The sequence below is a fragment of the Somniosus microcephalus genome, chromosome 28 (genome assembly GCF_052327205.1).
Source record: "Somniosus microcephalus isolate GS21.2 chromosome 28, FLI_Smic_1.0, whole genome shotgun sequence".
NCBI classification, from domain to species: Eukaryota; Metazoa; Chordata; class Chondrichthyes; order Squaliformes; family Somniosidae; genus Somniosus; species Somniosus microcephalus.
The window spans coordinates 4,640,262-4,712,350 of NC_141014.1; the positions used below are offsets into that span (position 1 = coordinate 4,640,262).

Sequence of the window (72,089 nt, forward strand, 5' to 3'; positions counted from 1 at the left end):
TGCTATTCAGTTGCTTCGGTTTTAGTGGACTGGCATCAGCTGTCCGTTTTTTGTCAGTGTGCATATTTTCCAAATGGTTACTGTAGTTTTAACCAGGTTGTATGCAGAATGTCATCAGTTGATGAATCTTACACGGTAAATATTCATATTCCTGCAAATAAATCACTCCTTAAACGGTATTTCTATTTTATAAAATCCGCCATTAGTAAGCACCATCAATTACCCATTCATACAAAGAAAAGATTCAATCATCATTCGTTACTTGTGGAGAATCTAAGGCGCTAGTCAGCGATTGATGCCCGGATGGTATGGGCTTTCGACTCACTTGCATCAGATTCGGCTGCACTAATGCGGGAAAACAATGGGCCAGAAATTCGGGTCCCAACGTGTGAGTACGCACGGGGTACTCGCGCGTGCACCCGATGGAAGTGCCGGTTTCTTGCATGCACTACGCATGCGCGGGAAACCGGCACTTCCGATCCTCTGAACGAAGGGGTTCAGAGGTCGAACGCGTGTGCACGGGAGTCTGCGCGTGCGCTTTGAACTTACGTTTTTTTTACAGATTTTTCCGTGAGGGTAAGTCTTTAGAATTTAGAAATGTAAAAACCAGGCGTAAGGACTGCATTTTAAAAGGTAAGTGGTCAATTAATTAAAATTAAAACATTTTTTCAACAGGTTTATTATTTTTAAATACTTTAAAGCAAGGTAAGTTTATTTTTAGCCCCGTGTTTTTATAAAATTCGTTTTTCAAAAATTTAAATTATTGTTTAAAATAGTTATTTAATGTAATTTATAGTTTATTTAAAAAGTGTGATTTTTAAAAAAAAATTAATTTGAAGGTTAACTACTGTTTTGGGCCCTCAGCATTCATACGTTTTGACAGGTCTTTCTGTCAATCTTATGAATGGGCTTTTCACTCCTTCGATTGGCTGCCCATGGCTCACGTGATCCCAGGGGACACATCGCACTAACTGCGCCCCTGGGACACACAAGCACAGCGCGCTGGCCTCTGGGCCAGGCCCCGGAGATGGATTCCACGCAGGCCCTACAGCTCAACTGCCGGCACGCTAGGTAAATGTAGGTCGGGGGCTTGCACCCGTGGGAAGCCCCCGACCCGAATTTCTGGGCCATCGTGTTGTAGTCTTGTGGGAGTCAAATAATTGGATTTTGGACATGGTGGAAGAGGCTGTTTGGAATGTGGGAACGTCCACAGGTTTGGGCTCGGGTGCTTGCTCCTCTTCTGGGTCTTCACTGAGGTGACAGTCACAGGCCGTGGCTCTTGGGCAAGCGTCAGACTCGATGAAATGTCAGTCCCAGGGCTCGGTCAGGAATTCCTCGCTTGGAAACTCATTGTCAAAAGGAGACATACAAGGCTACGGACCAAGTGCTGGAAAATGGGATTAGAATAGACGGGGCTTGATGGCTGGTGTGGACACGATGGGCCGAAGGGCCTCTTTCTCTGCTGTACATCTCTGTGACTCTATGACTCCTGGTGACGCGGGGGTGGGAAGGGCGAGGGAGAGCGGTCCGGTGTGGCAGGGGGCTCCGGAAGCAGACCGGAGATTGGGATGGATTGCGACCGAGGATGCCGGAGCCACTCCCACACCTTGGCATTCCCTGTGGACAGGTTGGATCTGTAGCTGGGACGATTTCTGGCAGCAGAGCAGTGGGATTCCAATCATCAAGAAGCTCACATTCACACTGCAGGAGAAGGTTTTTGTCAACTCTCAGACACTTTGGCTGCCTGGCTCCTGCTGATTAATGAGAGTGATTTGTTGGTCGAGTGGTAACTCATTCCACTTGGGTTTAGCAGCCATTTTCTCAAATCTTTCCTGAAATTGACTTAAAATATCTGCCGTACATTTCATGGTCATTAGAAACTTAATTGCAATCAGCCCCTTGCAATTAGGCACCGGTGACATCGCGTTTGAGAAACTTTATAGTGGCTCATGTTTTCAGAATTACATCGTATTTACAGCACCGGAACAGGCCATTCAGTCCAAGAGGTCTGTGCCAGTGTTTATGCTCAGTGTTTAGTGACTCGCTACCACAGGGAGCAGTTGAGGTGAATGGCATGGATACATTTAAAGGAAAGCTAGATAAACACATGAGCGAGAAAGGAATAGAGGGATATGTTGATAGGGTGAGATGAAGAGGAGTGGGAGGAGGCTCGTGTGGAGCAGGAACACCGGCACGGACCAGTTCCACTCTCTGGGTAAAGATGTTTCTCCTGAATTCCTTATATTTATGACCTCTAGTTCTGGACTTCCCCACAAAATGGAAACATTTTCTTTATATCGACCCTATCAAACCCTGCCATAATCTGAAAGACCTCTATCGGGTCACCCCTCAGCCTTCTCTTTTTTAGAAAAAGAGCCCCATCCTGTTCAATCTTTCCTGATAGGTACAACCTCTCAGTTCTGGTATCATTCTGGTAAATCTTTTTTGCACCTTCTCCAGTGCCCCTCGATGTCTTTTCTATAATATGGAGACCAGAACTGTGCACAGTGCTCCCACTGTGGTCTAACCAAGGTATACGGAGACCAGAACTGTGCACAGTGCTCCAAGTGTGGTCTAACCAAGGTATATGGAGACCAGAACTGTGCACAGTGCTCCCAGTGTGGTCTAACCAAGGGATACGGAGACCAGAACTGTGCACAGTGCTCCAAGTGTGGTCTAACCAAGGTATATGGAGACCAGAACTGTGCACAGTGCTCCCAGTGTGGTCTAACCAAGGGATACGGAGACCAGAACTGTGCACAGTGCTCCAAGTGTGGTCTAACCAAGGGATACGGAGACCAGAACTGTGCACAGTGCTCCAAGTGTGGTCTAACCAAGGTATATGGAGACCAGAACTGTGCACAGTGCTCCCAGTGTGGTCTAACCAAGGTATATGGAGGCCAGAACTGTGCACAGTGCTCCCAGTGTGGTCTAACCAAGGTATATGGTGACCAGAACTGTGCACAGTGCTCCCAGTGCGGTCTAACCAAGGTATATGGTGACCAAAACTGTGCACAGTGCTCCCAGTGTGGTCTAACCAAGGTATACGGAGACCAGAACTGTGCACAGTGCTCCCAGTGCGGTCTAACCAAGGTATACGGAGACCAGAACTGTGCACAGTGCTCCCAGTGCGGTCTAACCAAGGGATACGGAGACCAGAACTGTGCACAGTGCTCCCAGTGTGGTCTAAACGAGGTTCGATACAAGTTTAACAGAACTTCTCCGCGTTTCAATCCTATTCCTCTAGAAATGAACCTCAGGGCTTGGTTTGCTGTTTTTATGGCCTTATTAACCAGTGTCGATACTTTTAGTGATTTGTGTATCTGTACCCCCAGATCACTCTGCTCCTCTACCCCATTTAGACACTTATTATCCAAGGAGCATGTGGCCTCCTTATTCTTCCTACCAAAATGTACCACCTCACACTTCTCTATATTGAAGTTCATTTGCCAACTACACGCCCATTCTGCAAGTTTGTTAATGGCCCAGTAATTCGGGTTCCAACGCGTCAGTAAGCACCGTGTACTCACGCGTGGGACCGATGGAATTGCCGGTTTTCAGCATGCACAGCGCATGCGCGGGAAACCGGCATTTCCGATCCTCTGAACCAAGGGGTTCAGAGGTGGAACGCGTGCGTGCAGGAGTCTGCGCGTGCACGCTGAAATTCCTTTTTTTTTACAGGGTTGCCCGTGCGATAAGGCCTCCAGTTTTTACGCGAGAAAAAAGCAGACGTAAGTACTTAGTTTTAAAAGGTAAGTGGTCTATTAATTAAAGTTAGAAATTTTTTTCCACAGGTTTATTATTTTTAAAGACTTTACAGTAAGGTAAGTGTATTTTTAGACCCGATTTGTTAACAAATTATTTTTTTCAAAAATTTGAATTGTTTAAATTAGTTTTTTACAGTTATTAATAGTTCATTTAATTAGTGGGATTTTTTTAAACTTTTATTTGAAGTTTAAGTGCTGTTTTGGGCACCCGGAGTTTTCATGAGTTTGACAGTTCTTACTATCAAACTCATGAATGAACTTTTGCAACCTCCGATTGGCTGCCCAGTGCTCACGTGATCCCAACCGGCTCATCGAACTAACTACGCCGCTGGATCACGCAAGCACAGCGCGCCGGGAGCTGAACCGGGCCACAGACAGGAAATCCACGCAGGGCCAGGCTTCAACTGCCAGCGCGCTAGGTAAGTGTAGGTCGGGGGCTTGCACCCGCGGGAAGCCCCCGACACGAATTTCTGGGCCAATGTCTTCTTGTATTTTGTCACAGTCTTCCTCAGTATTGACTTAACCCACAAATTTTGAGATTGTACTTCTGATACCCGAGGGCAAAATACACCAAGCAAATATAGCTTGGTACACTGCAGGCTGTCCTTGTTCCGTATTTTACGAGTGTCTGTAGGACCAGGTTTCACTGTAACTTTGTTTAGTTTACAGCCCATCCTCCACCTATTATTGCTGAGCTTATGGTGTTTCACCTTCATTTTACTGCTGTGTCCTGGCCAGAAATTCTCTCTCTCGAGGGCTGAAGTCCATTTCCCTGCTGCTTTCTGCCCCACGATCAATTCTCCGCACCTCCTGGCTCTTCATTCCCACGGAAATACCTCCAGCAGTGCATCCTACGATACTCTACTCCTCAAATAGCCTCTGGACTCACTCGCCTTCACACCTGTCTCCAAACCTGGACATCATTTCATCGATGCTCTAAGCTGACTCCACCATACCTATTCCACCACGCGACCTCTGACTTTAACTTTTGACTCCCTACCATTGTCTCCTCTCCATTTTTACCAGGACATATCTATCCTAATCTTGCTATGTAACCAGGCCTCTGTAACTGGAGTTTCTGTGTCCATTCACGTGTGCGTGTTCTGGCTGCCGGTCCAGACCCGAGCCCACCGCTCCTGTTTCCTTTCTTTATTCTTTTCTCTTTACCCCTCCGAGACCCCTCTCTCCTGTCATCATACCGCCTTTCATTTCTCCCCTCTTGGGTAGTCTGCCCTCCCAAATCCCTACCCCATCTCTTCAGCACTCCTCGACCCTCCTACTATCCTGTCACTGTCCCAAGCTTCACTCCCTTGGATACGTCTACAGTTTACCTCTGTGCCTCTCTTGGCCATTCTCTGAAGGGCTCATCGAGGCCCTTGTCGCTGCCTCCTTATGAGCAGCAACCCCAACTATCCCATCCTACTCTCTCGCTGACACTCCTGCCCAGCGTACCCACTGGGGGCTAATCTTTCCTACCTCCTTCCCGTCCAACTCACCCGTCCCAGGGCTGATCCTGTGGACTCTGTCAGTGGATCAGCTATCAGCGCCCCTCTCCGCATCTCCCTCCAGAATGTCCGTTCACTTGTGGACAAGGCCCTTGCCATCCAGGAGCTCATTGTGGATCATTGCATCGACATCCTGGCCTTGACAGAAACCTGGCTGATGGGTGATGGTACCTTCCCCCTAAATGGAGCCTCCTCGCCTGGCAATAATTGCCCCACTTGCAGCGATGAAAATCAGGGATGTGCAAGATGCCAGAATTAGAGGAGCGCAGAGATCTCAGTGGGATGTAGGGCTGGAGGAAGTTAGAGTTAGGGAGGAATGAGGCCATGGATGTGAATTTTAAAATCGAGGTGTTGCTGGACCGGGAGCCAATGTCGGTCAGTGAGCGCAGGGGTGATGGATGACCGGGACTTGGTGTGAGTTAGGACACGGGGCAGTGAGCACGGGGGGTGATGGGTGAACGGGACTCGGTGCGAGTTAGGACACGGGGCAGTGAGCACAGGGGGTGATGGGTGACCGGGACTGGGTGTGAGTTAGGACACGGGGCAGTGAGCACGGGGGGTGATGGGTGAACGGGACTCGGTGCGAGTTAGGACACGGGGCAGTGAGCACGGGGGGTGATGGGTGAACGGGACTGGGTGTGAGTTAGGACACGGGGCAGTGAGCACGGGGGTGATGGATGACCGGGACTTGGTGTGAGTTAGGACACGGGGCAGTGAGCGCAGGGGTGATGGATGGCCAGGACTTGGTGTGAGTTAGGACACGGGGCAGTGAGCACGGGGTGATGGGTGTACGGGACTGGGTGTGAGTTAGGACACGGGGCAGTGAGCACAGGGGGTGATGGGTGAACGGGACTTGGTGTGAGTTAGGACACTGGCAGCAGAGTTTTGGATGAGCTCAGGAGGGTGGAATGTGGGAGGCCGGCCAGGAGTGTGTTGGAATAGTCAAGTCTAGAGGTAACAAAGGCATGGATGAGGGTTTCAGCAGCGGATGAGCTGAGGCAGGGGCAGAGACGGGCGATGTTGGTGATCGATGGGATATGAGATCGGAAGCTGAGCTCAGGATCAGACAGTGGGTAGCGAATGGAGTTTGTGGCGGGGTTCGAGTACAAAAGTAGAGAAGTTATGCTGAACCTTTATAAAGCGCTGGTTAGGCCACAATTGGAGTATTGCGTCCAGTTCTGGTCACCACACTTTAGGAAGGATGTGAAGGCCCTTGGGAGGGTGCAGAGGAGATTTACCAGAATGGTTCTGGGGGTGGAGGATCTTAGCTACAAGGACAGGTTGGAGAAGCTGGATATGTTTTCATTACAGCAAAGGAGGTTGAGGGGTGATTTGATCGAGGTGTACAAGGTTATGATGGGTTTGGATAGGCTAGACGGGGAAAGGCTGTTTCCACTAGTTGATGGTACAAGGACTAGGGGACACAGATTTAAGGTTTTGGGCAAGAGATACAGGGGGGACGTGAGGAAAAACTTTTTTACACAGCGAGTGGTGAGGACCTGGAACTCGCTGCCGACGGAAGTGGTGGAAGCGGAGACACTCAATGTTTTCAAGGGGAGACTGGATAGGCACTTGAGGGAAATAAACTTGCAGGGCTACGGGGATAGAGCGGGGGAATGGGACTGACTGGATTGATCTACAGAGAGCTGGCACGGACTCGATGGGCCGAATGGCCTCCTTCTGTGCTATATGACTCTATGATGGATGTGGTGAGAAGGTGGGATTGAGGGATGTGTTGCAAAGGTGGGATTGAGGGATGTGGTGAGAAGGTGGGATTGAGGGATGTGGTGGGAAGGTGGGATTGAGGGATGTGGTGGGAAGGTGGGATTGAGGGATGTGTTGCGAAGGTGGGATTGAGGGATGTGTTGCGAAGGTGGGATTGAGGGATGTGTTGCGAAGGTGGGATTGAGGGATGTGTTGCGAAGGTGGGATTGAGGGATGTGTTGCAAAGGTGGGATTGAGGAATGTGGTGGGAAGGTGGGATTGAGGGATGTGTTGCGAAGGTGGGATTGAGGGATGTGTTGCGAAGGTGGGATTGAGGGATGTGTTGCAAAGGTGGGATTGAGGAATGTGGTGGGAAGGTGGGATTGAGGGATGTGTTGCGAAGGTGGGATTGAGGGATGTGTTGCGAAGGTGGGATTGAGGGATGTGTTGCGAAGGTGGGATTGAGGGATGTGTTGCGAAGGTGGGATTGAGGGATTGGGGAGAAGGTGGGATTGAGGGATGTGGGGAGAAGGTGGGATTGAGGGATGTGGGGAGAAGGTGGGATTGAGGGATGTGGGGAGAAGGTGGGATTGAGGGATGTGGTGAGAAGGGGGACAGACTTGGTGGGTTAATAGCCTTTTCCATTCCTAAAAATCCTTCTCTTCTAACAGAGTTGGGATGAGATGGCCCAAGCGCAGAGTGAGGAATGCAGCTGTTCCTGTGACAATGGGAGCTGTCTCGTGTACACATCTGTGCAGGAAGCTGACTGCAAGCATCTTGTGCAGGAACAGAATGGGCAGTCAGGATTCTGATGGTGTGAGGAAGGAGGGGGCTGCGGCTGGGACTGGGGAAGAAATAGGTCCTTTATATTTTAAAGATCTCTTTCACTGCAGAAAGAGATAAAAGAGAAAAGTACAAGCGAGGGGGACCGGCCTGTGTGAATGGCAGTGGTCCAGCATCTTGGAGAGACAGTTTAACTGGGTCACTGGAGACAAGTCTCTCTCTTCACCGCCACTAAAGTCCTTCACTGGTGACAGGAGCCATCTTAATTATTAATCTGTTACAGTTCAGACTTTTCTCAACACTTCCTTCTGTCTGTTGTTCATGGTCAGTTTCCAAAGGCCCGAATCTAATCCAGTTTAATATACATTCACCTTGTGGACCCACAGGCTCACTCAGCGCTGATCCCAAGCAGGCCTGCTGTCAACAAGCAGCCCACACATTTTATACTTGCTGTGTGAGACTGGGGGCTGCGGGGGGTGGGGGGTAAGAGGGGGCCGGAGGGGGTCTGAGATGGCAGGGGGGCGAGGGCAGGAGGGGGGTCAAAGGATCCAGGAAAGGGGGCGAGGGCAGGAGCAGATTGGAGAGGGCAGGAGAGGGTCAGAGGGAGAGTCAGGAAGGGGGCAGGAGGGGATGGCCAGGCCCCGGTCTGTAGCTGGGCCCCCTGCACCACGAGGCCCCGAACTGTCCCAGACCCTAGGGGGAGGAACAATGAGTGGGGGGCTGGGGCAGTGAGTGGGGGTGGGGCAGTGAGGCTGGCGGGGCAGTGAATGGGGGGGGCGGGGCAGTGAGTGGGGGCGGGGCAGTGAGTGGGGGGGTGGGTCAGTGAGGGGCGGGGCAGTGAGTGGGGGCGGGGCAGTGAGTGAGGGCGGGTCAGAGGAGGGCGGGGCAGTGAGGGGCGGGGCAGTGAGTGAGGGCGGGTCAGTGAGGGGGCAGGGCAGTGAGTGGGGGCAGGGCAGCGAGTGAGGGGGCGGGGCAGTGAGTGGGGGCGGGGCAGTGAGGGGGCAGGGCAGTGAGTGGGGGCAGGGCAGTGAGGAGGGCGGGGCAGCGAGTGAGGGGGCTGGGCAGTGAGGGGGCAGGGCAGTGAGTGGGGGCAGGGCAGTGAGGAGGGCGGGGCAGTGAGTGAGGGGGCGGGGCAGTGAAGAGGGCGGGGCAGTGAGTGGGGGTGGGGCAGAGGGGGCGGGTCACTGAGGGGGCGGGTCAGTGAGGGGGCGGGGCAGCGAGGGGGCAGGGCAGTGAGTGGGGGCAGGGCAGTGAGGAGGGCGGGGCAGCGAGTGAGGGGGCGGGGCAGTGAAGAGGGCGGGGCAGAGTGGGGGTGGGGCAGAGGGGCGGGGCAGAGTGGGGGCGGGTCAGTGAAGGGGCGGGTCAGTGAGGGGGCGGGGCAGCGAGGGGGCGGGGCAGCGAGGGGGCAGGGCAGTGGGTGGGGTGGGGCGGGGCCAAGTCCCCATGACTCCAGTCCCACACCCCCTCCAGTCCCCGTGACTCCAGTCCCCTATCTACTCTCGTCCACGTGACTTTTTTTATTCGTTCATGGGAAGTGATATCGCTGGCAAGGCCAGCATTTATTGCCCATCCCTAATTGCCCTTGAGAAAGGTGGCGATGAGCCGCCTTCTTGAACCGCTGCACTCCATGTGGTGAAGTTAATCCCGCAGTGCTGTTAGTGAGGGAGTTCCAGGATTTTGACCCAGCGACGATGAAGGAAAGGCGACACGTTTCCAAGTCAGGCTGGTCTGCGACTTCAGCCTTGCCTTTTGCACTCACGTGCTGGGCTCCGCCATCATTGAGGATGGGGATGTTCATGGAGCCTCCTCCTCCCGTTAGTTGTTGAATTCTCCACCACTATTCACGACTGGATGTGGCAGGACTGCAGAGCTTTGATCTGATCCGTTGGTTGTGGGATTGCTTAGCCCTGTCTATAGCATGCTGCTTCCACTGTTATTTACAATGGCAGTACAGCATCTTGCAATTGCAGCTCCAGGTTCCAGCAGCATCCAACATGCCTCACCCTCATCAATATATTCCGCTGTAATTTCACCAGGCTGGCACCTCATTTTCAGGTACGCCTGGTGCTGCTCTTGGTATGCTCTTCTACCCTCCTCATTGAACCAGGGTTGGTCACCTGGCTTGGTGGTAATGATAGAGTGAGGGATATGCCGGGCCATGAGGTTACAGATTGTGGTGGAATACAATTCTGCTGCTGCTGGTGGCCCGCAGCGCCTCATGGATGCCCAGTTTTAAGCTGCTAGATCTGTTCTGAATCTATCCCATTTAGCACGGTGGTAGTGCCACACATGATGGAGGGTGTCCTCAGTGTGAAGACGGGACTTCATCTCCATAAGGACTGTGTGGCGGTCACTGCTACCAATACTGTCATGGACAGTTGAATCTGCAACAGGTAGATTGGTGAGGACGAGGTGAAGTAGGCTTTTCCCTTGTGTTGGTTCTCTCACCACCTGCCGCAGCCCAGACTGGCAGCTATGTCTTTCAGGACTCGGCCAGCTCTTGGTGATGGACATTGAAGTCCCCCACCCAGAGTACATTTTGTGCCCTCGTTACCCTCAGTGCTTCTTCCAAGTGGTGACAACCTGAAGGAGTACTGATTCATCAGCTGAGGGAGGGCGGTAGGTGGTAATCAGCAGGAGGTTTCCTTGCCCATGTTTGACCTGAAGCCATGAGGCTTCATGGGGTCCGCAGTCAATGTTGAGGACTCCCAGGGCCACTCCTTCCCGACTGTATACCACAGTGCCACCACCCCTGGTGGGTCTGTCCTGGCAGTGGGACAGGACATACCCAGGGATGGTGATGGAGGAGTCTGGGACATTGGCTGAAAGTCATACTCAATGTATCAAATAGGTATGATTCTGTGAGATACATTTTGGTAGGAAGAATGAGGAGAGGCAATATAAACGAAATGTACAATTCTTAAGGGGGCGCACGAAGAGAAAGATCTGGGGGTATATGTGTACAAATCGCTGAAGGTGGCAGGGCAGGATAAGAAAGTGGTTAAACAAGCTTACGGGATCCTGGGCTTCATAAATAGAGGCATAGCGTACAAAAGCAAGGTAGTTATGATAAACCTTTATAAAACACTGGTTCGGCCTTGATGCACTATCAATTGCTACAAAAGACTGGAGATCGAGAAAGTAATAAACAGGCTTTTATTACCAAAGAACAGAGCATGCCTCTTGTGGTTGCCTGGTATCCAAAAGGGCCGGAGGCTGCCGAGCAGCGACCTTTATACCCAGCCATGAGGGTGGAACCAGGGGCGGAGTCAGCTGAGGCATGCACAGACAAGTACAATATGCAAGAGTAAACAACAGTACTAACAGTGAACAACAGTACTAACAACAGTGGTGAACAACAATACTAACAACAGTGGTTTACCACATTCACCCCTTGTTTAGAATTGAGTCCGGCGGGGTGAAGTGCACTAAAATTTCGTGTACTGAAGTCTATCAGGAGGCCTTGTAAGCCGTCCTGAGCGTCGCAGCAGCGGCGGTGATGGTGCAGCATCCAACGTTGAACCCGGTGTCTCGTTCCGAGGAGGAGTAGCAGGTGGCGGACCCTGGGGCTGCTGCATGCCGTCTACAGGGGTCAGAGCGCGGGTAATGGGAGGTAGCGATGGTGGTCTCTCAGAGGCACCCGAAGGTGCGAGGTCTCGTGCGGGGACTGTGTCCTGGGGGTAGGCAGGAGTAGCGGTGGGTGGCGAAGAGGGTGTTTCAGGAGCACCCGCAGGTGCGAGGTCTCGAATGGAGACTGTGTCCTCCCGCCCGTCCGGGTACACCACGTAAGCATACTGCGGGTTGGCGTGGAGGAGGCTCACCCTCTCGACCAGGGGGTCCGCCTTATGGGTCCTCACGTGCTTCCGCAGTAGGACGGGACCTGGAGAAGTCAGCCATGTTGGTAGCGAAATCCCCGACGTGGACTTCCTGGGGAAGGAGAACATTCTCGCGTGAGGAGTGGCATTGGTGGGTGTACAGAGCAGCGACCGAATGGAATGGAGCACCGCAGGGAGGACCTCCTGCCAGCGGGAGGTCGGAAGGCCCTTAGATTTTAAGTTTAAAAGGACTGCCTTCCAGACTGTCGCATTCTCCCTTTCCACCTGGCCGTTACCCCGGGGGTTGTAGCTGGTGGTCCTGCTCGTAGCAATGCCTCTCGCGAGCAGGTACTGCCGAAGTTCGTCGCTCATAAAAGATGAGCCCCTGTCGCTATGGATATAGCTAGGGAAACCGAACAATGCGAAGAGGTCATTCAGACATTTAATGACCGTGGTACTGGTCATGTCCGAGCAAGGGATGGCAAACGGGAAACGGGAGTACTCATCAATTATATTGAGGAAGTACACATTGCGGTCAGAGGAGGGGAGGGGCCCTTTAAAATCGATGCTCAGCCGCTCAAAGGGGCGCGTTGCTTTGATCAGGCTCGCTCTGTCTGGCCTATAAAAATGCGGCTTGCACTCGGCACAGATCTGGCAGTTCCTGGTCATGGTCCTGACCTCCTCGATGGAGTAGGGCAGGTTACGGGATTTGATAAAATGGAAGAACCTGGTGACCCCCGGGTGGCAGAGGTCATTGCGGAGGGTCTGTAATCTATCAACCTGCGCGTTGGCGCACGTACCACGTGATAGGGCATCTGGGGGCTCATTGAGTTTCCCGGGCCGGTACAAGATATCGTAATTGTAGGTGGAGAGTTCGATTCTCCACCTTAATATCTTGTCATTCTTGATTTTGCCCCGCTGCTTATTATGAAACATAAAAGCTACTGAACGCTGGTCAGTGAGCAGGGTAAATCGTTTTCCGGCCAGGTAATGCCGCCAATGTCGCACGGCTTCCACAATGGCCTGGGCCTCCTTTTCGACAGAGGAGTGTCGAATCTCGGGGCCCTGGAGGGTACTTGAGAAAAAGGCCACGGGTCTCCCCGCCTGGTTAAGGGTTGCAGCTAGGGCAACGTCGGATGCGTCGCTCTCCACTTGGAAAGGGATGGACTCATCCACTGCGTGCATTGTGGCCTTCGCAATATCGCTTTTTATGAGAGTGAAGGCTGCACAGGCCTCTGCTGTCAGGGGGAAGGAGGCGGACTTGATGAGGGGTCGGGCTTTATCCGCATAGTTGGGCACCCACTGAGCATAGTAAGAGAAAAACCCCAGGCATCTCTTCAGTGCTTTCTGGCAGTGGGGGAGGGGGAGCTCCATAAGAGGGCGCATTCTATCGGGGTCTGGGCCGATGACTCCGTTCTCCACTACGCAGCCAAGAATAGCAAGGCGCTTAGTACGAAACATACATTTGTCTTTGTTGTATGTGAGATTCAGCCGCTGGGCCGTCCAGAGGAATTTCCCTAGATTAACGTCATGGTCCTGCTGGTTGTGGCCGCAGATGGTGATGTTGTCTAGATATGGGAAAGTGACCTGGAGCGCGTTCTGGTCAACCATCCGGTCCATCTCCCGTTGGAAGACAGAAACTCCGTTGGTGACGCCGAAGGGAACTCTGAGAAAGTGATAGAGCTGACCGTCAGCTTCAAAAGCTGTGTACTGGCGGTCCTCAGCCCTGATGGGGAGCTGGTGATATGCCGACTTCAGATCAATCGTCGAGAACACCTGGTATTGTGCTATCTGATTGACCATGTCAGATATGCGGGGGAGTGGGTATGCATCCAACTGGGTGTAGCGATTGATCGTCTGGCTGTAGTCAATAACTAGGCGCTGTTTTCCGCCAGTCTTCACCACCACCACTTGTGCTCGCCATGGGCTATTGCTGCTCTCGATAATCCCTTCCTTCAGGAGTCTCGCTACCTCGGATTTAATGAAACCCCTATCCCCGGCACTGTAACGCCTACTTTTGGTAGCGATGGGCTTACAGTCGCGGGTGAGGTTAGCGAACAAGGAGGGGGGGGAGACTTTAAGGGTGGAGAGGCTGCAAATGGCGCGCGGCGGGCGATTTAAAAACTGCTGGCTGCAGACCGTGAGAGGGGGGAGGGGTCCACCGTACGCTAAAGTGACACTCTTAAGGTGGCACTGAAAATCCAACCCCAGTAGGACGGCAGCGCAGAGATCGGGCAGGACCAGAAGTTTAAAATTTTTGTATTCAGTACCCCGCACTGAAAGAGTCACCATACAGTAGCCACCGACTTCCGCTGACTGGGCTTTGGAAGCCATAGAGATGCGATGACGCGTCGGCAGGACCGGGAGAGAGTAACTGCGCACCGTGTCGGGGTGTATAAAACTCTCCGTGCTCCCGCTGTCAAAAAGGCAGGTAGTGGCGCAGCCGTTTACCGTAATGTCCATCATGGACCTGGACAGTTGATGCGGGAGAGATTGATCCAGCGTCACGGAAGCCAGCGTATGTTCAAGCGCGTCGATGCGGTCGTCCGATGAGGCGGTGGTGGAGTCCGGGTCCCCCGTAACCGAAGTCGGAGGTGTCCAAGATGGCGGACAAAATGGCGGCGCCCACGGTCCCGATCCCCACGCGGCTGGGGGAGCCCAAGATGGCGGGCAAGATGGCTGCGCCCACGGTTCGCACGCGGCGCTGCTGGCGTTAGCGGTCTTCCCTTTGCAGGCGCTAACGTAGTGACCTTTCTTCCCGCAGCCGGAGCAGGTAGCATTCTTCGCGGGGCAGCGTGCTCTAGGGTGTTTAGCTTGGCCACAAAAATAGCATTTTTGTGCCTTGGACATCGCTGCAGCAGTCGGAGGTGGCGGTCCCATGGCCCAAGATTGCGGCGTCCACGGCGCGGGGCGATTAGGGGAGAAAGCGTCCATATTTCTGTGGGCCGCGTCGAGCGAGAGCGCGAGGGACACTGCCTTTGTCAGGTCTATTTCACCCTTCTCCAGCAGCCTCTGCCGGGAGTAGTCGGACCTTAGACCCGCAACGAAAGCGTCTCGTATCAGTCCCTCCGCATGTGCCGCGGCCGATACTTCCTTGCAGTCGCAGCCGCGTCCGAGTACCCGCAGTGCCCGTAGGAAGGCCTCCACCGATTTCCCGGGCTGCTGTCTGCGAGATCTTAAAAGGTGCCTGGCATAGACTGTGTTAACTGGGCGTGCATACTGCCCTTTCAGTAGGTCGATAGCCGCCGCGTAGGTCGTCGCATCTTGGATTAAAGTATAGACTTGGTGGCTCACCTTCGAGGCCAGGATTTTCAGTTTATTTTCATCAAGAGTCACGGTCGAGGCTTCCAGATACGCCTCAAAGCAACGCAGCCATTATGCGAATTTAGTCGACGAACCCGCTTCTTGGGGGTCTAGGTCCAGGCATGTTGGTCTGAGGGCTCGCAGCAGCGCCTGCTGCTCAGCGTTTTGCGCCATCGGTTGATCAGCATCCGCAGCCAACATTTAACTTTGGTAATAAAATTGATGCACTATCAAGTGCTACAAAAGACTGGAGATCGAGAAAGTAATAAACAGGCTTTTATTACCAAAGAACAGAGCATGCCTCTTGTGGTTGCCTGGTATCCAAAAGGGCCGGAGGCTGCCGAGCAGCGACCTTTATACCCAGCCATGAGGGTGGAACCAGGGGCGGAGTCAGCTGAGGCATGCACAGACAAGTACAACAATATGCAAGAGTGAACAACAGTACTAACAGTGAACAACAGTACTAACAACAGTGGTGAACAACAATACTAACAACAGTGGTTTACCACAGGCCTCAACTGGAGTATTGTGTCCAATTCTGGGCACCGCAGTTTAGAAAGGATGTGAAGGTTTTATAGAAGGTGCAGAAAAGATTTACAAGAATGGTTCCAGAAACGAGGGACTTCAGTTACGTGGATAGACTAGAGAAGCTGGGGTTGTTCTCCTTAGAGCAGAGAAGGTTGAGAGGAGATTTGATAGAGGTGTTCAAAATCATGAGGGGTCTAGACAGAGTAGATAGAGAGAAACTGTTCCCATTGGCGGAAGGGTCGAGAACCAGAGGACACAGATTTAAGGTGATTGGCAAAAGAACCAAAGGCGACATGAGGAAAAACATTTTTACGCAGCGAGTAGTTAGGATCTGATAGGGTGGTGGTGGCAGATTCAATCAGAGCTTTCAAATGGGAGTTGGATAAGTACCTGAAGGAAAAAAATTTGTAGGGCTATGGGGAAAGGGCGGGGAAGTGGGACTAGCTGAAGTGCTCTTGCAGAGAGCCGGCACGGGCTCGACGGGCCAAATGGCCTCCTTCTGTGCTGTAAACATTCTATGATTCTACGTCAGGCTGTTGCTTAACTAGTCTGTGGGACAGCTCTCCCAATTTTGGCACAAGTCCCCAAATGTTAGTGAGGAGGACTTTGCAGGGTCGACTGGGCTGGGTGTGCCTTTGCTGTATCTTAGGTTGATGCGGGGTGGTCGTCTGATTTTGTTACTGTTTTTCCTAGCGGTTTCATACAATGGAGTGGCTTGCTGGACCATTTCAGGGGGCAGTTAAGAGTAACATATAGACCAGACCACGTTAAGGACGGCAGGTGTCCTTCCCTAAAGGACATTAGTGAACCAGATGGGTTTTTACAACAATCATGGTCACCATTACTGATCACCATTACCGATATCCGCTTTTTAATTCCAGATTTATTTAACTGAATTAAAATTCCCCAGCTGGTGTGGTGGGATTTGAACTCACGTCTCTGGATTACTAGAGCTGTAATATAACCACTAGGCGGCCAGTCCTCCTGCTCCAGTCCTGCTCCCAGCTCCAGTCCCGCTCCCGGCTCCAGTCCTCCTGATTCCAGTCCCACTCCTCCTGACTCCCGTCCCCCAGTCCCACTCCTGACTGTAAAAGCTTTTATAGATATGTGAAGAGAAAAAGATTGGTGAAGTCAAGCGTAGGTCCCTTGCAGTCAGACACAGGGGAATTTATAATGGGGAACAAAGAAATGGCAGACCAATTGAATACATATTTTTAATTCTGTCTTCACAGAGGACACAAATAACCTCCCAGAGATGTCAGGGAACATAGGGTCTGATGAAAGGGAGGAACTGAAAGAAATCAGTATTTGTAGGGAAATGGTGTTAGGGAAATTGACGGGATTGAAGGCCGATAAATCCCCAGGGCCTGAAAATCTACATCCTAGGGTACTTAAGGAAGTGGCCCTAGAAATCGTAGATGCATTGCTGATCATCTTCCAACATTCGATAGACTCTGGAACAGTACCCATGGATTGGAGGGTAGCTAATGTTACCCCACTATTCAAAAAAGGTGGTAGAGAGAAAACGGGGAATTACAGACCGGTAAGCCTGACATCGGTAGTGGGGAAAATGCTAGAGTCCATTATAAAAGATGTAATAGCTGAGCACTTGGAAAAGTGACAGGATCGGACAAAGTCAACATGGATTTACATGCTTGACTAATCTACTGGAATTTTTTTGAGGATGTAACTGGTAAAATAGATAAGGGAGAACCAGTGGATGTGGTGTATTTGGACTTTCAAAAGGTTTTCGATAAGGTCCCGCTTAAGAGATTAGCGTGTAAAGTTAAGGCACATGGGATTGGGGGCAAGGTATTGACTTGGATAGAGAACTGGTTGGCAGACAGAAAGCAAAGAGTTGGAATAAACGGGTCTTTTTCCGAGTGGCAGGCAGTGACTAGTGGGATACCGCAGGGATCGGTCCTTGGACCCCAGCTATTCACAATATATATTAATGATCTAGACAAGGGAACTAGATGTAATATCTCCAAATTTGCAGATGACACAAAGCTGGGTGGACGTGTGTGCTGTGAGGAGGATGCCGAGAAACTACAGGATGATTTGGACAGGTTGGGTGATTGGGCAGAAACATGGCAGATGCAATATAACGTGGATAAATGTGAGGTTATCCACTTTGGTGTCAAAAACAGGAAGGCAGATTATCTGAATGGCAATAGATTGGGAGAAGGGGAAGTGCAACGAGACCTGGGCATCCTTGTGCACCAGTCACTGAAGGTAAGCATGCAGGTGCAGCAGACGGTTAAGAAGACAAATGGTATGTTGGCCTTCGTAGCGAGAGGGTTTGAGTACAGGAACAAGGATGTCTTGCTGCAGTTGTACAGGGCCTTGGCGAGACCACATCTTGAGTATTGTGTGCAGTTTTGGTCGCTTTATCTGAGGAAGGATGTTCTTGCCATGGAAGGAGTTCAGCGAAGATTCACCAGCCTGATACCTGGGAGGGCAGGAATGACGTATGAGGAGAGATTGGGTCGATTGGGCTTATACTCGCTGGAGTTTAGAAGAATGAGAGGGGATCTCATTGAAACTTATAAAATTCTGACATGACGAGACAGACTCGATGCAGGATGTTCCTGATGGCCAGTGGGTCCAGAACCAGGGGTCACAGTCTAAGGACAGAAATGAGGAGGAATTTCTTCACCCAGAGAGTGGTGAACCTGTGGAATTCTCTACCACAGAAGGCAGTAGAGGCCAATTCATTAAGTATATTCAAGAAGGAGTTGGATATAATTCTTAAGGCTAAAGGGATCAAGGGATATGGGGAGAAGGCAGGGACCGGGTACTGAATTTGGATGATCAGCCATGATCTCATTGAATGGCGGAGCAGGCTCGAGGGGCCGAATGGCCTACTCCTGCTCCTATCTTCTATGTTTCTATAACTCCAGTCCCACTCTTACTCCACTCCCCCCGACTCCAGTCCCCCTCCCCCCCGACTCCAGAATCACTCCCCCCGACTCTCCAGAACCACTCCCGACTCTCCAGTCCCCCTCCCCCCCGACTCCAGTCCCCCTCCCCCCCGACTCTCCAGAACCACTCCCCCCGACTCCAGTCCCCCTCCCCCCCGACTCCAGAACCACTCCCCCCGACTCTCCAGAACCACTCCCCCCCGACTCCAGTCCCCCTCCCCCCCGACTCCAGAACCACTCCCCCCGACTCTCCAGGACCACTCCCACCGACTCTCCAGGACCACTCCCCCCGACTCCAGTCCCCCTCCCCCCCGACTCCAGAATCACTCCCCCCGACTCTCCAGAACCACTCCCGACTCTCCAGTCCCCCTCCCCCCCGACTCTCCAGAACCACTCCCCCCGACTCCAGTCCCCCTCCCCCCCGACTCCAGAACCACTCCCCCCGACTCTCCAGGACCACTCCCACCGACTCTCCAGGACCACTCCCCCCGACTCCAGTCCCCCTCCCCCCCGACTCCAGAACCACTCCCCCCGACTCCAGTCCCCCTCCCCCCCGACTCCAGAACCACTCCCCCCGACTCCCCAGAACCACTCCCCCCGACTCCCCAGAACCACTCCCCCCGACTCCCCAGAACCACTCCCCCCGACTCCCCAGAACCACTCCCCCCGACTCCCCAGAACCACTCCCCCCGACTCCCCAGAACCACTCCCCCCGACTCCCCAGAACCACTCCCCCCGACTCCCCAGAACCACTCCCCCCGACTCTCCAGAACCACTCCCCCCGACTCCCCAGAACCACTCCCCCCGACTCCAGAACCACTCCCCCCCGACTCCCCAGAACCACTCCCCCCGACTCCCCAGAACCACTCCCCCCGACTCCCCAGAACCACTCCCCCCGACTCCCCAGAACCACTCCCCCCGACTCCCCAGAACCACTCCCCCCGACTCCCCAGAACCACTCCCCCCGACTCCCCAGAACCACTCCCCCCGACTCCCCAGAACCACTCCCCCCGACTCCCCAGAACCACTCCCCCCGACTCTCCAGAACCACGCCCCCCGACTCTCCAGAACCACGCCCCCCGACTCCCCAGAACCACTCCCCCCGACTCTCCAGAACCACTCCCCCCGACTCCCCAGAACCACTCCCCCCGACTCCCCAGAACCACTCCCCCCGACTCTCCAGAACCACTCCCCCCGACTCTCCAGAACCACTCCCCCCGACTCTCCAGAACCACACCTGCACTGGTCCGTGAGAGTCCAGTCCCACACGACATGAAGTGTGCCGCTCAGCCCAGCACCATTTTGAGCGATCTGGGGACTGGTGTTAACTGCGACCTTGCCTTCGCCACACATCCCAATGAGTATTAAACGAAGTCCAGCAATAGCTCACGCTGGGATGGTGACGAGACTGGCCTGTCTGCTCCAGATCAAAGGCCGAATTAAACCCCAGTCAGTTGCACTCAGGCGGAAGTTGGTGTAAAGGTGAGCGGTCACCACACACCATTCAAATCTGGGTTTACTTATGTACGCCGACGACACCCAGCTCTACCTCACTACCTCCTCTCTCGACCCCTCTGCGGTCTCTAAATTGTCAGACTGCTTGTCCGACATACATTTCTGGGTGAGCAGAAATTTTCTCCAATGAAATATTGGGAAAACCAAAGCCATTGTTTTCGCTCCCGCCACAACCTCCGTTCCCAGCCACCGACTCCATCCCTCTCCCGAACATCTGTCTGAGGCTGAACCACACTGTTTGCAACTTGGTGTCACATTTGACCCGGAAATGAGCTTCCGACCACATATCCGCAGCATAACGAAGACCGCCTACTTCCACCGCCCGTCTCTGCCCCTTGCGTCAGCTCATCCGCTGCTGAAACCCTCATCCATGCCTACATTGGCTCCTGGTTAAGCAGCGCCTCAACTTCTAAATTCTCATCCTTGTTTTCAAATCCCTCCACGGCCTCGCCCCTTCCTATCTCTGTAATCTCCTCAAGCCTCACAACCCCCCTCCCCTCTCCGAGATATCTGCTCTCCTCTAATTCTGCCCTCCTGAGCATCCCTGATTATAATTGCTCCACCATTGGTGGCCGTGCCTTCAGCTGCCCAGGATCTAAGCTCTGGAATTCCCTGCCTAAACCTCTCCACCTCTCTTTCCTCCTTTAAGATGCTCCTTAAAACCTACCTCTTTGGTCACCTGCCCTAATTTCTCCTTACGTGGCCTTGGGACGTTTTATTATGTTAAAGGTGCTATATAAATACAAGCTGTTGTTGTTGTTATTTAGGTGACACATTGGCTCAGAGAGGAAACATGTTAAGAAACAGTCGATAAATAATTCACAGAATGATAAAGTTTAATGTGATCTGGGAGTCAGAAATACCCAAGATCAGGAGCATGTACAGCCTGTGAAAGTCAATCAGAGAAGGGAACGAAAATTAATCCAATGTTTAACAACACGGGAAAATGGAACACCTTTAAAGATATAATGCTGAGCATGCAGGATCGAGACAGTACCCAAAACAGGGAACCCGACCTGACCCGGCCTTACCAACCCGACCCCGCACCGACCCGGCCTTACCGACCCAATCTGACCCCGCACCGACCCGGCCTGGCCTTACCGACCCGATCTGACCTTACCGACCCAATCTGACCCCGCACCGACCTGACCCGGCCTTACCAACCTGACCCTGCACCGACCCGACCCCGCACCGGCCTGACCCACCTGACCCTGCACCGACCCGACCTGAACCCGCACTGACCCAACCTGGCCTTACCGACCCGATCTGACCCGGCCTTACCAACCTGACCCTGCATCGACCTGACCTGACCCCGCACCAACCCGACCCGGCCCTGCACCGACCTAATCTGACCCCGCACCGACCTGACCCGGCCTTACTGACCCGACCCTGCACCGGCACAGACCTAATCTGACCCCGCACCGACCTGACCCGGCCATACCAACCCGACCTTGCACCGACCCGGCCTGACCCCGCACCAACCCAACCCTACTGACCCGACCCTGCCTGACCCCGCACCGACCCGACCCTATTGACCCGACCCTGCACCGACTCGGTCTGATCCCGCACCGACCTTACCAACCCGACCCTACCGACCCGACCTGATCCCGCACCAACCTGACCTTACCTTACCGACCTTGCACCGACCCAGCCTGACCCTGCACTGACTTGGTCTGATCCCGCACCGACCTGACCTTACCGACCTGACCCCGCACCGACCCGACCGGCTCCACCCAGCCTGGCAGGGAGAAAGGGCCCTCTGGGATGAGTACAAAAAAATTGCAGAAACATATTACAAGATTAGAGACAGACCTGGACAAAAAAAAGGAAAACTGCTGAGGCGAAGGACCAGAGTAAAAAATATTCTGTTGTTATAACAGCAAGAGGTCAGAGAACAGGCAGAAACCATAAAAGATACAAATGGGCTTGAAACTGAGGGTGAGCACAATATAGTAAATATTCTGAATGATTACATCCTGCAATTATTCACAATAGACACGGGTAACATGCCCTCTCGAGGTGAAGATCTCGAGGGAAGCCTGGCGGACCCGGTGGAATAGCTTGTTTGTAACAGGCCTGGAACTCGAGCCCTGCCACCAACAGCTGAGCTCAGCTGAAGAAGTGGTGCCACGGGAGGTTGGATCAGGCGATTCCTGGACAGGGACTTCAGCTCCAGAAAATACCCCCCACACCCAGAGCTAATCAGGAGTTTCAAGTATGAAATAAATGGTCAAAAACTCTCAGCCCGCTTTTCTCCCACCTCTCCTGGAGGTGCTGTGACTGGAGCATCCTCGGCGCACGATGAATGGGAGATAGACTAGCTCACAGTGGGGGCTGTGGAGGGCATCACGGGTGAATCTGGTCTAATCCTGACCCACACATATTCCAGTGGCTCATGTCCCTCTCCCTCCGCAGGGCGCTGAGGCCAGTTTTAGTGCCCCTCGCGCCCTGGCTAACTCAGCATTGAGCCGGTCAGTGTGGCTCAGTAACTCAGCACAGACTGGGGTTGAACACGAGGCCTCATGGGCCGTATCGCTTCCCAGCACACTGAGCCGGGGGAGTGCTTTTGAGCGGAGTCAGGGTCACGGGTGCAGCACAAGATGTGTTGAATCCATTACAATCCCAGACAGTCCCAGCTGCCGAGAGGGCAGAGCTCCCCCGACACAGGCTGCTAACGCAGTGCCAGGTGCAGCCCAGGCTCCAGCTTGTGGGAGGTATCATTCAACACAGTCTCACTCCAAGAGATCTGTGACCACGGGTTCCTCTCCCCGAGGTATCGCAGACAGAAAGATTGCAAATTCTATCCACAAGCGACATTAAACCCTGGTGATTTCCGCAGTTCTGGTGACAGTTGGATTCAATCACTCACGTTCGCCAACTTAGAATTCCTCTAACTGAGGCTTGTAACGATTCTGTTGAGAAGTGAAATACAAGAGACAGCGGGACAGTCCCAGGGTTTAGCTGCCATTCAGCTCCTGTCTGTGACTGAGAGCTGAGGAATCGCGGACATCGAGGGCGGGAGTGTCGATGGACCCAGAGTTTCCCAGCAGCTCACCCTGCGGCCAGGGTCAGAGGGGGTGCTGCCCGATCTTGTACTGGACTCCGGCCAGGGTCAGAGGGGGTGCTGCCCGGTCTTGTACTGGACTCCGGCCAGGGTCAGAGGGGGTGCTGCCCGATCTTGTACTGGACTCCGGCCAGGGTCAGAGGGGGTGCTGCCCGATCTTCTACTGGACTCCGGCCAGGGTCAGAGGGGGTGCTGCCCGATCTTGTACTGGACTCCGGCCAGGGTCAGAGGGGGTGCTGCCCGATCTTCTACTGGACTCCGGCCAGGGTCAGAGGGGGTGCTGCCCGATCTTGTACTGGACTCCGGCCAGGGTCAGAGGGGGTGCTGCCCGATCTTGTACTGGACTCCGGCCAGGGTCAGAGGGGGTGCTGCCCGATCTTGTACTGGACTCCGGCCAGGGTCAGAGGGGGTGCTGCCCGATCTTGTACTGGACTCCGGCCAGGGTCAGAGAGGGTGCTGCCCGATCTTCTACTGCACTCCGGCCACGGTCTGTTCACAGTGGTCCACTGTCCAGAGTCGGTAGAACTCCAAGAAGTCGACGTAGGGCTCGACTCGGCCATCCTGGTCGGGCTGGAGGGTTTGAGGGAGCCGGTGGCGGTGGAACAGGTGGCCGTGCCCATCACCCGAGCTGGAGCTGCTGCTGTGTGTGTGAGTGTTGGTCGACTGCAGCGTCGCTGTCGGACTTTGACTGGAAAGAAACCAGAAGATTAACAGCGTGTGTTTTGCAGGGTTAGTCACATCCCTACACTTCTAATAGAACCGTTAATCATTGAATGGTGCAGCACAGACGGAGCCATTTGGCCCATCGTGCCTGTGCCGGCTCTTCGGTGGAGCTCTCCAATTAGTCCCTCTCTTTCCCCATGGCCCTGCAAATTTCTCCCCTTCAAGTATTTACCCATCTCCCCCTTTTGAAAGTATTCCCACCACTCCCGCAGGCAGTGCATTCCAGATCATAACTCGCTGTGTAAAATAATGTTTCCTTATGTCACCGCTGGTCCATTTGAGGAAAACTGACGCCCCCACCACCCACCGACTCACCTGACCCAACCCCCCCGCCCCCGCCAGAGAGATACCCCACCCAGGGCAGGAACACCTGTCAGATGCACCACCTGGGCAGGAGATGTGTATGTAGGCACCAGGAATGGATGAGCTGCCCAGATACGAGGGGGAATGGGGTGTGGACCCTATAACATTACAATCACCTACATTACAACAGCGACAACACTTCAAAAGTACTTCATCGTCTGTAAAGTGCTTTGGGACGTCCGGTGGTCGTGTATAACAGGGATCGAAGCAGACGGTGAGTTAATGTAACCCCCATCACTCCACTCAAACACCGAGGGATCCCACTGCCTCCCTCAGGCCCATCACCCTCCTGCACTCTCGCCACCTACCTGTTGGTGAGCGTCGGTGTGGTCTCATCCCCTGTTGAGTTGCTATGGTTACCATTCATCATCTGATTCTGGGATGGCATCACCAGGGAGAGCGTGACGCTGGTTTTTCCCAGTGTTCCTTGCGTGCTGGTGTAAGGAACAGAGACTGGGTAGATTCGACCCCCTGGAACACAGCGGTCAAGACTGATGTAACCGAGATAAACACTTGGTCTCCCCAATGTAGAGGAGACCGCATCGTGAGCAGCGAATACAGTATACTAGATTGAAAGAAGTATAAGGAAATCGCTGTTTCACCTGGAAGGGGTGTTTGGGGCCCTGGACGGTGGGAAGGGAGGAGGTATAAGAACAGGTGTTGCATCTCCTGCGCTTGCATGGGAAGGTGCCGGGCGAAGGGGAGGGGGTGATTGAGGAGTGGACCAGGGTGTCGCGGAGACAGCGGTCCCTTCGGAATGCTGAAGGGGGAGGTGAGGGGAAGATATGTTTGGTGGTGGGATCACGCTGGTGGTGGCAGAAATGGTGGAGGATGATCCGTTGAATGTGGAGGCTGGTGGGGTGAAAGGTGAGAAGGGGAACCCTAGCGTGGTTCCGGGAGGGAGGGGAAGGGGTGAGAGCAGAAGTGCGGGAAATAAAACGGACACGGTCAAGGACCATGTCAACCACGGTAGAGGGGAATCCTGAGGAAAAAGGAAGACATACTGGAAGCACTGGTATGAACATCTCCGTTCAGTCTGTAAGGGTGACCCCGAGCTTCCGGTCGCCTGTCACTTTAATTCTCCGCTCCACTCCCACTCTGACCGCTCCGCCCTCGGCCTCTCTCACTGTTCCAGTGAAGCTCAGCGTAAGCTCGAGGAACAGCACCTCATCTTTCGATCGGGCACTTTACAGCCACCCGGACTCAACATCGAGTTCAACAATTTCAGTCTATTAATTGGCCCCTGTATTTCTTGTTTTTCTCTTACTTCCTCACATGGTAGCTGTTAATGTTGCTGCCATCATCATCCACACCTCATCTAGGGCCATCTTTTGTTTCTTAATTAGTCCCATTACCTCTCCTTTTGCCTCGCACCATCATCCCTTTTGTCTCTCAATCTCTCCTGCCCTCCATCCTATCACAGACCTTCCCTTTGTTCTTTCCTCCCTGCCCCGCTCCAAAATCTCTCCTCTCGAACCTTTTCCAGTTCTGACGAAGGGTTCGACCCGAAACGTTGACTCGGCTTCTCTCTCCCCGATGCTGCCTGACCTGCTGAGTGTTTCCAGCACTTACTGTTGTTATTTTGTTTACATCTTATTTGTCTTGTCACGATGGGCTCCTAACACTTGGCATTGAAAGGCAACATGCAGCTGCGCCACAGAGCAAGCGGTCCCACTTCAGGTCCCTGTGCTACGCTGTATCCACGTTGAGTATTGCTCTCCACTGAGGCAGCACCAGGTCTCCTCTCCCCCACCCCCAGCTCAGGAGGGGGGAAATCAGCCATTGGTGAGGCAGCTGATCATCCAGGGACTCAGCTCATGGGGCTATAAGGTGAGGACAAATCAGGCTGGGGTATGATGCCCCCACAGGTGAATAGCCTGCAGACACACTCAGTCCAGTCTCAAACATGAAAACGGCGACTTGGGGGTCTGGAGGAGGGGCAGCACCTGTGGAATGCAGACCAGCAAGTGTCAGCATCTTCAGATTTAATCATTCCTTGATCGCATGTACACTGGAAGTCAAACAACTTTGTGGGATCAGACTGGCAGTTCCTGAAACCAGTGGCAACAGGTATCAGTTGATATTCCCCGTACAGGGGGAAGTGATCCAGCCAGTGGCATCGGAACTGGGCAAGGTCATTAACACTGGGCCTCTATAACCCCTGTTCACCCAGCGATATCGGAACTGACCAAGGACATTAACACTGGGCTTCTATAACCCCTGTTCACCCAGCGATATCGGAACTGACCAAGGTCATTAACACCGGGCCTCTATAACCCCTGTTCACCCAGCGATATCGGAACTGACCAAGGACATTAACACTGAGCCTCTATAACCCCTGTTCACCCAGCCACTGGCATCAGAACTGACCAAGGTCATTAACACCAGGCCTCTATAACCCCTGTTCACCCAGCGATATCGGAACTGACCAAGGACATTAACACTGAGCCTCTATAACCCCTGTTCACCCAGCCACTGGCATCAGAACTGACCAAGGTCATTAACACCAGGCCTCTATAACCCCTGTTCACCCAGCGATATCGGGACTGACCAAGGACATTAACACTGGGCCTCTATAACCCCTGTTCACCCAGCGATATCGGGACTGACCAAGGTCATTAACACCGGGCCTCTATAACCCCTGTTCACCCAGCGATATTGGAACTGACCAAGGACATTAACACTGAGCCTCTATAACCCCTCTTCACCCAGCGATATCGGGACTGACCAAGGACATTAACACTGGGCCTCTATAACCCCTGTTCACCCAGCGATATTGGAACTGACCAAGGACATTAACACTGAGCCTCTATAACCCCTGTTCACCCAGCGATATCGGAACTGACCAAGGACATTAACACCGGGCCTCTATAACCCCTGTTCACCCAGCGATATCGGGACTGACCAAGGACATTAACACTGGGCCTCTATAACCCCTGTTCACCCAGCGATATTGGAACTGACCAAGGACATCAACACTGAGCCTCTATAACCCCTGTTCACCCAGCGATATCGGAACTGACCAAGGACATTAACACTGAGCCTCTATAACCCCTGTTCACCCAGCGATATCGGAACTGACCAAGGTCATTAACGCTGGGCCTCTATAACCCCTGTTCACCCAGCGATATCGGAACTGACCAAGGACATTAACACTGAGCCTCTATAACCCCTGTTCACCCAGCGATATCGGACCTGACCAAGGAAATTAACACTGAGCCTCTATAACCCCCGTTCACCCAGCGATATCGGAACTGGCCAAGGACATTAACACTGAGCCTCTATAACCCCTGTTCACCCAGCGATATCGGGACTGACCAAGGTCATTAACACTGGGCCTCTATAACCCCTGTTCACCCAGCGATATCGGAACTGACCAAGGACATGAACACTGAGCCTCTATAACCCCTGTTCACCCAGCGATATTGGAACTGACCAAGGACATTAACACTGAGCCTCTATAACCCCTGTTCACCCAGCGATATCGGAACTGACCAAGGACATTAACACTGGGCCTCTATAACCCCCGTTCACCCAGCGATATCGGAACTGGCCAAGGACATTAACACTGGGCCTCTATAACTCCGGCAGCTAGAGTGTCAGAATACAATTTAGTTAAACCTCAGTGAGACTGTAATTGGGGCCCACGAGGACAGCAGCTGAAGATGGTGCCAGCACTACCATCCATGCCAACCTCGGGTATACCAGAAGTGGCACAGCCCCCCAGTAACACAGCGAGTGCCAGCAGTGGCCCAGGCCCAAAACTGGCAGCCCTCCAAATCACCGGGCAGCTGAAGGGACAGAATTAAATCACAATCACCCGAAACCCTGCGGTTCCTCTTCTGTATGTGCCGACTCACAGGATCGGGGTCAGCGACTGGCCGGGATAATGCAGACGTTGCTCAGCCAATACTGGGGGAGTTCAAGGTCTCACCTACCTTGGGTCGGGCTGGCGGATGTTTGGCTCATCTCCCCCAGAGGGTAGTTGAAGTTTCGTACTAGTAGGGTCATGTCTTCATGTTTGTCGCAAAACTTTGACCTTTCACCTCCACTGACGAAGGTGTCACGATGTATCCGTCGAACACGGTCGACCACAGCCTGGGCCACAGCGTCCAGTGTGGTCTGCAGGGCAAACTCCGTCGCTACCATAGCGGCAATCTCCTGCAGAGGGAGACAGCGACCGCACGTCAGCAGACACAATACTCACCCCAGGGAGTCAGTGAGCGAGGAAGTCACACCCCCCCCACCGCACAGTGTACAGACCCCGCCCACCCCAGTGTTCAGACACCCCCGCCCCCGGTGTTCAGTCCACACCGCCTCCTCACCTGGTTGGCTTGTCCTGGACCATGAGCAGCCTCCAGGGCCTTGTACAATCCATCTGTCATCAGCACCAGGAACCCCGTCACCCCATCCAGTGACTGTCCCCCGTGAATCTCCGGCTCTGCAATGATCGGCTTCGTTTTGGAAGCACTTGAAAGAGAAATAGAACTCAGATTATTGTATCGGTAATCACAACACAGTCAGTACTGGGACTGGGTTCACCAGGAACAGCGGGGTCAGGACTGGGTGCACCAGGAACAGCGGGGTCAGGACCGGGTACACCAGGAACAGCGGGGTCAGGACCAGGTACACCAGGAACAGCGGGGTCAGTACCGGGTACACCAGGAACAGCACGGTCAGTACCGGGTACACCAGGAACAGCGGGGTCAGGACCGGGTACACCAGGAACAGTACGGTCAGTACCGGGTACACCAGGAACAGCGGGGTCAGGACCGGGTACACCAGGAACAGTACAGTCAGTACCGGGTATACCAGGAACAGCACGGTCAGTACTGGATACACCAGGAACAGCACGGTCAGTACCAGGTACACCAGGAACAACACGGTCAGTACTGGGTACACCAGGAACAGCGGGGTCAGTACCGGGTACACCAGGAACAGCACGGTCAGCACTGGGTACACCAGGAACAGCGGGGTCAGTGCCGGGTACACCAGGAACAGCACGGTCAGTACCGGGTACACCAGGAACAGCACGGTCAGTACCGGGTACACCAGGAACAGCACGGTCAGTACCGGGTACACCAGGAACAGCACGGTCAGTACCGGGTACACCAGGAACAGCGGGGTCAGTACCGGGTACACCAGGAACAGCGGGGTCAGTACCGGGTACACCAGGAACAACACGGTCAGTACTGGGTACACCAGGAACAACACGGTCAGTACTGGGTACACCAGGAACAGCACAGTCAGTACCGGGTACACCAGGAACAGCGGGGTCAGTACCGGGTACACCAGGAACAGCACGGTCAATACCGGGTACACCAGGAACAGCACGGTCAGTACTGGGTACACCAGGAACAGCACGGTCAGTACCGGGTACACCAGGAACAGCGGGGTCAGTACCGGGTACACCAGGAACAACACGGTCAGTACTGGGTACACCAGGAACAGCACAGTCAGTACCGGGTACACCAGGAACAACACGGTCAGTACCGGGTACACCAGGAACAACACGGTCAGTACTGGGTACACCAGGAACAGCAGTCAGTACCGGGTACACCAGGAACAGCGGGGTCAGTACTGGGTACACCAGGAACAGCACGGTCAGTACCGGGTACACCAGGAACAGCGGGGTCAGTACTGGGTACACCAGGAACAACACGGTCAGTACCGGGTACACCAGGAACAGCGGGGTCAGTACTGGGTACACCTGTGAAGCGCCTTGTGAGGTTTCACTACATTTAAGGTGTTGTGGGCTGGTGAGGTTACAGAGATGGAGGGGTGAGGCCATGGAGGGATTGGAAAACAAGCATGAGAATTGTAAAAGCAAGGAGTTGCCGACGTAGGTCAGCGAGCACAGGCTGATGGGTGAACAGGACTCGGTGCGAGTTAGGGCACGGGAAGCCCAGTTTACAGGATGGGTTGAAGGTCACGGTGGGTGGCTGGCCAGGAAAGCGTTGGAATAATCGAGGCTGGGCAAGGCTCTCATGATCTGCTAAATCCAAGACTGCCATAAAAATAGTGCTTCCTTACCTCAGCATTTCCACATCGCTGAAACAATATTTCATTCTGTAATCACCAATCCTGCGACTGCTGTCGTGACCTCCAATAACCCCAATTTGTTTTATTTTTGCTGCATCTAGACCTAGTGGAAAAGCACAAGGCAACAAATCAAACATCTATCACACTGACCAGTGAGTCTCCAGCACTGGGACAGGGTCACACTGACCAGTGAGTCTCCAGCACTGGGACAGAGTCACACTGACCAGTGAGTCTCCAGCACTGGGACAGAGTCACACTGACCAGTGAGTCTCCAGCACTGGGACAGAGTCACACTGACCAGTGAGTCTCCAGCACTGGGACAGAGTCACACTGACCAGTGAGTCTCCAGCACTGGGACAGAGTCACACTGACCAGTGAGTCTCCAGCACTGGGACAGGGTCACACTGACCAGTGAGTCTCCAGCACTGGGACAGAGTCACACTGACCAGTGAGTCTCCAGCACTGGGACAGAGTCACACTGACCAGTGAGTCTCCAGCACTGGGACAGGGTCACACTGACCAGTGAGTCTCCAGCACTGGGACAGAGTCACACTGACCAGTGAGTCTCCAGCACTGGGACAGAGTCACACTGACCAGTGAGTCTCCAGCACTGGGACAGAGTCACACTGACCAGTGAGTCTCCAGCACTGGGACAGGGTCACACTGACCAGTGAGTCTCCAGCACTGGGACAGGGTCACACTGACCAGTGAGTCTCCAGCACTGGGACAGAGTCACACTGACCAGTGAGTCTCCAGCACTGGGACAGAGTCACACTGACCAGTGAGTCTCCAGCACTGGGACAGGGTCACACTGACCAGTGAGTCTCCAGCACTGGGACAGAGTCACACTGACCAGTGAGTCTCCAGCACTGGGACAGAGTCACACTGACCAGTGAGTCTCCAGCACTGGGACAGAGTCACACTGACCAGTGAGTCTCCAGCACTGGGACAGGGTCACACTGACCAGTGAGTCTCCAGCACTGGGACAGAGTCACACTGACCAGTGAGTCTCCAGCACTGGGACAGAGTCACACTGACCAGTGAGTCTCCAGCACTGGGACAGAGTCACACTGACCAGTGAGTCTCCAGCACTGGGACAGAGTCACACTGACCAGTGAGTCTCCAGCACTGGGACAGGGTCACACTGACCAGTGAGTCTCCAGCACTGGGACAGAGTCACACTGACCAGTGAGTCTCCAGCACTGGGACAGAGTCACACTGACCAGTGAGTCTCCAGCACTGGGACAGAGTCACACTGACCAGTGAGTCTCCAGCACTGGGACAGAGTCACACTGACCAGTGAGTCTCCAGCACTGGGACAGAGTCACACTGACCAGTGAGTCTCCAGCGCTGGGACAGGGTCACACTGACCAGTGAGTCTCCAGCACTGGGACAGAGTCACACTGACCAGTGAGTCTCCAGCACTGGGACAGAGTCACACTGACCAATGAGTCTCCAGCACTGGGACAGAGTCACACTGACCAGTGAGTCTCCAGCACTGGGACAGAGTCACACTGACCAGTGAGTCTCCAGCACTGGGACAGAGTCACACTGACCAGTGAGTCTCCAGCACTGGGACAGAGTCACACTGACCAGTGAGTCTCCAGCACTGGGACAGAGTCACACTGACCAGTGAGTCTCCAGCACTGGGACAGAGTCACACACTGACCAGTGAGTCTCCAGCACTGGGACAGGGTCACACTGACCAGTGAGTCTCCAGCACTGGGACAGAGTCACACTGACCAGTGAGTCTCCCGCACTGGGACAGAGTCACACTGACCAATGAGTCTCCAGCACTGGGACAGAGTCACACTGACCAGTGAGTCTCCAGCACTGGGACAGGGTCACACTGACCAGTGAGTCTCCAGCACTGGGACAGAGTCACACTGACCAATGAGTCTCCAGCACTGGGACAGGGTCACACTGACCAGTGAGTCTCCAGCACTGGGACAGGGTCACACTGACCAGTGAGTCTCCAGCACTGGGACAGAGTCACACGCTGACCAGTGAGTCTCCAGCACTGGGACAGAGTCACACTGACCAGTGAGTCTCCAGCACTGGGACAGAGTCACACTGACCAGTGAGTCTCCAGCACTGGGACAGAGTCACACTGACCAGTGAGTCTCCAGCACTGGGACAGGGTCACACTGACCAGTGAGTCTCCAGCACTGGGACAGAGTCACACTGACCAGTGAGTCTCCAGCACTGGGACAGAGTCACACTGACCAGTGAGTCTCCAGCACTGGGACAGAGTCACACTGACCAGTGAGTCTCCAGCGCTGGGACAGAGTCACACTGACCAGTGAGTCTCCAGCACTGGGACAGAGTCACACTGACCAGTGAGTCTCCAGCGCTGGGACAGGGTCACACTGACCAGTGAGTCTCCAGCACTGGGACAGAGTCACACTGACCAGTGAGTCTCCAGCACTGGGACAGAGTCACACTGACCAATGAGTCTCCAGCACTGGGACAGAGTCACACTGACCAGTGAGTCTCCAGCACTGGGACAGGGTCACACTGACCAGTGAGTCTCCAGCACTGGGACAGAGTCACACTGACCAGTGAGTCTCCCGCACTGGGACAGAGTCACACTGACCAATGAGTCTCCAGCACTGGGACAGAGTCACACTGACCAGTGAGTCTCCAGCACTGGGACAGGGTCACACTGACCAGTGAGTCTCCAGCACTGGGACAGAGTCACACTGACCAATGAGTCTCCAGCACTGGGACAGGGTCACACTGACCAGTGAGTCTCCAGCACTGGGACAGGGTCACACTGACCAGTGAGTCTCCAGCACTGGGACAGAGTCACACGCTGACCAGTGAGTCTCCAGCACTGGGACAGAGTCACACTGACCAGTGAGTCTCCAGCACTGGGACAGGGTCACACACTGACCAGTGAGTCTCCAGCACTGGGACAGAGTCACACTGACCAGTGAGTCTCCAGCACTGGGACAGGGTCACACACTGACCAGTGAGTCTCCAGCACTGGGACAGAGTCACACTGACCAGTGAGTCTCCAGCACTGGGACAGGGTCACACTGACCAGTGAGTCTCCAGCACTGGGACAGGGTCACACACTGACCAGTGAGTCTCCAGCACTGGGACAGAGTCACACTGACCAGTGAGTCTCCAGCACTGGGACAGGGTCACACACTGACCAGTGAGTCTCCAGCACTGGGACAGAGTCACACTGACCAGTGAGTCTCCAGCACTGGGACAGGGTCACACTGGCCAGTGAGTCTCCAGCACTGGGACAGAGTCACACTGACCAGTGAGTCTCCAGCACTGGGACAGAGTCACACTGACCAGTGAGTCTCCAGCACTGGGACAGAGTCACACTGACCAGTGAGTCTCCAGCACTGGGACAGTCACACTGACCAGTGAGTCTCCAGCACTGGGACAGGGTCACACTGACCAGTGAGTCTCCAGCACTGGGACAGAGTCACACTGACCAGTGAGTCTCCAGCACTGGGAGTTACGAGAGCGTGAATATAGTTGTTAAATATACTGTAGCTTCATTTTAATTGACGATTGTGCCCCCGAAGAAATGGAAGATTTAAGGAAGCTTTTGTGTTTCATAAAGAGTGTTAGGTTGTATAGTTTTGGTGGTTCAAAACATGTGGTAAGGCTTTATTTTGACTGCAATTTACATTATACTACTGCTCAAAGAGAGAAACTTCAAAGGGAAAGATTCCAGCCCAGTCAGAAACATCTGCAGCCTCCATGAGCCGAGGGCTGAGCGAGGCACCGACACCCCTTTCCTCCTGCTGGCTTTAGCAGGACTTTATTTACAGTCCCGGAGTCAAGACAAGAGCCCGAGCGTTGATCAGAGAATGTGCACCCACTCAAAGCCGCCTCACGCCATGAAGGGCTTCCTCATGCCGCAGATTCAACCAGAGAATTATAAAAAGATGGTCCCCGCCACCTTGAATTGCAGCAGACACCAGCCGCCGGGTTATAAAGCAGACCTACAGATGGGTTAAGTCCCTGGGACACGTCCCTTTACGAGACCATTCGGCAGAGCTGCCCCCACCCCCGGCCCCTGTACGAGAGTCTGAGCCCCACGTGTTCACTGGACATCCACTCACCGGAGGCCTGGGCCAGGCCACCGTCACTCACCGGAGGCCTGGGCCAGGCCACCGTCACTCACCGGAGGAGGCCTGGGCCAGGCCACCGTCACTCACCGGAGGCCTGGGCCAGGCCACCGTCACTCACCGGAGGAGGCCTGGGCCAGGCCACCGTCACTCACCGGAGGCCTGGGCCAGGCCACCGTCACTCACCGGAGGAGGCCTGGGCCAGGCCACCGTCACTCACCGGAGGAGGCCTGGGCCAGGCCACCGTCACTCACCGGAGGCCTGGGCCAGGCCACCGTCACTCACCGGAGGCCTGGGCCAGGCCACCGTCACTCACCGGAGGCCTGGGCCAGGCCACTGTCACTCACCCAGCTGCGACAGGCGGAAGAGCTCGTCCTCGTTGTCCGTCGTGTGGTCGATGCTGACCTGAGTCACCTGGAGCTGCCCGTCCGCGGTGGATTTACACAGCAATGCCCGGCTGGTGCCTGCCAACAGCAACAGGGCAGCAGTCACAACCCGCACATCACATCGCTTCAACACTTGGCACTGGATCCCAGCTTTGGGGGGGGGGGGGGGGGGGGAGGAGAGACGGGTAGGGGGCCCTCGGAGGGCGCCAGGGGGCACGGTCTGCCGGCGGAGCGGGCAGGGTACCCGGGGGGGGGGGGGGGGGCACGGAACACAGCTGGCCTTCTGGTGGGGCGGAATGGTGCGGCACACAGCGATTTGTAGAACGCTGCCTCCTGAACCCACACCCGGTACAGAGCAGGCCACTTACACAGTTCAACAGTACTGGCAGTGCTGAGCCCAGGAAGACCAGCACATGTGGCACAGGTTCCCAAGAGAGGCAGCAAACAAGCTGTGCTCCACCCCATCATAGAGACGACAAACAAGGCTCACTCCCCCTGGTTACAGGAGGTACCAGCCCCAAGGGCCCTACCTGATAGGAGGCAGAACTCTCGCTGCCTCGCTGCTGCGTACAGTAGCCTCTCGGAGAGCATCATAACGTTTAAATACTGGGGGGTGGGGGGAGGATCTGGAGTGACAGGCAGCGGTGGTTCTGGGAGTGATCGGAGCTCTGGGCTAGTGGGGCTGGAGTGATGGGCAATGCTGGGAGTGATCGGAGCTCTGGGCTAGCGGGGCTGGAGTGATCGGCAATGCTGGGAGTGATCGGAGCTCTGGGCTGGCGGGGCTGGAGTGATCAGTAATGCTGGGAGTGAGGGGAGCTCTGGGCTAGCGGGGCTGGAGTGATGAGCAATGCTGGGAGTGAGGGGAGCTCTGGGCTAGCGGGGCTGGAGTGATCAGCAATGCTGGGAGTGATCGGAGCTCTGGGCTAGCGGGGCTGGAGTGATGGGCAATGCTGGGAGTGATCGGAGCTCTGGGCTAGCGGGGCTGGAGTGATCGGCAATGCTGGGAGTGATCGGAGCTCTGGGCTGGCGGGGCTGGAGTGATCAGTAATGCTGGGAGTGATCGGAGCTCTGGGCTAGCGGGGCTGGAGTGATCGGCAATGCTGGGAGTGATCGGAGCTCTGGGCTAGCGGGGCTGGAGTGATCAGTAATGCTGGGAGTGAGGGGAGCTCTGGGCTAGCGGGGCTGGAGTGATGGGCAATGCTGGGAGTGATCGGAGCTCTGGGCTAGCGGGGCTGGAGTGATGGGCAATGCTGGGAATCCAACAGAAGAGCTGGACCATGTGGTGTTGCTGAGCACTGGGCAGTAGATTACCTATGTTGGCGATGTAGAGTTTGTTGTTGAGAATGAGAGCAACGATGGCAGTTGTTCCTCCTGCAATCTCCTGTTCAACTTTACTCAGTTTCTCCAGGAGTTTCTGGTACTGCTGCGGAAGCTGGGAGTGAGGAACACCCTGAGGGGCAAGAACGAGATACCAGTTACAACACAAACATGGACAGAGTGGCCCGGAGAGGGGCGAGGTGGAGGAGAGGGGAGGGGTGGGGAGTGGGGGTTGGGGGAGGGGCGGGGAGTGGGGGTTGGGTGAGGGAGGGGTGGGGAGTGGGGGTTAGGGGAGGGGCGGGGGTGGGGGGGTGGGGGCGGAAGGGCGGTTGGGGGAGGGGCGGGGAGCGGTTGGGGGGAGGGGCAGGGCCGGCGATCGCAGGCTTTGAATGTTAATGAGAGGCTGAGGAATGCACAGCCAGCGGGAGGAATTGAAGCCGAGGTAATGTTGATGGTTAAGAATGTGGTGAACAGTTGATTGAACGGAAGGGAGATGAAGGGATTTGGGAGGGGGGGCAGGTACATGGGGTTTGGATAGTGCCCGTGTGGAGGATAAACAACATGGACTGGTTGGGCCGAGCGGCTGGTTGTCGTGTCGTAACTTGTGTTTAATTTGTTAAATAAAATTTCAACACAGGAAGTGAGATCTGTGGCCAGGGAGCGTCAAAAAATATCACCAGCCAGAATTATCCACATTAGTTCGGGACTACCCAAAGCCAACGAGGCTCTCCCGAAGCCCAGCCACCGCTGCGATGTGGGAAACACGGCAGGCAATCCGTGCACAGCAAGCTCCCACAAACAGCAATCAAACAATGACCAGATAAGAACATAAGAAATAGGAGCAGGAGTAGGCCAATCGGCCCCTCGAGCCTGCTCCACCATTCAATAAGATCATGGCTGATCTGATCCTAACCTCAAATCTACTATCACTCTACAACCCACCCGAACCCATGTGATCTCCCAGGAGAGGCGAAAAACCAGATAAAAATCCCAATGGCCAATTTGGGAGAAAAAAATCTGGGAAATTCCTCTCCGACCCATCTCGGCGATCGAAACTCGTCCAGGAGATCACTCTGTCCCTATATTTTCTACAGTACTTACCTTCTGTAAAAGGTGATATCTCCACCCCAGCCAGGAACAGGAATAAAACCATCTCCTGAAATCTAACACAGATTTAGAACACAAGAAATAGGAGCAGGATCAGGCTACACGGCCCCTGGGCCCACTCCGCTACCCACAGGGCCATGACCGTTCCGAACCTAGACTCATGTCCAATTTCCTGCCCGCTCCCCGTAACCCCTAATTCCCTTTACTTCTAGGAAACTATCTATTTCTGTTTTAAATTTATTTAATGATGTAGCTTCCACAGCTTTCTGGGGCAGCAAATTCCAGACCTACTACCCTCTGAGTGAAGAGGTTTCTCCTCATCTCAGTTTTGAAAGAACAGCCCCTTATTCTAAGATTATGCCCCCTAGTTCTAGTTTCACCCATCATCGGGAACATCCTCACCGCATCCACCCGATCAAGCCCCTTCACAATCTTATATGTTTCAATAAGATCGCCTCTCATTCTTCTGAACTCCAATGAGTCCCAACCTACTCAACCTCTCCTCATATGTCCACCCCCTCATCCCCGGGATTAACCGAGTGAACCTTCTTTGTACTGACTCGAGAGCAAGTATGTCTTTTCTTAAGTATGGACACCGAAACTGTACGCAGTATTCCAGGTGCGGTCTCACCAATACCTTGTACAACTGCAACAATACCTCCCTGTTTTTATATTCTATTCCCCTAGCAATAAATGCCAACATTCCATTGGCCTTCTTGATCACTTGCTGCACCTGCATACTAACTTTTTGAGCTTCGTGCACCAGGACCCCCAGATCCCTTTGTACGACAGTACTTTCCAGTTTCTTGCCATTAAGATAATAAATAAAGGAAGGCAAATGGCATGTTGGCCTTTATTGCAAGGGGGTTGGAGTATAAGAGTGAGGAAGTCTTGCTACAATTGTACAGGGCCTTGGTGAGACCACACCTGGAGTACTGTGCACAGTTCTGGTCTCCTTATCTAAGGAAGGATATACTTGCCTTGGAGGCGATGCAACGAAGGTTCACTAGATTGATTCCTGGGATGAGAGGGCTGTCCTATGAGGAGAGATTGAGTAGAATGGGCCGATACTCTCTGGAGTTTAGAAGAATGAGACGTGATCTCATTGAAACATACAAGATTCTGAGGGGGATTGACAGGGTAGATGCTGAGAGGTTGTTTCCCCCTGGCTGGAGAGTCTAGAACTAGGGGTCATAGTCTCAGGATAAGGGGTCGGTCATTTAAGACCGAGATGAGGAGGAATTTCTTCACTCAGAAGGTTGTGAATCTTTGGAATTCTCTGCCCCAGAGGGCTGTGAATGCTGAGTCTTTGAGTATATTCAAGGCTGAGATCGATAGATTTATGGACCCTAGGGGAATCGAGGGAAAGTGGAGTTGAGGTCGATGATCAGCCATGATCTTATTGAATGGCGGAGCAGGCTCGAGGGGCCGTATGGCCAACTCCTGCTCTTACTTATGTTCTCATGTGACAAATCAGAGGCAGTGGATGGGTTGAGAGAGATGGTGCTAAGATTAAACTTCTCCGCCCTCTTAAAGCTGCATGGTCCAACTGCTATAAATAGGCCAAGAAGGAGTCAAATTCTCCTTGCTATCTCCCAGGCCGCGATCAGGAACTCGCTGTGCACTGAATGGCGGACTTGTGACTATCTGACAATCATGTGATGTGATACCAACACATCGTGAACAGACAATTGACATTGTCCCAACAGGCCGATGTTAAGTGATACACAGATGGATACATCAATAAACACACACGTTGCGATTTACTTCAGGAAGCTGAGCCTGCAGGTTGGCCTTTTCTGCCAGAGAGTCATCGATTGATTCAAAGAAACTGCGTTCCACCACGTCAAAGGCCTGTGGAGAAGAGAACAAACAGGCCTCAGACTGTGCGGCCACTCACCCACTCCTTTCAACGCTGCCGGCTGCAAGGATCCCATGGCACATACATCTGGAGCAGCTTTCATCACTCCGGCACAGACAGGGGCTCACAACTCAGCAACGAACGAGCAGTCTCACTCAGAGACCTCAGGATGGCAGCGTGGGAAATGTCACATTGTGCACACTGGCACCCACCTGAGCTTGGACGAATGGTACACTGAATGGGAGGGAGCTTTACTCTGTATCTAACCCGTGCTGTACCTGTCCTGGGTGTGTTTGATGGGACAGTGTAGAGGGAGCTTTACTCTGTATCTAACCCGTGCTGTAGCTGTCCTGGGAGTGTTTGATGGGACAGTGTAGAGGGAGCTTTACTCTGTATCTAACCCGTGCTGTACCTGCCCTGGGAGTGTTTGATGGGACAGTGTAGAGGGAGCTTTACTCTGTATCGAACCCCGTGCTGTACCTGTCCTGGAAGTGTTTGATGGGACAGTGTAGAGGGAGCTTTACTCTGTATCTAACCCGTGCTGTACCTGCCCTGGGAGTGTTTGATGGGACAGTGTAGAGGGAACTTTACTCTGTATCTAACCCCGTGCTGTACCTGCCCTGTGAGTGTTTGATGGGACAGTGTAGAGGGAGCTTTACTCTGTATCTAACCCGTGCTGTACCTGCCCTGGGAGTGTTTGATGGGACAGTGTAGAGGGAGCTTTACTCTGTATCTAACCTGTGCTGTACCTGCCCTGGGAGTGTTTGATGGGACAGTGTAGAGGGAGCTTTACTCTGTATCTAACCCTGTTCTGTACCTGCCCTGGGTGTGTTTGATGGGACAGTGTAGAGAGAGCTTTACTCAGCATCTAACCCTGTGCTGTACCTGCCCTGGGTGTGTTTGATGGGACAGTGTAGAGGGAGCTTTACTCTGTATCTAACCCGTGCTGTACCTGCCCTGGGAATGTTTGATGGGACAGTGTAGAGGGAGCTTTACTCTGTATCTAACCCGTGCTGTTCCTGCCCTGGGTGTTATATTAAACTCCCGTGGCCAGGTTATTTAACCCAGTCAGTGGGTTTAATGTAGGCCCCGGTGACCAGATTAATGTGCCTGTTTGTCTAGGCTCCCCTGACACCGTGAAGAGGTCACAATACCTGCAATAGCACCTTGCGTACATCAGCGTCATTGTGACTCAGTGTCAGCTGTCCCAGCAACAGCTCTGCCGTCAGCCTCTGTGTCACAAACTTCGAGACTCGACTTCCGTCGTATCCGTTGAAGACCCCGTAGAGGAAACATTCGTCCTCACTGGAGGGAGAAACGCATTTAAGTCAGCTGGATTCTGAGTGACAGCTGCCTGAATGTGGAACATTGGAGAACCCCAAGTAACGCAATCACAGACATGAATCATGAAGGGTTTTGATAGAGTAAATAAGGGGAAAGAGCTTCCAGTGGCAGAAGGGTGCGACGTTCTTGGGCTGGACAGTGAATTGCTGTGTTCGCACAGACACAGGGCAGTTGTTAATGGACGGAGCCGCGTGTGGGGAGCAGACACTGGTGGAGTTCAACAGTGGTCAGTGTCGGTGCCGTCCATCTTCACCGGCGATGGTAACGGTCTGGATGAAGGCACCGGGGGCAGGGGAGGGGGGGAAACGACACACAAGAGCGCTAATTACACACAGATACGAGTGACAATTAGCACCTTGGATAGGAAGAGTCTTCGGGCGGATGTGGGTTCTGTTGCCCAAGTAAAGGGAGTGTTAGGATGTATATCTAGGATAATTAAATCTTCAATTAGCAGTACAATCCTCTCCTTGTACAAGGCCTTGGTCGGCCCACATCTAGAACTCCGAGTCCAGGTTTGGGCCCCTCACATACGGCTATCGAGGCCGGGACACACTTCACAGAAGAGCCACTCGATTGACACCGAGGTTAAGGGGCCCTTAGTTATCAGCACAGGCTGAGAGCTGGGACTTCTTACTTTGCAAGAGTGTAGACTAGGAGGGGACTTGAGTGAGGTCTTTAAAATAATGAAGGGAATAGGTTCTGTCTGTGGATAAGGTACCACGAATGAATAAGGTCAGAGAATGCAGAGTCAGGGGACAATGGCTAGCTGGATAACCAGGGGAGAACTGAGGGCAAGGAAGTTATATTAAACCTTTATAAATCACTGCTTAAGCCTCAGCTGGAGAATCGTGGACAATTCTGGGGACCACACTTTAGGAAGGATGTCAAGGCCTTGGAGAGGATTACATCGGATATACGGCACAGAAACAGGCCATTCAGCCCAGTCCATGCCAGCGTTTATGCTCCACTCGAGCCTCCTCCTGTCTTTTCTCATCTAACTCTATCAGCGTAACCCTCTATCCCCCTTCTCCCTCATATGCCTGTCCAGCCTCTCCTTAAATGCATCGATACTATTCGCTTCAGCCACTCCCTGTGGTAGCGAGTTCCACATTCTCACCACTCTCTGGGTAAAGAAGTTTCTTCTGAATTCCCTATTGGATTTCTTGGTGACTATCTTATATTGACGGCCTCTAGTTATGCTCTTCCCCACAAGTGGAAACATTCTCTCTGTATCCACTCTATCAAAACCTTTCATCATTTTAAAGACCTCTATTAGGTCACCCCTCAGCCTTCTGTTTTCAAGAGAAAAGAGACCCAGCCTGTTCAGCCTTTCCTGATATGTATATCCTCGCATTTCTGGTATCATCCTTGTAAATCTTCTCTGCACCCTCTCCAGTGCCTCTATATCCTTTTTATAATATGGCGACCAGAACTGTACACAGTACTCCAAGTGTGGTCTAACCAAGGTTCGATACAGGTTTAGCATAACTTCACTACTTTTCAATTCTATCCCTCTAGAAATAAACCCCAGTGCCTGGTTTGCTTTGTTTTATGGCCTTGTTAACCTGCGTCACTACTTTTAGTGATTTGTGTATTTGTACTCCGCGATCCCTTTGTTCCTCTACCCCACCGAGACTCGCACCCTCCAAGTAATGTGATCTCCCTATTCGTCCTACCAAAATGTAATACCTCACATTTATGTATTGAACTTCATTTGCCAATTATATGACCATTCTGCTACTTTATTAATGTCCTCCTGTAATTTGTTGCAGTCCTCCTCAGTATTAACAATCCCCCCCGCCCAAATTGGTGTCATCCGCAAATTTAGAAATTGTGTTTTTGATTCCAAAGTCCAAATCGTTAATATAAATTGTGAACAACAGTGGTCCCAGTCCTTTTACCCCGACTCTCTGCCTTGAAGCCAAGTAGCTATCCATTCTGCTACTTGCCCCCTGATTCTGCATTCTCTGACCTTATTCATTAATGGTACCTTATCAAAGGCCTTTAGAAAATCTAGATAAATTACATCTACTACATTACCCTTGTCTAGTCTCTCTGTTACCTCTTCAAAAAATTCAAAGAGGTTGCTCAAGCAAGACTTTCCCTTTTGAAATCCATACTGTCTATTCAGTATTATATTCTTGGATTTTAGATGCTCTTCTATTTTCTCCTTTAGTAGGGATTCCATTATTTTTCCTACTACTGATGTTAAGCTGACTGGTCTATAGTTCCCTGGACATGTTCTATTTCCCTTCTTAAATATCGGTATTACGTTAGCTATCCGCCAGTCCTCTGGCACTATACCTTTTTCTAATGAATTAGTAAATATGTGTAGTAATGCCTCTGCTATCTCTACCCTAGATTCTTTTTAAATGCGCGCGCCGCACCAGGGGTTTTTCCTCTTTGAGTTTGGTTAGTTTATTAATATATCTCTTTTTATTTTAAATGCAGTTATTTCATTACTAATCTCATGGTCCAATGTCATGTCCACCTGTTCTATCTCCCTGGTAAATACTGAAGCAAATTAATGATTTAATATTTCTGCCATCTCTCTATCACTGCCTGTGGTATTATCCTGTCCATCCCTCAGTGGCCCTATTCCTATCCCGGTGCAGAGATTTTTACTAGAATGGTACCAGGGATGAGGGGCTTCAGTTATATGGAGAGACTGGAGAAGCTGGGGTTGTTCTCCTCAGAGAAGAGGTGGAAGCAGATTCAATAATAACTTTCAAAAGGGAGATGGATAAACATTTTCCGGGCTATGGGGAAAGGGCAGGGGAGTGGGACTAATTGGAGAGATCTTTCAAAGAGCCGGCACTGGCACGATGGGCCGAATGGCCTCCTTCTGTGCTGTAAGATTCTAAGATACAAGTTGGGTGGCAGGAAGTCCTTTTCGTAGAGTGGTCGGCCCCTGGGACCAGCTGCCAGGACGTGTGGCGAGTGCGAGTATCCAGCAGGTGTGGATACTGATGATGTTAATTTATCAACATACGTAACACCAACAAACTACGAAAATTAGCTGGGGGAGAGAGAGAGAGAGAGTTATCCCCAGGTGATTTTGTATATTGGCTACTTCTTGATCAAGACAAAAAATTTCTTCAACGAAGCAGCTAATCTGAAGCCCACCTTTAATTCATGCCACGTTATATAAAGTCATATACATGAATCGAATACAGAAATTTCCTCTTTAAGGCTTATAGTCTCCATCACAACATTGATTAACTGCCTGCAACTGTATTCATCAGAAACAGGAATAGAAAGACATTCATATTGTTGCTGTCTGTATCCCAGGTACTGACCCCACTGGGGTCTAATAACCTATTCCTGTCACCAAGCAGGAGTGCAGGCCAGGGTGTGTGCTCCTGATGGCCCCAGTGCCACAACACGAAAGAGGGAAGTGTGCCAAGGTGAGTGTTGCTAATGAGGTCAGTGCCATCATGTTCAACAGGAGTGTGTGCCAGAGCAGTGCCACACACACCGAGGGTAGGACCCCATTCTCCTGCGCAACTTTCTCAGGAGTAACAAGGGAAGTAAGGAGCAACTCTTTCACCCAGAGTAATGAGTTCCCAGGAAAGGGCACTCGAGCACAGAGTATCAACGGGGATAACACCACCTTACATTTATAAAACTAGAGCCAGACCTTTCAGGAGTGAAGTCAGGAAACACTTCTACACACAAAGGGTGGTAGAAGTCATAGAGTCATACAGCACAGAAAGAGGCTCTTCGGCCCATCGCGTCCACGCCGGCCATCAAGCCCTGTCTATTCTACTCCCATTTTCCAGCATTTGGTCCGTAGCCTTGTATACAATGGCATTTCAAGTGCTCATCCAAATAGCTTCTTGAATGTTGTGAGGGTTCCTGCCTCTACCACCCTTTCAGGCTGTGAGTTCCAGATTCCAACCACCCTCTGGGTGAAAAAGTTTTTCCTCAAATCCCCTCTAAATCTCCTGCCCCTTACCTTGAATCTATGCCCCCTTGTTATTGACCCCTCTACTAAGGGGAAAAGTTCCTTTCTATCTACCCTATCTATGCCCCTCATAATTTTGTACACCTCAATCAGGTCCCCCCCCCTCAGCCTTCTCTGCTCCAAGGAAAACAACCCCAGCCTGTCCAGTCTTTCTTCATAGTTGAAGTGCTCCAGCCCAGGTAACATCCTGGTGAATCTCCTCTGCACCCTCTCCAAAGCAATCACATCCTTCCTATAGTGTGGCGACCAGAACTGCACACAGTACTCCAGCTGTGGCCTTACCAGCGTTTTGTACACCTCCATCATAACCTCCCTGCTCTTATATTCTATGCCTCGGCTAATGAAGGCAAGTATCTACACCATATGGATTGCAGCGGTTCAAGAAGGCGGCTCACCACCATCTTCTCAAGGGCAATTAGGGATGGGCACTAAATGCGGGCCTAGCCAGCCAGCAACGCCCACATCCCATCAATGAATAAAAAAATCCCATATGCCTTTTTAACCACCTTATCCACCTGTTCTGCTGCCTTCAGGGATCTATGTACATGCACACCAAGGTCCCTCTGATCCTCTGTCTTTCCTAGGGTCTTACCATTCATTGTGTATTCCCTTGCCTTGTTAGTCCGTCCAAAATGCATCACCTCACACTTTTCAGGGTTAAATTCCATTTGCCACTGTTCCGCCCATCTGACCAACCCATCTATATCGTCCTGTAGCCTGAGGCTTCCCTCCTCGCTATTTACCACCCCACCAATTTTCATGTCATCTGCGAACTTACTGATTATACCTTTTACATTCACATCCAAATCATTAATGTAGACCACAAACAGCAAGGGACCCACCACCGATCACTGCGGTACCCCACTGGACACAGGCTTCCAGTCACAAAAACAACCGTCCACCATCACCCTCTGCCTTCTGCCACTAAGCCAGTTTTGGATCCAATGTGCCAAGGCACCCTGGATCCCATGGGCTCTTACCTTCCTGACCAGTCTCCTATGCGGGACTTTATCAAAAGCCTTATCCACTGCACTACCCTCATCCACACACCTAGTCACCCCCTCGAAAAATTCAATCAAATTGGTCAGACATGATCTTCCCTTGACAAAGCCATGCTGGCTATCCCTAATTAATTCTTGCCTCTCCAAGTGGAGACTAATTCTGTCACTCAGAATTTTTTCCAATAATTTCCCTACCACTGATGTTAGGCTCACTGGCCTATAATTCCCTGGCTTATCCCTACTACCCTTCTTGAATAATGGTACTACGTTAGCTGTTCTCCAGTCCTCTGGCACATTTCTCCCCCCAGTCGCTCCCTCTCTCTCTTCCAACAACATGCCCTCAAAAAAGCCTCTGCACCGCCCCCCCCACTCGCTCTCTCTCTCTCTCTCTTCCCCCCCCCCACTCGCTCTCTCTCTTCCAACAACAACATGCCCTCGAAAAAGTCTCTCTCCTCTCTCTCCCCCGTCTCTCTCTCTCTCTCTCTCCCTCAGTCGCTCTGTCTCTCCCCCCTCAGTCTCTCTCTCTCTCCCCCCTCAGTCTCTCTCTCTATCTCCCCAGTCTCTCCCTCTCTCTCTCTCCACATCTCTCTCTCTCACCCCTCAGTCGCTCTCTCTCTCACACTCCCAGTCTCTCTCTCACACTCCCAGTCTCTCTCTCTCACACTCCCAGTCTCTCTCTCTCACACTCCCAGTCTCTCTCTCTCACACTCCCAGTCTCTCTCTCTCACACATTCCCAATCTCTCTCACTCCCAGTCTCTCTCTCTCACACTCCCAATCAAATTTTTCAAATTCAAATGCTTTATTGGCATGAAAGTTTACAGAGAACCATATTGCCAAAGCTTACATAGCAAAAAGGTACATTTTCAAACATTCTGTAGGTGTCAATCGATTTGACATTTGTTGGGTACATACAATATTACTTTTAAACAATATTAATTTTAAACAGTCTTTGTACTTCATTTGGTACGTTCAATATTAATTTTAAACAGTCTTAATTTTAAACAGTCCTCAGGTTGTGACATGTTGTTACATATTTGGCCCCAAGGTATGGTCTGTCTCCTTCTCCCAGGACTAATCTCAATTTTGACAGGTCATCCAATTCCTTGAAATCTGGGGTTGTTTGGCTTAGCTTGTTGAATAATATGTTTCTTGATGTGTTGAATTTTTCGCATTTTAGGAGGAAATGCATTTCTGTTTCAACCTCGCCGGCCAGACATTGATCGCATATTCTATTCTCTCTAGGCTGCCAGGATTTCTTGTATCTGCCTTTTTCAATTTCCAGTTGGTGGTCGCTTAGTCTGTACCTGGTGAGGGTCTGTCTCTGTTTTGTGTCTCTGATGGTCGTGAGGTAGTCTGCCAGTTTATATTCTCTTTTTAGGGCCCGGTAACATTCTAATCTGCTTTGGCTTTCGGTTATTTTGTTCCAATGTTCCAGGTAGGTTTCTTTGCATTTTTTAATGATTTGGTTCACTCGGATTGGTGTTTGGACGGCTGTGTTGGTCTGGGGCTGGTCAGGGTCCGGCTGAGTACTTAGTTTCAGTAGCAGCTGACTCAGGGGACTCTTTTCTGGGTTTAGCTCTTGGGTCTGAAAGGCTTTGAAATGAAGGGTGTCTGGGGAGCTAGATTTGAGGTGATTTAGGAAGTTTAGTGCTCGTTTTTGGATGTTTATTATCAGTGGGTATCTGCCTAGTACGGCTCTGCATGCATTTGTTGGCGTTTTTCTTTGGATGCGAAGGATGCTTCGGCAGAATTCTGCATGTAGGGCTTCTATTGTGTGTTTTTCCCATTTAGTGTAGCTTTGGTGATTTAGCGGGCCCCATACTTCACTACCGTACAGTGCAATGGGCAGGATTATGCTGTCAAATATTTTGAGCCAGATTTTGATTGGGATTTGGATGTTGTAGAATTTTCTTTTTATTGCATATAGGACTCTTCGGGCTTTTTCTTTTAGTGCATTCACTGCTATGTTGAAGCTCCCTGATGCTGTAATAGTTAGACCAAGGTAGGTGTAGCTCATAGTGTGTCCTATAGTGGTGTCACTGAGGGTAAACTGGTATTTGTTTTCCTGACATCTGGGCCTTTTTTGAAAAATCATGATGTTGGTTTTCTTTAGATTTACTGTTAGAGCCCAATTTTGGCAGTATTTGTCGAGTAGGTCTAGTTGTTGCTGTAATCCCTGTTCTGTGGGAGACAGCAGAACCAGGTCGTCCGCATAGAACAGGGATTTCACTTCTCCATCTCTCTCTCTCAGACTCCCAATCTGTCTCTCCTTCCCTCTCTCTCTCTCTCTCCCTCTCTCCTTCCCTCTCTTTCTCCTTCCCTCTCTCTCCTTCCCTCTCTCTCTCTCCTTCCATCTCTCTCTCTCTTTCCTTCCATCTCTCTCTCTCTCCTTCCCCCTCTCTCTCTCTCTCTCCTTCCCCCCCTCTCTCTCTCTCTCCTTCCCCCCCTCTCTCTCTCTCTCCTTCCCCCCCTCTCTCTCTCTCCTTCCCTCTCTCTCATTCCCTCTCTCTCTCTCCTTCCCTCTCTCTCTTCCCCCCAGTCGCTCCCTCTCTCTCTTCCAACAACAACATGCCCTCGAGAAAGCCTCGGCACCGCCGGGCTCCCCCAGCTAGTACTTATATAAAACACCTTAGGATTTTCCTTTATATTGCTCGCCAGTGTTATTTCATGGCCCCTCCTCGCTCTCCTAATTTCTTTTTTAAGTATCCCCCTGCACTTTTTATACTCCTCTAGGGCTTCCTCTGTCTTTAGTCCTTTGTATCTGCCAAAAGCCCCCTTTTTTTCCTAATCCATTCGCGTATATCCCTTGACATCCAAGGTTCCCTGGGCTTGTTGGTCCCACCCTTGACCTTTACGGGAACATGTTGCCATTGTACTCTCTCAATTTCCTTTCTGAAAGACTCCCATTGCTCCAATGTGGATTTTCCTTCAAGTAGCTGATCCCAGTCCACATTGGCCAGATCCTGCCTTATCATATTAAAATCGGCCTTCCCCCAATTTAGAATCTTTATTTCCGGTCCATCCTTGTCCTTTTCCATGACTACCTTAAATCTCACCGAATTATGGTCACTGTCACCAAAGTGCTCAGCTACTAACACTTCTACCACTTGCCCGGCTACATTCCCTAGAATTAGGTCCAGTACCGCCCCCCTCTCTTGTAGGACTTTCTACATGCTGGCTCAAAAAGCTCTCCTGGATGCACTTTAAGAATTCTGCACCCTCTAAGCCTTTCACACTCTGACTGTCCCAGTTAATATTGGGGAAGTTGAAATCCCCCACTATTATTACCCTATTATTTGCACACTTCTCTGAGATTTGCCTACATATCTGTTCCTCTATCTCCCCCTGACTGTTTGGGGGCCTATAGTACACTCCCAGCAAAGTGCTTGCCCCCTTTTTGTTTTTAAGTTCTACCCATATGGCCTCATTAGAGGAACCTGTTAATATATCATCCCTCCTTACAGCAGTAATTGACTCGTTAATTAATATTGCGACACCCCCTCCTCTTTTTAACCCCCCCCCCACCCCCCGTCTCGCCTGAAGATTCTATACCCCGGAATATTGAGCTGCCAATCTTGCCCCTCCATCAACCATGTCTCCGTGATAGCAACAATATCATACTCCCATGTGTTCATCAACAACTTCAGTTCATCCACCTTATTCACAAGACTCCTTGCATTAAAATAAATGCCATCCAGCCTTGCCCTACTCCCTTGTGCCGTTACATATTTGCTCTGCCTTCCAGACTGACTTGTTTTTTCCTCTATATTTGGCTGTACATCACCCCCTATTATAGCTCCACTCTGTATCCCATCTCCCTGCCAAGTTAGTTTAAACCCCCCCGAACAGTACTAGCAAACCTCCTTTAACTCCACTCATTTCCTCCAAATCAAAGGTGTTGCCATGGGTACCCGCATGGGTCCTAGCTATGCCTGCCTTTTCGTGGGCTATGTGGAACAATCTTTGTTCCAGTCCTACTCGGGTCCCCTCCCTCACCTCTTTTTCCGATACATTGATGACTGTATCGGTGCCGTTTCCTGCTCTCGCCCCGAACTTGACAATTTCATTCACTTTGCCTCCAATTTCCACCCTTCCCTCACCTTCACATGGTCCATCTCTGACTCTTCCCTTCCCTTCCTCGACTTCTCCGTCTCCATCTCTGGGGATAGGTTATCGACCAATATTTACTACAAGCCCACTGACTCCCACAGCTACCTGGACTACACTTCCTCCCACCCCGCCTCCTGTAAGGACTCTATTCCATTCTCCCAGTTTCTCCGCCTCCGCCGTATCTGCTCCGACGATGCCACCTTCCACACCAGTGCTTCAGACATGTCTTCCTTTTTCCGCAACCGAGGATTCCCCTCTACCGTGGTTGACACTGCCCTCGACCGTGTCAGTTCTATCTCCCGCACCTCTGCCCTCACCCCTGCCCCTCCCTCCCGGAACCACGATAGGGTTCCCCCTGTCCTCACCTTTCACCCCACCAGCCTCCACATTCAACGGATCATCCTCCGGCATTTCCGCTACCTCCAAAGTGATCCCACCACCAAACGTATCTTCCCCTCCCCTCCCCTTTCAGCATTCCGTAGGGACCGCTCCCTCTGAGACACCCTAGTCCACTCCTCTATCACCCCAAACAGCCCTTCCCCTTCGCCTGGCACCTTCCCGTGCAAGCGGAGGAGATGTAACACCTGCCCCTATACCTCCCCCCTCCCCACTGTCCAGGGCCCCAAACACCCCTTCCAGGTGAAACAGCGATTTACTTGTACTTCTCGCAATCTAGTATACTGTATTCGCTGCTCACGATGCGGTCTCCTCTACATTGGGGAGACCAAACGCAGATTGGGTGACCGCTTTGCGGAACACCTCCGTTCAGTCCGTAAGGGTGACCCCGAGCTTCCGGTCGCCTGTCATTTCAATTCACCGCTCCATTCCCACTCGGACCTCACCGTCCTTGGCCTCTTGTACTGTTCCACGGAAGCTCAACGTAAACTCGAGGAACAGCACCTCATCTTCCGATTAGGCACTCTGCAGCCTTCCGGACTCAATATCGAGTTCAACAATTTCAGATCATAACCTCGGCCCCTATTTCATTTTCACTTATATTTTTCCACTCCTTTCCTTTCTCCCCCCCACTTTCCTTTTGTTTCTCTCTCACACCTGGCAGCTATCTTTTGCCCTGCCAGTACACTTTACACCTAATCACAGCCTATTACCATCTCGTCTAGCTTCTAATCTCTTTTACTTCTTTTGGTTCTTTTATTCTTTTGTCCGATCGCAGCCCTGCCTTCGATCTAGTTCCTTTTCTCTCCAGTTTTGAAGAAGGGTCAAACCCGAAACGTCAACTCAAATTTCTCTCCACGGATGTTGCCTGACTTGCTGAGTTTTTCCAGCATTTTCTGTTGTTATTTCTCTCCTCAAGGATATTTGTCCCGTTCTGGTTCAGGTGCAACCTGTCCGACTTGTACAAGTCCCACCTTCCCCAGAAGCAGACCCAGAGATCCAGGAAACTAAAGCCCTCCCTCCTGCACCAATTCTTTAGCCATGCATTCATCTGCTCTATCCTCCTATTCCTATACTCACTAGCACGTGGCACTGGGAGTAATCCAGAGATTACAACCTTTGGTTGAATTTTTTGAGGAGGTAACAAGGAGGGTTCATGAGGGTACTGCATTTGATGTAGTTTACAGATTTTAGCAAGGCCTTTGACAAGGTCCCCCATGGGAGGTTGGTCAAAAACGTAAAAGCCCATGGATCCAAGGGAAAGTGGCAAGTTGGATTTAATACTGGCTCGGAGACAGGAAGCAGAGGGTAATGGGTGACGGGTGTTTTTGTGACTGGAAGGCTGTTTCCAGTGGGGTTCCGCAGGGCTCAGTACTAGGTCCCTTGCTTTTTGTGGTATATATCAATGATCTAGACTTCAACGTAGGGGGCATGATTAAGTTGTTTGCAGATGATACAAAAATTGGCTTGTGTGGTTGATACTGAGGAAGATAGCTTTAGAGTGCAGGAAGATATCAACTGGTCAGGTGGGCAGAAAAGTGGCAAAAGGAATTCAATCCGGAGAAGTGCGAGGTAATGCATTTGGGGAGGGCTAACAATGCAAGGGAATACACATTAAATGGTAGGACACTGAGTAATGTTGAGGAACAGAGGGACCTTGGAGTGCATGTCCACAGATCCCTGAAGGTAGGACAGGTAGGTAAGGTGGTTAAGAAGGCGTACAGGATACTTGCCTTTATTAGCCGAGGCATAGAATATAAGAGCTGGGAAGTTATGCTTGAACTGTATAAAACACTAGTTAGGCCACAGCTAGAGTACTGCGTGCAGTTCTGGTCACCACATTACAGGAAGGCTGTGATTGCACTAGAGGGGGTGCAGAGGAGATTTACGAGGATGTTGCCTGGGCTGGGGAATTTTAGCTATGAGGAAAGATTGGATAGGCTGGGGTTGTTGTCTTTGGAACAGAGGAGGCTGAGGGGAGATTTAATTGAGGTGGATAAAATTATGAGGGGCCTAGATAGAGTGGATAGGAAGGACCAATTTCCCTTAGCAGAGGGGTCAATAACCAGGGGCATAGATTCAAAGTAATTGGTCAGAGGTTTAGAGGGGATTTGAGGAGAAATGTTTTCACCCAGAGGGTGGTGGGGGTCTGGAACTCACTGCCTGAAAGGGTGGTAGAGGCAGAAACCCTCATCACATTTAAAAAGTACTTGGATGTGCAGTTGAAGTGCCGAAACCTACAGGGCTACGGACCAAGAGCTGGAAAGTGGGATTAGGCCGGAGAGCTCTTTGTCGGCTGGCACAGACACGATGGGCCGAATGGCCTCCTTCTGTGCAGTAAATTTCTATGATTCTAAGTTTGGAAGTCTCTTTCGCATATGGCAATTGATGCTAGGTCAAATGCTAATTTTAAATCCGAGATTTAAAAGGTATTAAGGAATATGGGGCAAAGGCGGGTATGTGGAGTTAGGCCACAGACCAGCCATGATCTCATTGAATGGCAGAACAGGCTTTAGGGGCTCAATGGCCGACTTCTGTTCCTAAGATTCAAATTTCAGGGACGGTACAAGTGTGAAACACCCTTGGGATGAGGTTTACAAAACTCAAGATAAATCACCTGCCCACAGCGCCATTAACATAGTGAAACATCTCAAGGCACTTTACAGGAATGGAAGATAAAATTTGACGCTGAGCCACATAAGGAGATATATGGACGGATGGCCAAAAGCTTGGTCAAAGAGGTAGGTTTTAAGGAGCGTCTTAAACAGATAACTACATCCTCTTTGGAGAGAGAGGCGATTGGTGAACCGAAGACAAGATGTCAGGTTCCACATGTACGCCGACGATGCCCAGCTTTACCTCACCACCACCTCTCGACCCCTCCACTGCCTCCGAGTTGTCAGACTGCTTGTCCGACATCCAGGACTGGATGAGCAGAAATTTCCTCCAATTAAATATTGGGAAGACCGAAGCCATTGTCTTCAGTCCCCACAACTTCTGTTCCCACTGACTCCATCCCTCTCCCTACCACATATCATCTCCATCACCAAGAGTGCCTGTTTCCACCTTTAGAACATCGCCCGTCTCCACCCCTGCCTCAGCTCATTTGCTGTTTAAACACTTATCCATACTTTTGTTACTCCCACACTTGACAATTCCAATACTCAACAACTCCTGGCCGGCCTCCCACAAACTTGAGATCATCCAAAACTCTGCTGTCCGTATCTTAACACGCACCTACATTGGCTCCTGGTCTGGCAAAACCTCGATTTTAAAATTCTCATCCTCGTGCTCAAATCCCTCCATGGCCTCACCCCTCCCTATCTCTGTAACCTCCTTCGGCCCTACACCTTTCTGCATACAGGCATGGACTGCTTCATTATCTGAGCAGTTGCAAATTGTGCAATCATGAGCGAACATCCCCATTTCTGACCTTATGATGGAGGGACGGTCATTGATGAAGCAGCTGAAGATGGTTGGGCCTAGGACACTGCCCTGAGGAACTCCTGCAGTGATGTCCTGGGGCTGAGATGATTGATCTCCAACACCCACAACCCTCTTCCTTTGTGCTAGGTATGACTCCAGCCAGTGGAGACTTCCCCCCCCTGATTCCCATTGACTTCAATTTTATTGGGACTCTTTGATTTCACACCCGGTCAAATGCTGCCTTGATGTCAAGGGCAGTCACTCTCACCTCACCTCTGCAATTCAGCTCTTTTGTCCATGTTTGGACCAAGGCTATAATGAGTTCTGGAGCCGAGCGGTCCTGGCAGAACCCAAACTGAGCATCGGTGAGCAGGTTATTGGTGAGTAAGTACCACCTGATAACACTGTCGATGACACCTTCCATCACTTTGCTGATGATTGAGAGTAGACTGATGGGGTGGTAATTGGCCGGGTTGGATTGCACCTGCTTTTTGTGGACAGGACATAACTGGGAAATTTTCCACTTTGTCGGATAGATGCCAGTGTTGTAGCTGTACTGGAGCAGCTTGGCTAGAGACGCGGCTAGTTCTGGAGCACAAGTCTACAGCACGATAGCCGGGATGTTGTCGGGGCCCACAGCCTTTGCTGTATCCAGTGCGCTCAGCCGTTTCTTGATATCACGTGGAGTGAATCGAATTGGCTGAAGGCTGGCTTCTGTGATGGTGGGGACCTCAGGAGGAGGGCGAGAAGGATCATTCACTCGGCACTTCTGGCTGAAGATGGTCGCAAACGCTTCAGCCTTGCCTTTTGCACTTGCGTGCTGGGCTCCACCATCACTGAGGATGGGGATATTTATGGAGCCTCCTCCTCCTGTTAGTTGTTTAATGGTCCACCACCATTCATGACTGGATGTGGCAGGACTGCAGAACTTTGATCTGATCCATTGGTTGTAGGATCGCTTAGCTCTGTCTATAGCATGCTGCTTCCGGTTTTTAGCATGCATGTAGTCTTGTGTTACAGCTTCCCAGGTTGGCACCGCATTTTTACATACGCCTGGTGCTGATCCTGGCAGGGGGAAGAGTATGTTCATATTATTGTTTCTCAGATTGTGACATGACAGCAAGATGCAGAATTGAAACTCACCGAAACCTCAGCCAACCATCCTCCAAAGTGTGGCCCTCAGTGCTGGTTCCATCCAACTGGTATACACGGTTTGTGCCGTAACCGATGCCTGACAGCTGGCACACGGTGAGGTCGTCTGTCCAGCTCGTCTGCTCCTGAGCACGATGGGAAATCAACCGTCAGTATCTAAACATGATGAAGACGGGCAATAATCCCAAAAACAGCAGCCACCACACACTCTCCTCCTGCACTCTGTCTAGGGGGGGGGGGGGCTGTGTCTCTAAACACCCACTCTCCGCAGTCTTGCTCTCCCTCCATCTTTCTCTCTCTCTCTCTCTCTTTCTGTCTTTCTCTTTCTATCTCTCTTTCTATCTGTCTCTCTCTTTCTATCTGTCTCTCTCTCTCTATCTGTCTCTCTCTCTCTATCTGTCCCTCTGTTCTCTCTCTCACTCTGCTCTGTCTGTCTGTCTCTCTGCTGTCTCTCTCTCTCTCTCTCTCTATCTGTCTGTTTCTCTATCTGTCTCTATCTATCTGTCCCTCTGTTCTCTCTCTCACTCTGCTCTGTCTGTCTCTCTGCTGTCTCTCTCTCTCTCTCTCTCTCTATATCTATCTATCTCTCTCTCTCGCTCTGCTCTCTCTGCTGTCTGTCTGTCTCTTTATCTGGCTCGCTCTATCTATCTCTCACTGTCTGTCTCTTTCTCTCCGTCTCTCTCACTTTCTTACATTTTGAACAACCCGTCTCCTCTGCGACGCCATTGCAGCAGAAATACGTCACGACCCGTCACAGCGCGACAGGAAATTCCTGGCAGAAGAGGGCGGGGCTAGAGACTTCAGGGGGCGGGGCCGCGATGAGACACCCGGCAAATAGACACCGGGAAATAGATACCCGGAAATAGACACCGGGAAATAGATACCCGGCAAATAGACACCGGGAAATAGATACTCGGCAAATAGACACCGGGAAATAGATACTCGGCAAATAGACACCGGGAAATAGATACTCGGCAAATAGACACCGGGAAATAGATACCCGGCAAATAGACACCGGGAAATAGATACCCGGAAATAGACACCGGGAAATAGATACCCGGCAAATAGACACCGGGAAATAGATACTCGGCAAATAGACACCGGGAAATAGATACCCGGCAAATAGACACCGGGAAATAGATACCCGGCAAATAGACACCGGGAAATAGATACTCGGCAAATAGACACCGGGAAATAGATACCCGGCAAATAGACACCGGGAAATAGACACCGGGAAATAGATACTCGGCAAATAGACACCGGGAAATAGATACCCGGCAAATAGACACCGGGAAATAGACACCGGGAAATAGATACTCGGCAAATAGACACCGGGAAATAGATACCCGGCAAATAGACACCGGGAAATAGATACCCGGAAATAGATACCCGGAAAATAGACACCGGGGAATAGATACCCGGAAATAGATACCCGGAAAATAGACACCGGGGAATAGATACCCGGAAATAGATACCCAGAAAATAGACACCAGGAAATAGATACCGGGAATAGACACCGGGAAATAGATACCCAGAAAATAGACACCGGGAAATAGATACCCGGAAAATAGATACCAGGAAATAGACACCGGCAATTAGATACCCGGACAATAGACACCGGGAAATAGATTCCCGGAAAATAGACACCGGGAAATAGATACCGGGAAATAGACACCGGGAAATAGATACCCGGAAAATAGACACCGGGAAATAGATACCCGGAAAATAGACACCGTGAAATAGATACCCGGAAAATAGACACCGGGAAATAGATACCCGGAAAATAGACACCGGGAAATAGATACCTGGAAATAGACACCGGGAAATAGATACCCGGAAATAGACACCGGGAAATAGATACCCGGAAAATAGACACCGGGAAATAGATACCCGGAAAATAGACACCGGGAAATAGATACCCAGGAAATAGACACCGGGAAATAGATACCGGGAAATAGCCACCGGGAAATAGATACCTGGGAAATAGACACCGGGAAATAGATACCCGGAAAATAGACACCGGGAAATAGATACCCGGAAAATAGACACCGGGAAATAGATACCTGGAAATAGACACCGGGAAATAGATACCTGGAAATAGACACCGGGAAATAGATACCTGGAAATAGACACTGGGCAATAGATACCGGGAAATAGACACCGGGAAATAGATACCTGGAAATAGACACCGGGAAATAGACACCGGGAAATAGATACCTGGAAATAGACACCGGGAAATAGATACCTGGAAATAGACACCGGGAAATAGATACCTGGAAATAGACACCGGGAAATAGACACCGGGAAATAGATACCTGGAAATAGACACCGGGAAATAGATACCGGGAAATAGCCACCGGGAAATAGATACCTGGGAAATAGACACCGGGAAATAGATACCCGGAAAATAGACACCGGGAAATAGATACCTGGAAATAGACACCGGGAAATAGATACCTGGAAATAGACACTGGGCAATAGATACCGGGAAATAGACACCGGGAAATAGATACCTGGAAATAGACACCGGGAAATAGACACCGGGAAATAGATACCTGGAAATAGACACCGGGAAATAGATACCTGGAAATAGACACCGGGAAATAGACACCGGGAAATAGATACCTGGAAATAGACACCGGGAAATAGATACCGGGAAATAGACACCGGGAAATAGATACCTGGAAATAGACACCTGGAAATAGACACCGGGAAAATAGACACCGGGAAATAGACACCGGGAAATAGACACCGGGAAATAGACACCGGGAAATAGATACCTGGAAATAGACACCGGGAAATAGATACCTGGGAAATAGACACCGGGAAATAGATACCTGGAAATAGACACCCTGGAAATAGACACCGGGAAATAGATACCCGGAAAATAGACACCTTGGAAATAGATACCTGGAAATAGACACTGGGAAATAGATACCTGGAAAATAGACACCGGGAAATAGATACCCGGGAAATAGACACCGGGAAATAGACACCGGGAAATAGACACCGGGAAATAGACACCGGGAAATAGATACCCGGAAAATAGACACCGGGAAATAGATACCGGGAAATAGACACCGGGAAATAGATACCCGGCAAATAGACACCTTGGAAATAGATACCTGGAAAATAGACACCGGGAAATAGATACCCGGCAAATAGACACCGGGAAATAGATACCCGGAAAATAGACACCTTGGAAATAGATACCTGGAAATAGACACCGGGAAATAGACACCGGGAAATAGATACCCGGAAAATAGACACCTTGGAAATAGACACCCTGGAAATAGACACCGGGAAATAGATACCCGGAAAATAGACACCGGGAAATAGATACCGGGAAATAGACACCGGGAAATAGATACCCGGGAAATAGACACCGGGAAATAGATACCTGGAAATAGACACCGGGAAATAGATACCTGGAAAATAGACACCGGGAAATAGATACCTGGAAATAGACACCGGGAAATAGACACCGGGAAATAGATACCCGGAAAATAGACACCTTGGAAATAGACACCCTGGAAATAGACACCGGGAAATAGATACCCGGAAAATAGACACCGGGAAATAGATACCTGGAAAATAGACACCTTGGAAATAGATACCTGGAAATAGACACCGGGAAATAGACACCGGGAAATAGATACCCGGAAAATAGACACCTTGGAAATAGACACCGGGAAATAGATACCCGGAAAATAGACACCGGGAAATAGATACCCGGAAAATAGACACCTTGGAAATAGACACCCTGGAAATAGACACCGGGAAATAGATACCCGGAAAATAGACACCTTGGAAATAGACACCCTGGAAATAGACACCTTGGAAATAGACACCCTGGAAATAGACACCGGGAAATAGATACCCGGAAAATAGACACCGGGAAATAGATACCGGGAAATAGACACCGGGAAATAGATACCCGGAAAATAGACACCGGGAAATAGATACCCGGAAAATAGACACTGTGAAATAGATACCCGGAAAAAAGACACCGGGAAATAGATACCCGGAAAATAGACACCGGGAAATAGATACCCGGAAATAGACACTGGGAAATAGATACCCCGAAAATAGACACCGGGAAATAGATACCTGGAAATAGACACCGGGAAATAGATACCCGGGAAATAGACACCGGGAAATAGATACCGGGAAATAGACACCGGGAAATAGATACCGGGAAATAGACACTGGCAAATAGATACCCGGAAAATAGACACCGGGAATTAGATACCCGGAAAATAGACACCGGGAAATAGACACCTGGAAATAGATACCTGGAAATAGACACCGGGAAATAGATACCTGGAAATAGACACCGGGAAAATAGATACCGGGAAATAGACACCGGGAAATAGATACCTGGAAATAGATACCTGGAAATAGATACCTGGAAATAGACACCGGGCAATAGATACCTGGAAATAGACACCGGGAAATAGATACCGGGAAATAGACACCGGGAAATAGATACCTGGAAATAGATACCTGGAAATAGACACCTGGAAATAGACACCGGGAAAATAGATAACGGGAAATAGACATCAGGAAATAGATACCGGGAAATAGACACCGGGAAATAGACACCCTGGAAATAGACACCGGGAAATAGACACCGGGAAATAGACACCCTGGAAATAGACACCGGGAAATAGATACCCGGAAAATAGACACCTTGGAAATAGATACCTGGAAATAGACACCGGGAAATAGATACCTGGAAAATAGACACCGGGAAATAGATACCCGGGAAATAGACACCGGGAAATAGACACCGGCAAATAGGTACCTGGAAATAGACACCGGGAAATAGATACCGGGAAATAGACACCGGGAAATAGACACCCTGGAAATAGACACCGGGAAATAGATACCCGGAAAATAGACACCTTGGAAATAGATACCTGGAAATAGACACTGGGAAATAGACACCTGGAAAATAGACACCGGGAAATAGATACCCGGGAAATAGACACCGGGAAATAGATACCTGGAAAATAGACACCGGGAAATAGATACCTGGAAAATAGACACCGGGAAATAGATACCCGGGAAATAGACACCGGGAAATAGACACCGGCAAATAGGTACCTGGAAATAGACACCGGGAAATAGATACCTGGAAATAGACACCGGGAAATAGATACCCGGCAAATAGACACCTTGGAAATAGATACCTGGAAAATAGACACCGGGAAATAGATACCCGGCAAATAGACACTGGGAAATAGACACCCTGGAAATAGACACCGGGAAATAGATACCCGGCAAATAGACACCGGGAAATAGATACCCGGAAAATAGACACCTTGGAAATAGATACCTGGAAATAGACACCGGGAAATAGATACCCGGCAAATAGACACCTTGGAAATAGATACCTGGAAATAGACACCGGGAAATAGATACCGGGAAATAGACACCGGCAAATAGATACCCGGAAAATAGACACCGGGAAATAGATACCTGGAAATAGACACCGGGAAATAGATACCCGGAAAATAGACACCGGGAAATAAATACCCGGAAAATAGACACCCTGGAAATAGATACCTGGAAATAGACACCGGCAAATAGATACCCGGCAAATAGACACCGGGAAATAGATACCCGGCAAATAGACACCGGGAAATAGATACCCGGGAAATAGACACCGGCAAATAGATACCTGGCAAATAGACACCGGGAAATAGATACCTGGAAAATAGACACCGGGAAATAGATACCCGTGAAATAGATACCGGCATATAGACACCCTGGAAATAGACATCGGGAAATAGATAACTGGGAAATAGACACCCTGGAAATAAACACCCTGGAAATAGTAACCCTGAAAATAGACACTGGCAAATATATACCCGTCAAATATACACCGGAAAATAGACACCAGCAAATAGATACCCGGCAAATAGACACCCTGGAAATAGACACTGGGAAATAGATAACTGGGAAATAGACATCCTGGAAATAGACACTGGGAACTAGATAACTGGGAAATAGATAGCCGGGAAATAGACACCCAGGAAATAGATACCCTGGAAATACACACTGGGAAACAGATACCCGGAAAATAGATACCCTGGAAATAGATACCCTGTGACGTAATAAAGACTCACTACGCACTTGGTTGTACATAAAGCAAGGCTTTAATCGACTTGTAACAAAACATGGAGGTCTAGTTAGTAGTCACTAGCTTCCTGTTTCCAGATTGTCTCTGGTTAAGGTGGGCCCACGCCCGAGTATTTATACTCCTCGGACGGCGCCCTCAGCTGGCCGTTCAGTAGTACTTCCTGAGTTACTTCTTGTAGAAGTTGCGATTTATGACATTCTTCCTCCCTTAAAGGTTTGGAAGTCCAGTCTTCCTTTAACAGACTAGGCGGACCAAAAATAGCCATAGTCATTTAGCTTTCTGCTTGTGACCGGAAGGCACGTCTCCTCGGACCATGTCCTGGTCCCTGGGTCGCTTGGCCCGTACCGGTAAGTCGGTAGAGTCCCCGTCGTCTTGATCGTCCTGTGGAGGCCTGGGAATATCATGACTCCGGGTGCGGGTCCCCACAGGTGCAGAGCTGGCCTCATCCTGGGTCGTAGCCGGAGATTGTCCAGCGTCCTGATTTCGGGTGGCCATCCTACGGGGAGCGTTCGGCTCCCTGAGTTGATCCGGTAGCACTGCCGGCAGATCCCTCGATGTCCAAGGTAGGGCATCATCTTCATAGGGGTGCGGAGTGTTGACATCATCGTCGTGAGATCCTTCATCATTCGGGCCCGTGTGACCGGTTGGGCAGGGAGCCAGATCTCTGAGCGAGACGGTGGACTCCCGGCCATCGGGATACCGCACGTGCGGTTTACCTTCATTAACTCCACCTCGTCAATGAGAGGGTCGTTCTTGGCCGACCGGACGAACCTCCGGAGTAGCATAGGGCCTGGAGCCACCAACCATGACGGTAGAGATGTCCCATGTGTAGAGCGACGCCAGAACTTGAAGAATCGCTCATGAGGTGTGACATTAGTGGATGTGGAGAGAAGAGACCTGATAGAGTGTAACACGTCGGGGAGCACAGTTTCCCACTGCTGGTCTGGTAGGTTGCATGACCTCAGTGCCAGACGGACAGCGTTCCAGATGATGGCATTGTATCGTTCAACCTGTCGGTTGCCGATTGGGTGATACGGTGTCGTCTTACTCGAGGCGATTCCCCGTTGGGAGAGGTAACTTTTAAGTTCACTCGACATAAAGGAGGGACCCCGATCCGTGTGGATAAAATTGGCCGTCTCGCAAAGGGAAAAGACCTGATCGAGGCATTTAATTGCCGTAGAGGTAAGCATATTAGGACAGGGGAAGGCAAAGGGAAAGCGTGAATACTCGTCTACCATCGTAAGTAGGTAGGTGTTCCGTGTCGATGAAGGCAATGGCCCTTTAAAGTCTATGCTGAGCCTCTTCATAGGCTGCATCGCATGTATGAGTAAGTCATCTGATGGGTGGAAGAATTGTGGTTTCAATTCTGCACAAATCCTACAGGAGGAGCATGTTTTCTTTACGTCCTCCATTGAGAATGGTAGATTTTTGGAGCGCACAAAGTGCAACCTACGGGTAACGCTAGGATGGCATAAGTCCATATGCAGATCCGCCAGAGTCGACGTTGACATTGAAGAGCAAAATGCCCGTGTGAAGGTATCTGGGGCCACATTCTGTTTGCCAGGTCGGTAACGGATAGTATATCCAAAAGCGGCCAGCTCCATCCTCCAGAGTAGAATTTTATTATTTTTGATTTTCGTGCGCTTCCGGTTATCCAACATGAAGGCCACAGAGCGCTGGTCAGTTATTAGCGTGAAATGACGCCGAGCAAGAAAATGACTCCATTGGCGTACAGCCTCGATGATGGCTGTAGCCTCCTTCTCGACGGGGGGTTAATGGAGCTCGTTACCCTGTAAGGTTCTGGATAGGAATGCCATGGGCCGACCACCTTGATTCAAGGTAGCCGAGATCGCCACCTCCGATGCATCGCATTCGACCACAAAGGGAAGGTTTTCGTCAATGGAGCGAAGCGTGGCTTTCTCCAGCTGTCGTTTGAGGAGGTTGAAGGCAGAAATAGCCGTTGCTTCCAATGGAAAAGACTTCGCATGAAGCAGGGGCTATATTTTATCGGAGAAGTGAGGTATCCACTTTGCGTAATAAGCAAACATGCCAAGTGCCCGACGAAGAGAGCCGAGATTCGTAGGGGGAGGGAGGTCCTGAAGTGGACAGAGTCGCTCTGGGTCCGGTTTAATAACGCCGTTACCCACCCAGTAGTCGAGAATGTTCACTGATGGCACCGATTTCACCGATTTGGATTAGTTTAACGTTAAGTGGCGACGACGGAGAACGTCAAAAAATCTCTGAAGATTGGCGTCATGCTCCTTTTGATCATGGCCGGCAATAGTGATATTGTCTAAATATGGAAAGGTATCCGTCAAGTTCTCTTGCCGGACTAGGCCATCCATTGCCCGTTGGAAGACGGCCACCCCATTGGTGACCCCAAATGGAAGGCGACGAAACTGATAAAGCCGACCATTGGCGTCAAAGGCCGTATACTTTTTGTCAGAGTCTTTCAGCGGTACCTGATGGTCCGCGCTCTTTAAATGGAAGGTTGAAAATACCTTGGATTTGGCAAGGTTGTTGACCATGTCATCTATGCGTGGTAGCGGGTAGGCATCCAGATCGGTATATTGATTAATAGTCTGCGAATAATCAATACACAGACATTTCTTATGTTGTTTTAAAGGGTTTTTCACAATGACGACTTGAGCCCGCCAGGGAGATGAACACGGCTCGATAATACCGTCAGCTAAAAGGCGAGAAATTTCTGCCTCGATAAATGCTCGGTCGTCTTGGCTAAAGCGCTGCGATTTGGTGGCTATGGGTTTACAGCGGGGGGAGAGATTGGCAAACAGGGAGGGCTCACCGAGTAAGGCCGCCGAGAGCGCACAAAACAGCACCTTAGAAACGGTAAGCTCCGGCTTCGACCCTCCAAACTCAAAAGTAAGTCTTTTGTGCTGCTTCTGGAAGTCCTGTCCCAGAAGCACATCACTACATAAGTTTTCGAGTACTCCGAGCCGGGTGGAGGGATACGTGCGACCATCGAGGATTAGGTTGACAAGACAGAAGCCAGAAGAATTGGTGGTCCGAGTCGTCAGAGCCATTGCAATCTCCCTGTCCGAGGGATAAATGCGCAGTTTTAACCTGCTGACAGCCCGCTTACTAATGAAGCTGTCAGAGCTGCAGGAGTCGATTAGCCCGCTTAGAGTGTGCCTGTTTACTGAAACCTTCGTGGCTGCATGGGACAAACTTTGGGGAAAAACAGCTGTGATGGGAGGAGGGGTAATTTTTCCTTCGGCAGCTGTAGCCTTAGCAGTGGTTCTTGGGGGAGGAGCAGCTCCATAGATAGCAGCTGTGAAGCTAACAGGAGCTCTCGACCGGTATACTTTAGAGAAGCGGCCTTTCTTGTTAGCAGAGGCCCGTGACTGGCATACCTTGGAAAAGTGTCCTTTCTTGCTGCAATGATTGCAGGTCGCATTACGAGCCAGGCAAAACTTTCTGTAATGGAACGTACCTCCACAAAAGAAACACTTTCTTCCTGATTGCCAGGATGCTGCTAGGGCAGGGTCGTCATCAGCAAAGACCTCTAGGGTAGGGTCGTCGTCCGTTAGAGTAGAGTCATCATCAGTGGGGGCATCCACCCGAGACCTATCGAAAGTCTTATTAAGGGTGATAGCCGCCGCCCGTGCACGTGGTGGGAGATAAGTGTCTGCATTCTTCTTGGCCAAGTCCAGGGAACACGCCTGGTCATAAGCAGCCCATAAATTGAGGGTTTTATTTTCCAGCAGGCGCTGACGTATAAAAGGGGAAGCAATCCCATTGATAAAGGAATCGCGGATTAGTTCCTCTTGATACTGTTCAGCTGTAACCACTTTAAGGTTACAATCTTTGCTGAACCTGCGAAGTTTCTGGAGGAATTCATCGAGTGATTCCCTAGGCTGCTGCCGAGTTGTGGCCAGTAGGTGTCGAGCAAAGATTTCATTCGGGGACTTGACATATAGCTGCTGTAAAATTTGGATAGCATCGTCGTAGTCTATACAGTCCTCAATATAATCATACACATGAGGGGATACGTAGTTAATAAGCATTCGTAACTTATTAGGGGCATCCGCCCCACATTCTTCAAGAAAGTTGCTAAAGGTACGAAACCAATGCTTCCATACCTTCGCTGCCACAGGTGCATTCGGGTCCAGGTCGAGACGAGCGGGTCTAAGGAGTTTTTCCATGATGGATCAGTTTCTTGCCCAAGTCCCTTTCTGCGGTTCGAGTTGCAGCTGGTTGTTCCGAATCACCCAAGGCGTGGAGACGATAACAAGTCGATTAAATTGACGTAATAAAGACTCACTACGCACTTGGTTGTACATAAAGCAAGGCTTTAATCGACTTGTAACAAAACATGGAGGTCTAGTTAGTAGTCACTAGCTTCCTGTTTCCAGACTGTCTCTGGCCAAGATGGGCCCACGCCCGAGTATTTATACTCTTCGGACGGCGCCCTCAGCTGGCCGTTCAGTAGTACTTCCTGAGTTACTTCTTGTAGAAGTTGTGATTTATGACACCCTGGAAATAGATACCCTGGAAATAGACACTGGGAAATAGATAACCTGGAAATAGACACCCTGGAAATAGATAACCAGGAAATAGATAACCGGGAAACAGATAACCGGAAATAGATACCCAGAAAATAGACACCCTGGAAAAAGATACCCTGGAAGAAGACACCCTGGTAATGGATACCCTGGAAATAGACACTGGCAATTTGATACCCAGCAAATAGACACTGGGAAATAGACACCTGGAAAGTAGATGCCCGGAAAATAGATACCCGGGAAATAGACATAGGGAAATAAACACCCGGAAAATAGATACCCTGGAAATAGACATCGGGAAATAAACACCCTGGAAATAGATACCCTGGAAATAGACATTGGGAAATAAACACCTGGAAAATAGATACCCTGGAAATAGACATTGGGAAATAAACACCCTGGAAATAGATACCCTGGAAATAGACATTGGGAAATAAACACCTGGAAAATAGATACCCTGGAAATAGACATTGGGAAATAAACACCCTGGAAATAGATACCCTGGAAATAGACACCGGCAAATAGATACCCGGCAAATAGACACCGACAAATAGATACCCGGGATATAGACACCAGCAAATAGATACCCTGGAAATAGACACCGGCAAATAGATACCCGGCAAATAGATACCTGCCAAATAGACACCTGAAAATAGATACCTGGGAAATAGGCACCAGGAAATAGACTCCGGGAAATTGATACCCAGCAAATAGACACCAGGAGATAGATACCCGGGATATAGACACCAGGAGATAGATACCCAGCAAATAGACACCAGGAGATAGATACCCAGCAAATAGACACCAGGAGATAGATACCCAGCAAATAGACTCCGGCAAATACAAACGCGAGAAATAGAAACCCAGGAAATAGACACCCGGCATATAGATACCGGGAAATAGACACAGGCAAATAGACACTGGGAAAACGACACCCGGGAAATAGACACCGGGAAATAGATACCCGATAAATAGATACCCAGGAAATAGACACCCGCAAATAGATACCCTGGAAATAGACACCCTGGAAATAGATACCCTGGAAATAGACACCCTGGAAATAGATACCGGGAAATAGATACCTGGCAAATAGATACCTGGCAAATAGACACCCAGAATTAGACACCAGGAAATAGACACCGGAAATAGACACTCCAACAAGCGAGAGTCTAACCACCGCCACTTGACATTCAATGGCATTACCATCGCCGAATCCGCCACCATCAACATCCTGGGGGTTACCATTGACCAGAAACTTAACTGGACCAGCCACATAAATACTGTGGCAACAAGAGCAGGTCAGAGGCTGGGTATTCTGCAGCAAGTGCCTCACCTCCTGACTCCCCAAAGCCTTTCCACCATCTACAAGGCACAAGTCAGGAGTGTGATGGAATACTCTCCACTCGCCTGGATGAGTGCAGCTCCAACAACACAAGAAGCTCGACACCCTCCAGGACAAAGCAGCCCGCTTGATTGGCACCCCATCCACCATCTTAAACATTCACTCCCTCCACCACCGGCGCACCGTGGCTGCAGTGTGGACCATCTACAAGATGCACTGCAGCAACTCGCCAAGGCTTCTTCGGCAGCACCTCCCAGACCTGCAACCTCTTCCACCTAGAAGGACAAGGGCAGCAGGCGCATGGGAACACCACCACCTCCAAGTTCCCCTCGAAGTCACACATCATCCTGACTTAGAAATATATCGCCGATCCTTCATCGTCGCTGGGTCAAAATCCTGGAATTCCCTCCCTAACAGCACTGTGGGAGCACCTTCACCACACGGACTGCAGCGGTTCAAGAAGGCAGCTCACCACCACCTTCTCAAGGGCAACTAGGGATGGGCAATAATAGCTGGCCTCGTCAGCCACGCCCACATCCCATAAACAAATTTTTAAAAAGAAAAAAAAGAATAAACACTGGGAAATAGACACCGGGAAATAGATACCTGGGAAATAGACACTGGGAAATAGACACTGGGAAATAGATACCTGGGAAATAGACACTGGGAAATAGACACCGGGAAATAGACACTGGGAAACAGACACCGGGAAATAGATACCAGTAAATAGATGCCCGGCAAATAGACGCCCGGCAAATAGACGCCCGGCAAATAGATGCCCGGCAAATAGATACCTGGGAAATAGACACCCGGCATATAGATACCCTGGAAATAGACACTGGGAAATAGATACCTGGGAAATAGACACCGGGAAATAGATACCTGGGAAATAGACACCCGGCATATAGATACCCTGGAAATAGACACCGGGAAATAGATACCTGGGAAATAGACACCGGGAAATAGATACCAGTAAATAGATGCCCGGCAAATAGACACCGGGAAATAGACACTGGGAAATAGATACCCGGCATATAGACACCCGGTAAATAGATACCCAGCAAATAGACACCAGGAAATAGACACCCTGGAAATAGATACCCTGGAAATAGATACCCGGGAGATAGACAATGGGAGTAGATACCCGGGAAATAGATACCCTGGGAATAGACACCCTGGAAATAGATACCCGGGAGATAGCCGGCAAATAGACACCCGGCAAATAGACAATGGGAATAGATACCCGGGAAATAGATACCCAGCAAATAGACACTGGGAATAGATACTCCAACAAGCGAGAGTCTAACCACCGCCCCTTGACATTCAATGGCATTACCATCGCTGAATCACCCACTGACATAAATCGTGCCATTCATGTAGAAAGGACTTATGAAATATACTGGGTGGCCTGCTGGTGGCGCTGTCCAGGGAGAGTATAAATACTCGGGCACGGGCCCAGCTTGCTCAGGGACATTTTGTAAACAGGAACTAGTGAAGGATAACTAGACTTCCATGTTGTGAAACAGTTGATTAAAGCCTTGTTTAATACTCTGACCAAGTGCCTAGTAGTTTTCTTACGTCAATTTAATCGACTGTTTGCTGCTCCACACTCTGAGTGGTTTTGGGAACAGACGGCTACGACTCAAACGATAGAAGGGAACCAGAGGTAGTAATCAATCCATCATAGAGAAACTACTCCGACCCGCCCATCTTGAACTGGGCCCGAATTCACCTACAACGGCTAAGGCATGGAAACACTGGTATCGTACCTTCAGCAACTTCCTCAGGGTGTGTGGTGAGAATATTCCTAATACGTTAGAGATACTTGCCAATTATGTATCCCCTCATGTGTTTGACTATATCAAAGACTGTGTAGACTATGACTCCGCTATTCAAATACTACAGCAACTATATGTTAAGGCCCCAAGCGAAATTTTTGCTCAGCATCTACTGGCCACAACTCGACAACAACCCGGGGTATCACTTGACGAATTCCTTCAAAAGCTTCACAGCCTCAGCAAAGACTGTAATCTCAAAGCTGTCTCAGATGAGCAGCACCAGGAGGAATTAATTTGTGATTCCTTTATTAACGGAATTGCATGTCCTTTCATACGCCAGCATCTGTTGGGGAATAAAACCCTCAAGTTACAAGCTGCCTATGACCAGGCATGTTCTCTGGACTTAGCAAAAAAAATGCAGATGCCTATCTTATATCGCATGCACGGACTGCTGCTATCACTTTTGGGGACTCCTCCAATGGGCCTCGGGCGGAAGCCCTCATTGATGACTACTCTATCCTAGCCAATGATGACCCTACCCTAGAAGCCCTCACTGATGACGACCCTGCCCTAGCGGCATCTTGGCAATCTGGAAGGAAGTGTTTCTTCTGTGGAGGTGCATTCCACTATAGGAAATTTTGTCCTGTTCGTAACGCAACATGCAGTCATTGCAGTAAGAAAGGTTACTTTTCTAAGGTATGTCAGTCAAGAGCCTCTGTTAGTAAGAAAGGTCACTTTTCTAAGGTATACTAGTCAAGAGCCCCTGTTAGTTTTGCAGCTGCTATCTATAAAACTGCTCCTCCCCCAAGAGCCACTACTAAGGTTACAGCTACTATCTTTAAAACTGCTCCTCCCCCAAAAGCCACTGCTAAGGTTACAACTGTCAAGGGTAAAACTGCTCCTCCTCCCATCACAGCTGTTTTTCCCCAAAGCCTGTCCCATGCGGCCACAAAGGTTTTGATAAATGGACACATTTTGAGTGCACTAATCGACTCATGCAGCTCTGACAGCTTCATCAGTGAGCAGGCTGTCAGTAAGTTAAAACTGCGTATTTACCCCTCGGACAGGGAAATTGCAATGGCTCTGACAACACTGACCACCAACTCTTCCGGCTTTTGTCTTGTCGACCTTATTTTCATTGGCCGCACTTATTCCTCCACCCGGCTCGGGGTGCTCAAAAACCTATGCAGTGATGTGCTCCTGGGACAGGATTTCCAGAAACAACACAAGAGACTCACTTTTGAGTTTGGAGGGTCAAAACCAGAGCTTACTATTTCCAAAGTACCGTTTTGTGCGCTTTTGGCGGCTTTGCTCGATGAGCCCTCCTTGTTTGCCAATCTTTCCCCCGATGTAAGCCCATAGTCACTAAATCACAATGTTTCAGCCAAGATGATCGATCCTTTATCGAGGCAGAGATCTCTCGCCTTCTAGCTGATGGTATCATTGAGCCATGTTCATCTTCCTGGCGGGCTCAAGTTGTTGTTGTTAAAAATCCTCTGAAGCAACACAAGAAACATCTTTGCATCGATTACTTGCAAACTATTAACCAGTATACCAACCTGGATGCCTACCCACTACCACGCATCAATGACATGGCCAATAACCTTGCCAACTACAAGGTATTTTCAACTTTTGACTTAAAGAGTGCATACCATCAAGCACCGTTAAAGAACTCTGACAAAACGTATATGGCCTTTGAGGCCAATGGTCGACTTTACCAGTTTCGTCACCTTCCATTTGGGGTCGCCAATGGGGTGGCCATCTTCCAACGGGCAATGGATAGCCTAGTCAAACAGGAGAACTTAACGGACACTTTTCCATATCTGGATATCATCACCATTGCTGGTCATGACCAGAAGGAGCACGATGCCAACCTCCAGAATTTCTTGATGTTCTCCGTCAACAAAACTTAACCTTAAATGAGTCCAAATCTGTGAAATCAGTACCATCAGTCAACATCCTTGGCTACTGGGTGGGCAATGGTGCCATCAAACCGGATCCGGAGTGACTTCGTCCGCTTCAGGAGCTCTCTGTTCCTACGAATCTCAGCTCTCTTCGTCGGGCCCTCGGCATGTTCGCCTATTATGTGAAGTGGATACCCCACTTTTCCGACAAGATCCAGCCCCTGCTTCATGCGAAGTAATTTCCGTTGAAGGCAACGGCTATTTCGACTTCCTCAAGCAACAACTGGAAAAAGCCACGCTTCGTTCCATCGATGAAAATCTCCCTTTTGTGGTCGAGTGCGATGCATCGGAGGTGACGATCTCAGCTACTTTGAATCAAGGTGGTCGACCCATTGCATTTCTGTCCAGAACTTTGCAGGGTAGCAAGCTCCATTATCCTCCCGTCGAGAAGGAGGCTATGGCTATCATCGAAGCAGTACGTAAATGGAGTCATTTTCTCATCGCCATTTCACACTTATAACCGATCAGCGCTCCGTGGCCTTTATGCTGGATAACCGGAAACGCACTAAGATCAAGTATAACAAAATACAGCTCCGGAGGATGGAATTGGCCGCTTTTGGCTACACCATACACCACAGTATCGACCCGGCAAAGAGAATGTGGCCCCGGATACCCTCACGTGGCATACTGCTCTTCCATGTCAACTTCGACTCTTGCGGATCTTCATACTGACTTATGCTATCCTGGCGTTACCCGTATGTTACACTTTGTGCGATCTAAAAATCTCCCATTTTCTACGGAAGACGTGAGAAAAACATGCTCCACTTGTAGAATTTGCGCAGAATTAAAACCGCAATTCTTCCATCCATCAGATGGCTCGCTCATACACACTATGCAGTCTATGCAGCGACTCAGCATTGACTTTAAAGGGCCACTGCCTTCCTCAACGCGAAACACTTTCTTGCTTACTATGGTGGACGAATATTCACGCTTTCCCTTTGCTTTCCCCTGTCCCAATATGCTTACTTCCACAGTGATCAAATGCCTCGATCAGGTCTTTTCCCTTTGCGGTACGGCCAATATCATCCACTCTGATCAGGGTCCCTCCTTCATGTCAAGCGAACTCAAAAGTTATCTTCCCCAACGGGGAATCGCCACAAGTAGAACGACACCATATCATCCTATTGGAAATGGACAGTAAGGAGATACAACGCCATCGTTTGGAACATTGTTCGTCTTGCACTAAGGTCACACAACCTATCAGACCAGCAGTGGGAAACTATACTCCCTGACGCATTGCATTCCATCAGGTCTCTTCTTTCTACATCCACCAACGCTACCCCTCATGAACGATTCTTCGGGTTCCAGCGTCGCTCCACTCATGGGATGTCCCTACCATCATGGTTGGCAGCTCCTGGCCCCGTGCTGCTCCGAAGATTCGTCCGATCCTCTAAGAGTGATCCCCTCGTCGACGGAGTGGAACTGACGGATGTCAATCCCACGTATGCATACGTGCGGTACCCTGATGCCGGGAATCCGCAGTGTCACTCCGGGATCTGGCTCCCAGCCCAACTGGTCACACGGACCCAATCGATGGTGGGACTCATATCAATGACGCCGATACCCTGCGCTCCTCTAATGACGCCCTACCCGGGACGTCAAGGGATCTGCCAGCTATTCCGCTGGATCAGCCTGGGGAACAGAGTGCTTCCCGCGGGATGGCCACCTGAAGCCAGGACTCCGGTCAGTCACCGACTACTGAGTAGGGTGAAGCCAGCTCTGCGCCTGTGGGGGCCCGCACCCGGAGCCACGATCTCCCCAGTCCCCCTCAGGTCGATCAAGGCGACACGGACTCTGCCAGCCCGCCAGTACGAACCAAGCGACCCAGGGACCCAGACACAGTCCGAGGAGACGTGCCCTCCAGCCACAAACAGATATCCAAACGCACCCAGCGCCACGATCTCCCCAGTCCCCCTCAGGTCGATCAAAGCGACACGGACTCTGCCAGCCTGCTGGTACAAACTAAGCAACCCAGGGACCAAAACACGGTCCGAGGAGATGTGCCTTCTGGCCACCAACGGAGATCCAAATGGCTGCGTTTATTCTTAGTCCGACTAGTTCGGTAGAAAAAAGCCGCCGGACTTCCAATCTTTCAGGCGGGAAGAATGACATAAATCGTGCCATTCATGT

General features: G+C 51.0%; 1 protein-coding gene across 4 annotated transcripts; it reads right to left on the reverse strand.

Moving 5' to 3' along the window:
* Positions 1–20,662: 20,662 nt before the first annotated feature.
* tab1 (TGF-beta activated kinase 1/MAP3K7 binding protein 1) lies at positions 20,663–54,988 on the reverse strand. Of its 4 annotated transcripts, XM_085969418.1 has the most exons (13): positions 54,895–54,988; positions 54,193–54,326; positions 39,959–40,109; positions 38,699–38,797; positions 35,831–35,969; positions 34,481–34,597; positions 30,028–30,139; positions 28,320–28,464; positions 27,933–28,155; positions 24,303–24,465; positions 21,446–23,596; positions 21,050–21,401; positions 20,663–21,008 (listed from the first exon to the last, which is right to left on the reverse strand). In XM_085969418.1, the coding sequence occupies exons 1-11, from the start codon at positions 54,925–54,927 to the stop codon at positions 23,377–23,379; spliced, it is 1,536 nt and encodes a 511-aa protein (XP_085825544.1). In that variant the 5' UTR covers positions 54,928–54,988; the 3' UTR covers positions 20,663–21,008; positions 21,050–21,401; positions 21,446–23,376. The 4 variants fall into 4 exon arrangements, with proteins under 4 accessions (XP_085825544.1, XP_085825545.1, XP_085825542.1 ...); XM_085969419.1 differs by having other exon boundaries at positions 20,663–21,401; positions 38,711–38,797; XM_085969416.1 differs by having other exon boundaries at positions 20,663–21,401.
* Between the last annotated feature and the right edge of the window lie 17,101 nt (positions 54,989–72,089).

Bases quoted from the DNA above. Each gene is read 5' to 3' on its own strand.
- tab1 (XM_085969418.1), bottom strand. From the start codon at position 54,927: ATGGCGTCGCAGAGGAGACGGGTTGTTCAAAAT. The intron at 40,110-54,192 runs GTGAGTTTCAAT...TTCTCCCTCCAG, and splicing joins GATGGTTGGCTGAGGTTTCG to TGAGGACGAATGTTTCCTCT. The intron at 23,597-24,302 runs GTAGGTGGCGAG...GTTTCTTTCCAG, and splicing joins ACACCGACGCTCACCAACAG to TCAAAGTCCGACAGCGACGC.